This window comes from Pristiophorus japonicus, unplaced genomic scaffold (genome assembly GCF_044704955.1).
Source record: "Pristiophorus japonicus isolate sPriJap1 unplaced genomic scaffold, sPriJap1.hap1 HAP1_SCAFFOLD_52, whole genome shotgun sequence".
NCBI lineage: Eukaryota > Metazoa > Chordata > Chondrichthyes > Pristiophoridae > Pristiophorus > Pristiophorus japonicus.
The window spans coordinates 2,321,689-2,393,777 of NW_027254426.1; the positions used below are offsets into that span (position 1 = coordinate 2,321,689).

The following is a 72,089-nucleotide window of genomic DNA, read 5'->3' on the forward strand; positions in this document are numbered from 1 at the left end:
CCTGATGAAGGCCCTTCGAGCACTAGAGAAGCTGGGGACAAGACGTTCGAAGAGCTCAGTAGGTTGATCGGGGAACACATTAAACCTGCAAGCAGCATGCACATAGCGAGACACCAGTTTTACATGCACTGGCGGTGAGAAGGGAAAAGCGTTCCTGACTTCATGGCAGATCTCGGGTGACTGGCGAGTGTATGTAAGTTCACAGATACAGGCAGAGCGGAGATGATGCGAGACTTTTTTATTGAGGGCATCGGGCATGCTGGAGTTTTCAGGAAACTGATTGAGACCAAAGACTTGACCTTGGAAGCGGAGGCTCTGATAGCCCAGCCATTTATCTCAGGGGAGGAAGAGACCAGAATGATGTATGACAAAAATCTTGGCTCAAATGCGGCAAACGACCAGGGAGTCAACATTGTTAACGCGGCACACAGTTCTCCAGGCAGACATTGGCAATCGGACATGCCCCAGCGTGCAGTCGAACCCAAAAAGGGAATTCACCAGAGACAATGGCTAGCTGAACGGTGATTCATACGATTGCAATGGACAATGCGGCCAGTAATGGGGCCATCAACACCTGTTAATGGTACACTTAAGGAGAGTTACAGAGACAGTCAGAGACGATCGACTGGTAATGGACCTTTTGTTTCAAAAAACGGGTCCTCCAGCTCATGCTGGAGGTGTGGAGCCAAACACCCAGCCAGAGCCCGCAGGTATCAGCAATATACCTGCAGAAACTGCAACGTCAGCGGTCATTTGGTGCGTATGTGCAGGAAGCCTGAAGCCAGGTTAATGTACGAGGAGGACGGGCCCGATGTAAGCTCCACGAGGCCAAATAAATACTGGGGAAAATCACTGGAAGCTGAAGTTCAGCGAGTTCATGTGGAGCACATATACAGTTAATTTACCAAGACGCCACCGATAATGATGAAAGTGCTCCTCAATTGCATCCCAGTATTAATGGAGCTAGACACGGCGGCCAGCCAGTCCTTGATGAGTATCAACCAGTTTGAAAGATTGTGGGTGTCCAAGGCCAGGAGGCCAAAATTATTGCCGATTGATGCACAGCTTCGGAGATCATTAGGAGAACAGGTTGCCACTCTGGATTGTCCTGAGGGACGGTCCCACACTACTGGGGAGGAGTTGGCTTGCTGTCATGAACTGGAAATAGGACGATGTCAATGCATTTCTTCTATGGAGCGAGTATCATGCTCACAGGTCCTGGACAAATTCGACTCATTATTTCAACCCGGCATCGGCACTTTCATAGGGGCTAAGGGAGTGACTCACATAAACCCGGACGCCAGGCCAGTACCCCACAAGGCCAGAGCGGTGCCGTACATGATGTGGGAAAAAATAGAATGCAAATTAGACCGCCTGCTGAGGGAAGGCATCATCTTGCCAGTTGAATTCAATGACTGGGCGAGCCCGATTGTGCCGGTGCTCAAGGCGGATGAGTCGATCAGGATATTTGGCGCTTACAAGGCCACCATCAATCGGGTGTCACTCCAAGACCAGTACCCGCTACAAAGAGCAGAGGACCGCTTTGCGACACTATCCGCTGGAAAAACATTTTCAAAATTGGACCTGACCTCATCTCACATGACCCGGGAGGTGGCGAGTGAGTCGAAAAGGCTGACCACCATCACGACACACAAGGGGTTGTTTGAGTATAACAGATGTCCGTTCGGGATTCGTTCAGCCACCGTGATCTTTCAGCAAAATATGGAAAGCCTCCTCAAATCGATTCCAAGGACGATGGTTTTTCAGGACGACATCCTCATCACGGGTCGCGATGCTGAAGAACACCTCCAGGACCTGGATGAGGTGCTACTCAGACTGGACCGGGTAGGGCTGTGACTGAAAAAGGCAAAGTGCGTATTCTTAGCTCCAGAGGTAGAATGCCTGGGGAGGAGGGTAGCAGCAAATGGGATCAGACCTACTGTGTCCAAAACGGAAGCGATCCGGAGAGTACCCATACACCGTAACACGACGGATCTGCATTCATTTCTGGGGCTCCTGAAATATTTTGGGAATTTTCTTTCCAAATTGAGCATGCTGATAGAGCCGCTACACGTGCTCCCACGCAAAGGTCGCGATTGGGTCTGGGGCAACAGCCAGGAAAGTCGCTTTTGATAGAGCACACTACTTGTTATGCTCCAACAAACTGTTAACATTACATGGCCCATGCTCGACCTGCTTCTCTCTGGAAAGAGAGAAGATTGCCTGGAAGTATCCCAGACTGAGGAAATTCAGAATCACGGTCACCTTCACAGCTAGTAGCAGCGCTGTCCTTGTCATGGAGTGAGGCTGCAGGTTTGGTTACAAGAGTTGGCAGAGTTCTGTGAACACCTCCGTTGTAAAGAGCAGACACCTCCCACACTGCTTCTGGCTCAGGCTGACGTAAAAGAATTGCTCTTGGAAGGCCCTAGTTTGGCAGGAAATTTGAGCTGGAGACAGATCATAAATCCCTAACATCCCTTTTGGCCTCAACAAGGCCATAAATGCGAATGTGTCGGCCCGCATACAGAGGTGGGCACTTACGTTAGCTGCCTATGACTACACAATTCAGCATAGACAGTGCACTGAACACTGTGCCGACGCACTCAGCAGGCTCCCAGTTGCCACCACTGAGGGGACAACTGAGCATGATGCTGAGATGGTCATAGCTGTTGAAGCTTTCGAAAGCGAAGTTTCACCTGTGACAGCCCGTCAGATTAAAGTCTGGCCAAATAAAGACCCGCTACTGTCTTTTTAGTTAAGAAATTTGTCCTGAATGGGGACTGGGCAGCCACGTACAGGACATGCCCTGAGAAATTTAAACCGTTTCATAGGCACAAGGATGAACTCTGGATTCAGGCCGCTTGCCTACTATGGGGAAACCGAGTAGTCATGTCCCAGAGGGGCAGAGAGGTGTTTATCAGAGAACTACACAATGAACACCCGGGCATTATCATGATGAAGGCAATTGTCAGGTCACACATTTGGTGGACAGGAATAGATGCAGACGTGGAACTTTGTGTTCGCAGTTGCAACACGTGTGCTCAGCTGGTCAACGCACCTAGGGAAGCCGCCCTTAGCCCCTGGTCCTGGCCCGCCGAGCCATGGTCACGCATCCATGTGGACTACGCAGGTCCTTTCATGGGAAAACTGCTTTTTAGTTGTAGTAGACGCCTACTGCAAATGGATTGAGTGTGCCATTTTAAATTCAAGCACATCCTCTGCCACGGTAGAAATTCTACGGGCAATGTTCGCCGCCCATGGTCTACCGGATGTCATGGTCAGCTACAATGGCCCGGGCTTCACAAGCATTGATTTCCAAGACTTCATGGCAGGCAATGGAATCAACCATGTCAGAATGGCACCGTTCAAGCCGGCCTCAAATGGCCAGGCGGAACGAGCAGTGAGGATAATCAAACAGGTAATGCTCAGAATCCAAGGGGGTTCCCTTCAAAGGTGCTTTATCACGCCTGCTGTAGGCCAATAGATCCCGACCACACTCGCTCACAGGGGTTCCACCCGCAGAGCTGCGAATGAAAAGGACTCTCAAAACCACGTTATCCCTATACACCCTGCTATGAAAGAAATTGTTGAGAGCAGGCGTCAGTCACAATGTAACTACCATGACAGGAATGCGAGGGCGCAATTATTGATGTCAATACACTCTTTTTGTCCTTAATTACGCTGCAGGGCCCAAATGGCTTGCAGGCACTGTGATTGCCAAAGAGGGAAATTGGGGTTTTGGTAATTAAACTTACCAATGGACAAATCTGCCGCAAACACGTGGATCAAACTAGAAGGAGGTTCAGCAACTCCATAGAAGAAGCAGAGGAAGAACACGATGGAGAGTTTACTCCACCACAGGTGACTGAACACCGGAATCAAGTGGAGGAGAGCCCAGTCACTGTGGGCAGTCCAGACAGGCCTGAGGCACCGCAAACAGCAGGCACTCAGGCCAGCGCCCAGCAACCGGAACCCCAACTCAGGCGCTCTACAAGGGAGCGTAAACCACCAGAGAGACTTAACCTGTGATCCCAATAAGACTTTGCGGGGGAGGTGATGTCATGTATTCAACTATCATTGTTACACATGTATAAACTGACCGAAGTTGTACACCTTGAGAACATTGACCAACATGGGGAGAACTTGTGTGAGACACTCCTAACCTGGACTTTCAAGTATAAAAGGGGAAGCTCCACCCACCTTCATCACTTGAGATATTGGTAATAAAGGTAACTCGTCACAGAGTGACCTTCTCTCAAGTATGGGCCTCGTGTGCATTTATACGGTATAGTAAGGACATATCAGATTTGGTGTCACAATGTAAGTGGTCCCTGGATTTGGTGTCACAATGTAAGTGGTCCCTGGTTTTGCTGTCACAATATAAGGGAATCCTGGATTTGTTGTCAACAGCACCTCATCATTGGGACTGTGGACAACCCCGCAGACCAGCAACGCATTCAGCACAGAATGATCCCACTAAAATCTATTCCCAATTAACACTACCCACATTAATTCACCAGAAACAGCCCAGTGCCTGCAAGGAACTGCAGCCCCATGTCTAACTTCAGTGGAACACACAATACAAAACAATTTAAAGGAAAAATAAACACATCATAGTTCAACAAAGGCAATTAATGGGTAGTAAATACCCCTCACTCATACCCCTCCTTCACCTCTACTCTCCAACTTCCCCTCCCCAACTACTCTTTCGCCCCTACTCTCCAAACCCCTCACCCCAACTCCTCTATCACCACATTTCTGTCAAACCCTCAGCCGAACTCCTCTTTCACCCTTCTCTCCAAACCCCTCCCCCAACTCCTCTTTTCCCCCGACAATTTCATTTTCCACATCACTTACACAAGTAATCCACACTGGAAGTAAATCTAGGAGCTTCTATGTAATGGTAAGGTGATCACTGGACAATAAAGTGCAGAGACTGGTGGGTGGCTGCTCATTACCCTCGGTGAGATTTAATCCCCTTACCACTGAATACTGCGGACAGACGGTCACCTTGGTAACGGAATCGTCATTGTGACATCACTTTCTAAACAAGGGCACACAGGACAATGGGTCATCAATAAATGGTAAAGGGATTAAACACTCTGCAATTACATCATTAATAATAGGAAATAAATGCTGAAAAATAACTGGCGAAGATAATAGCTTATCTCTGTGGAATTCCCGAGCAAACAATAAGAGTGATGTGTTTAGTTTACACACACACACACTTACACATATATATGTAGCAAAGACTTTGTGTGCACACTTTTCATTTGTTGTGCTTAAGCTGATCCAATATGTTTTATTAGGTCTTGCTGCGTCAGAATATAAAGATACCGCACGCTATTGCTCCTCCTGCTGCCTGGAGGAATGGACCAGATATTTAAAGGGACAGGGACTCCATTTTATCTACCTAATTATACTTAAAAGAACAGTCCAGTTTATCTCGCAATGTCGGAGAACTTGACAAGCCGAGTTCCCATTAACAGTCGCTCCCTTCTGTAATGTGCCGTGATTGTAAAGCTATTTATTTTCAGTGACTTGAGCCTTTCTATAATGTTTCAGTTGTTTTTGATGATCCATTTTTTTGCTTTTATATTTGAAAGGATTTCAGAATTGTGCATTGCGACGAAGGTTTTGTTTAAAGGTGGATTTAAGTTTGTTTGAAAATATTCTTTCTAACCCTCCCCCAACCCCACAAATTTTAGAAGACTCTGCAATAATGACTGGGAAGGTCCCAAGTTGGATCCTTGGTCTGGGCTGTAAGTTGTTCTCTGAGTCAAAGCAGCAGTTCAGGGGTTCTAATTGTCCTCACTACCACTGGGCTAAATATATGTAAAAATTATCCAGTGCCCTTGCTTCTGATACCGATCCAGTGACATCAACAGGGACGTGTGTGGATGTAACTTGAGGGAAGGATTGAACTCGGCTCTGATGCCGATCACAGTGTAAATTTCTATCCTGTACTTAAAGTATCAACTTTTGTAACCTCCATTCGCAAGGTATGAGAAGGGGAGGATCTGCAGCTTGGAATCTCAAATCAACCATCACGTCAAGATTTGAGGGAATCATCGGATTCATCAGGATCACCTTATCATCAGCCTTTGGAAAAACACCAATCACAGCGGGGAGAAACAGGCCATATGTTCTGTGTGTGGATGCACCATCAACCAATCGTCTAGCCTGTGATACTCGTGTGCCCAGCTGACTCAACACTGTAAATGTGGGGACAGTGGGAATAGATGGAGATGCGCGTCGGGTGAAAACACATCAGGGAGAGGCCGTTTACCAGCTGAGAGTGGAAAGAGATGCAGTCGCTTATATCAACAACTGCTGTAGGCACATGCTAAGTACTGTCACTGAAAGTGATTAACAGACTGAATTTTGTGTTCAGTGATCCCGGGCGTGTTAGCTATCCCTAACCTGGACACCAAGGCAAAGAGAGGCACTCTGGAAGGTGTGTGGAACTGGGAATTGTCCCTGAGAGTAACCAAAGGCATGAGAATGGAAACAATCGAGAGTTAGAAAGGAGAAAAGGCCTCAAATGAAGCAGTCGGTAACACAATATCAATAGTCGCCTCTTATCACAGAGATATCAAATATTGACACATTGTGTAATTTTACATATCATTATATTAAACTCCAGCCCAGTTTTCAGAATGATTACCATCAGCAGAAACAAATCCCAACTGAGAGAACAAACATGATTCAGTCATACTATGATTAACAGCAGTAATAACAGTAGAACCAAACTCCTGCAGTTATTTGTGAACTCGCAATTCAGATAACTGAATGAATCTTTTCCCACACTTCCCCAGTGTGAAATCGCTGGTGTTTCAGCAGATGATGGAGTGAAACCCTACCCACACACGGAGCAGGTGAACGGCCTCTTCCCGGTGTGACTGTGACAATGAATTTATAGATCACACTGGGAGGTGAATCCCTCCCCACAGTCTCCACATTCCCACGGTTTCTCCATGGTGTGGGTGTCCTTGTGTCTCTCCAGTTTGGACGATCAGTTGAAGATTTCTCCACACAACACCACGACACGTGTAGCTTCTCTCCGCTGTGAATGGTGCGAAGTTTTCTCAGGCTGTGTAACTGGTTGAAGCTCTTTCTTGTGCACTGGAGCAATCTCACGCAGATGTTTGTGTGTCGTGGTGCTTTCCCAGATGTTTGAAATATTGTCCCACAGAGAGAACAGACAAACATTCCTGCTTCAACATTCAAAGGCCGAGGATGTTGATCATTTCCACCTTACATGGTTGGGTTCAGACCTGCACCAGCTGTGTGCAAAGTGAGAATAAAATCAATGAGATGCTGATTTTCTCTGCTGGCCACTGGGTCTTTTCTGCTGGCCCAATAGGGTGAGACTGTGTTGCCCGATAGGCTGAGCCTGGGCTGGCCCAATAGGATGAGCCTGTGCAGCCCGATAGTGTGAACCTGTGCTGGCCCGATAGCGTAAAACTGTGCTGGGCCGATCGGGTGAGACTGTGCTGCCCGATAGTGTAAAACTGTGCTGGGCCGATCGAGTGAGACTGTGCCGGCCCGATAGGGTGAGCCTGGGCTGGGCCAATAGGATGAGACTGTGCTGGCCCGATAGAGTGAGACTGTGCTGGCCCGATAGTGTGAGACTGTGCTGGCCCGGTAGGGTGTTACTGTGCTGGCCCAATAGAGTTAGACTGTGCCGGCCCAAAAGTGTGAGCCTGTGCTGGCCCGATAGTGCGAGCCTGGATTGGCTCGATAGGGTGAGGCCGGGTTAGCCCAATAGGGTGAGCCTGTGCTGGCCGATAGTGTGAACCTGTGCTGGCCCGATAGGGTGAGACTGTGATAGCCCAATGGGATGAGCCTGTGCTGGCCCAATATTGTGAGATTGTGCAGGCCCGATAGTGTGAATCTGTGCTGGCCCGATAGTGCGAGCCTGGATTGGCTCGATAGGGTGAGGCCGGGTTAGCCCAATAGGGTGAGCCTGTGCTGGCTCAATGGGGTGAGCCTGGGCTGGCCTGAGAGGCTGAGGCCGGGGTGTCCCAATAGGGTGTATCAGTGCTGGCCCAATAGGGTGCGATGTCTTCTGTATAGCGTCCACATCTCTGAGCCATACAGAGGGGGTGTATTACACAGTCCTGTAGACCATGTGCTTGCTGAAAGCTTTCAACTCAAATTGCTGGCGAAATACCATGAACGATGTCTTCACAAGATCCTGCAAATCCCCTGGGAGGACAGATGCACCAACCTTAGCGTCCTTGACCAGGCCAATATCCCCAGTATTGAAGCATCGACCACACTCGACCAGTTCCGCTGGGCAGGCCGCATTGTTCACAAGCCTGACAGAAGAATCCCAAAGCAAATGCACTAGTCGGAACTCGTACATGGCATGCGTTCCTAAGGTGGGCAGAGGAAGCGTTTCAAGGACACCCTCAAAGCCGTCTGATAAAGTGCAACATCCCCATCGGCACCTGGGAGTTCCTGGCCGAAGACTACCCGATGTGGAGGAAGTGCATCCGGGAGGGCATTGAGCACCTCGAGTCTCATCGCTGAGAGCATGCAGAAATATAGCACAGGCAGGGGGAGGAGCGTGCAGCAAACCAGTCCCACACACCCTTTCCTTCAACCACCGTCCATCCCTACTGGGACAGAGACTGTAATTCCCGTATTGGACTGTTCAGTCACCTGAGAACTCACTTTTAGAGTTGGATCAAGACCTCCTCGATTTCGAGCGACTGCCTATGCTGATGATGAATAGGGTGAGCTTTGGATGGCCCAATAGGGTGAGCATGGGATGGCCCAATAGGGTGAGCCAGGGTTGGACCAATAGAATGAGCCCAGGCCCAGGGTCACCAGACAACAATCAGCACAGCAAGGCTCTCTTTCTGGGGTCACTGACCTGGGCACAAACATGTGACAAATCAAACTGACATACACCCTGAAGCCCCGCCCACACGTTGTCCCTGCACAAAGGAATACACAAGCGCCGTGAGACCCGCCCTTACCAAGATGGCGGCCGCTGAGCCCGCTCCCCGCCCGGGAAACAGTTACCACCAAGAAAGTAATCAAGAAAACATCACCGAAGGGCTGCAAGGAGCGCAGAAGGGGGAGGAAGGAGAGTTACTCCATCTACATCTACAAAGTTCACCCCGACACTGGCATCTCCTCCAACGCCATTGACATCATGAACTCGGTTGTGAACGATATTTTGGAGCGCATCGCGGGTGAGGCTTCCCGCCTCGCCCATTACAACAAGCGCCGCACCATCAGCTCCCGGGAGATCCAGACCGCCGTGCGCCTGCTGCTGCCCGGGGAGCTGGCCAAGCACGCCGTGTCGGAAGGGACAAAGGCGGTGACCAAGTCCACCAGCTCGAAGTAAAACTGCGCGCTGTCCTGAGAGATCAAACCCAAACACATCTGCTCTTTTAAGAGCCACCCACAATTTATCTGAAAGAGCTGCACGAACGCATCTCCCTTTAAACTTAAATCACTAATTATTTCATGAACAATTGTGTGAGAGCCTTTGGAGTTCCAGCTGTAGATTTAGTTTTGAATTCTCAGATAAGCAGCTTCACTCTCAGACCTGTTCATATGCACCGCCTGCCGAATTAAAAGCATGTTTCGGGGCTGAGACTCAGATTTCAGTCACACATTCTCTCTCGCAAGTACTTATCAAATTTATTTTTCAATTCCTGTTGCGTCAGTTCGTTTATTAACCCGACACTCCCCGCAGTGTAACAATCCAGAATGGGAGTTCTGATATAGACCATAACCAGGGCAGTTTGAACACTCTGTCTAATATGTTCTTACTATACAGTATAAATGCACAGGAGGCCCATACTTGAGAGAAGGTCACTCTCTGGCCAGTAACAATTATTAGCCAGCACTGAAGTGATGATAATGGGTGGAGCTTCCCCTTTTATATCTGAAAGTCCAGGTTAGAGTGTCTCCCACAAATGCACCCGCTTATGGTCAATGTTCTCACGGTGTCCAACTTAGGTCAGTTTATACATGGATTACAATGACAGTTGAATACATGGCATCACCTCTCCCCAAAGTCTTATTGGGATCATTGATTAAGTCTCTCTGGTGGTTTACGCTTCCTTGTAGAGCGTTTGAGTTGGGGATCCAGTTGTTGGGCGTTGGCCTGAGTTTCTGCTGTTTGCCGTGCCTCAGGCCCGTCCGGATTGCCCACAGTCACTGGGCTCTCCTCGGCTTGGTTCCGATGTTCGCTCACCTGTGGAGGAGTGGACTCTATATCGTGTTCTTCCTCTGCTTCTTCTATGGGGTTGCTGAACCCCCTTTTTGTTTAATCCACGTGTTTGCGACAGATTTGTCCATTGGTAAGTTTAACTATCAGAATCCTATTTCCCTCTTTGGGCAATCACAGAGCCTGCAAGTTATTTAAGCCCTGCAGCGTAGTTGAAGACAAAGACAGAGTCAATACATCGCGCCCTCGCATTCCCGTCATGGTAGTCACATTGTGACTGGCGCCTGCTCTCAACAATTTCTTTCATGGTGGGGTGTATAATGGATAACCTCGTTTAGAGTGTCCTTTTCATTAGCAGCTCTGCGGGTGGAACCCCTGTGAGCGAGTGTGGTCGGGATCTATTGGCCAACAGGAGGCATGATTAGCGGCTTTGTAGGGAACCCCCTTGGATTCTGAGCAGCCCCTGTGTGATTATTTGCACTGCTCGTTCCACCTGACCATTTGAGGCCGTTCTGACATGGTTGATACCATTTCCTGCCATGAAGTCCTGGATTTCAATGCTTGTAAAGCACGGGCCATTGTCGCTGACCAAGGCGTCCGGTCGACCATGGGCAGCGAAAATTGCACGTTGACTTTCTACCTTGGCGGAGGATGTGCTTGAAATGAGAATGTCACACTCGTTCCATTTGAAGTAGGCGTCTACTGCAAACAAAAACATTTTTTCTCATGAAAGGACTTGTGTAGTCCACATGGATACATGACCATGGTTTGGCGGGCCAGGACCAGGGGCTAAGGGGGGACTTCCCTGGGCGCATTGCCCAGTTGGGAACACGTGATGCATCTGTGAACTCAAAATTCCAGGTCTGCATCTATCCATGGACAACAAACGTGTGACCTGGCAATTGCCTTCATCATGACAATGCCCGGGTGTTCATTGTGGAGTTCTCTGTTGAACATCTCTCTGCCCATCTGGGGCATGACTACACGGTTTCCCCACAGTAGGCAATCGGCCTGAATCCAGAGTTCATCCTTGCGTCTGTGAAATGATTTGAATTCCTCAGGGAATGCCCCGTACGTGGCTGCCCAGTCCTCATTTAAGATACATTACTTGACTAAAGGCAGTAGTGTGTCTCTATTTGTCCAGATTTTGATCTGACAGGCTGTCACAGGTGAGCCTTGGCTTTCGAAAATTTCAACAGCCATGACCATCTCAGCAGCATGCTCAGTTCGCCCCTGGGTTGTGGCATGTGGGAGCCTGCTAAGTGCATTGGTGCAGTTTTCAGTGCCCGGTCTGTGCTGAATTGTGTAGTCATCGGCGGCTAACGAGAGTGGCCCGTCTGTATGGGGGCCAATGCATTTGCATTTATGGCCTTGTTGTCAGCCAAAAGGGACGTTCGGGGTTTGTGACCTGTCTCTAGCTCAAACGTCCTGCCAAACAGGTACTGGGTCATTTTTTTTTCACCATATATCCATTCAAGCGCTTACTTTTCTACCATCCCGTAGCCGCGTTCTGCCTGGGACAGACTTCTGGACGCATAAGCTACCGGCTGTAACTGACCATTGGCATTCACATGCTGCAACACATAACTGACCCCATAGAACGACGCATCGCATGTTAAATCAAGTTTCTTACATCGGTCATATAGCGTTAACATATTGTTGGAGCATAACAAATTTTGTGCTTAATTAGAAGCCCTTTCCTGGCCGTCCCCCCCGCCCAGACCCATTCACGACCTTTGTGCAGGAGCACGTGTAGCGGCTCTAACAGCCTGCTCAATTTGGGAAGAAAGTGACCAAAATAATTCAGGAACCCCAGGAATGAATGCAACTCCGTCGTTTTACGGCGTCAGGATGCTCTCTGGATCGCTTCCGTTTTGGACACAGTAGGTCTGATCCCGACTGCTGCTACCCTCATCCTCAGCAATTCTACTTCTGGAGCTAGGAAGATGCACTTCACGTTTTTCAGTCGCAGACCTACCGGCCATCGCAATCGGGGTAAGTTTGCCGCCTCGCAGGCAAGAAATGATTTATGGTACCTTACAGCAGGATTTTATAACAGCAAACCTGTTGCACTGTCTGTCGGCGGTGACCAGTTTATAACCAACAATGTCTGAGGGTCATTTCTGATCAGGAAACTAACCGCTTAATTGCAGAGATTCAATGTTAATTTAGATCTGGGGTAATTGTGATCCATAGAGCAGTAACCTGCCCTTACATTGATACTGTGGGTGGCTCTGAAAGGAGCCTTTGGTTTATTAGATTAAATCCTGTCCGCTTTACTTGCTCTTGGACACACTGGTGGTTTTCTTGGGCAGCAGCACAGCCTGTATATCAGGCAGCATCCCGCCCTGAGCGATGGTCACCTTTCCCAGCAGCTTGTTGAGCTCCTGGTCGTTGCGGATGGCCAGCTGCAGGTGTCTGGGGATGGTTCGGTTCTTCTTGTTGTCGCGGATCGGGTTGTCGGCCAGCTCCAGGATTTCAGCGGTCAGATACTCGAGCACAGCAGTCATGTAGACCGGCACCGGCACCCACACGCTCAGCGTAGTTCCCCTTCCGCAGGAGCCTGTGAACACGGCCCACAGGGAACTGCAGTCCTAACCGGGAGGACCGAGACTTTGCCCAGGCCCGAGCTTTACCGCCGGTTTTTCATCTTCGAGATATTTCCACAATCTACACGTTCATGGAAAGAATGAGAAACTCCTCACACATCTGCCTTATACCTTCTGGAGGAATGCAGCGAGCGAACTTGTGGTTGGTCGCTCTGTGGTGAATTCCATTGGTCCTTTCGGATGACCAATCGCATCCTGTTTGGTCCACCAAAGAAACCTGTGCGGAAATGACTGTTCTGAACAGTCAGTCTTCGAAGGATTTAGAAATTCAAAAATCCCGCCAATAATTGTTAAAAATTGCGGATTATGTTAGTAACTTCCCCATTAGCCAAATATTTCCTAACACTTTTTGTTTCCCTTTGTCTTAATCCACATTTCACTTGCAAATTCCAGTCTGTTACAATCAGGATGAAATTCGGGTTCAGTTTCAACCTATATGTAATGTGAGGGAATCACTTCCCACTTATTCTGTAACGGGACACAATCCAGCTCAATCTTTGTAAAAGTGAGCTTTCATAGATTATCGATCGATCCCCCGCACAGGCAGCAGTGAGACCAGAACTGAGAGGTCTTCTGTGAAAAGTGAAGAGGGACAGAGTGTTCAAACTGCCCCGCTTCTGGTCTCTGCAAGAACTCCCACTCTGGGTTGTTACACTCGGACTCGAAGGTTAATAAACGGTTTGACTCCTAAGTCGAATTTTCTTTTAAATTGAAAAGGGCGTGAGAGAGAACGAGGTGGCTAAAGTCTGAGTCTCATCCTAAAACAAGTTTCTAATTCTTCGGCAGGCGCTGTAAATAAACAGGTCTGAGAACAAAGGGAAAGGGCGACCAGGGACCGTGTATGTAGTTTAGGGCGGGAAAAGGAAGAACCGGACAGTAAAATCAGTTATCTGAGAATTTAAAACTAAATCTACAGCTGGAACTGCAAAGGTCCCCACACACTTGTTCAGGAAATAATTACAGTAAATTGAGTCTACAGGGAGATGGGTTTGTGCAGCTCTTTCAGAGAGGTTGTGCGTGTGTGCAGGGACAACGGGTGGGCGGTGCTTCAGGATGTCTGTCAGTTTGATTGGTCACATGCTTATGTCCAGCTCAGTGGCCCCTGATAGGGAGCCTTGTTGTTCTGATAGTTGTCTGGTGACCCTGGGCCAGCACGCCTCACCCTATTGGGTGAGACTAGCCCACGCTAACCCTATTGGGCCAGCCCAGGCTCACCCAAATGGGCCAACACAGTCTCATCTCCTTGGGTCAGCCCGGGCTCACACTATTGGGCCAGACCGGGCTCACACTATTGGGTCACCCAGGCACATCCTATTGGGCCAGCCCGGGTTCAACCTATTGGTCCAGCACAAAAGGCCCAGTGATCAGCAGAGAAAATCAGCAGCTCATTTATTTTATTCTCACTTTGCGTACTTACCCAACCATGTAAACTGGAAATGATGAATACCATCTTCCTTTGAATGTGGAAGGAGAAAAAATTGTCAGTTCTGTCTGTGGGAAAATATTTCAAACATCAGTGTGACTGTAAAAGCACCGAGACACACATATCCTTTCCGCGTGAGAATGTCCCAGTGCACTGACTGTGGAAAGAGCTTCAACCAGTTACACAGCCTGAAAAACATCGCACCATTCACAGCGGAGAGAAGCTACACGTGTTCTGTGTGTGGACGAAACTTCAACTGATCGTCCAACCTGGAGAGACACAAGGACACCTGCTTCATGGAGAAATCATGGAAATGTGGAGACTGTGGAAAGGGATTCAGTTCCCCGTCTGATCAAGAAAACCATCATCACAGTCACACTGGGGTGAGACCATTCACCTGCTCAGTGTATGGCCAAGGTTTCACTCAGTCATCTGATTTGCTGAAACTCCAGCGAGTTCACACTGGGGAATGTGGGAAGGGATTTACTCAGTCATTTGAATTGCGAGTTCGCAAGTGACTGCAGGGTTTGGGTTCTACTGTTATTACTGCTGTTAATCACATCCTGACTGAATCGTGTTCATTCTGTGAGTTGGGATGTGTTTCTGCTGATGTTAACCACCCATAAAACTGGGCTGGAGTTTACTATTTTGATATTTCAAATAACAGTGTGTCGATACTTGATGTCTCCATGATAAGAGGAGACAAATTGATGTCTTGTTATCGACTGCTTCATTTTGCGCCTTTACTCCTTTCTAACTCTAGATTGTTTCAGTTCTCAGACCTTTGGTAACTCTCAGGACAAGTCACAGTCCCCATACCGTCCAGAGTGCCTTGATGTCCAGGGCAGGGGTAGCTTACACGCCCAGGATCACTAAACACAAAATCCAGTCTGTTAATTACTTACAGATACTGGAATTTTCGTGTGTCCACAGCATCTCTCTCACCATCAATGTGTGAATAGAGTATCACCCCTGGAAAGCTGGTTTCAATTTAAATTTGAATCCACTCAGTAAATGTATTTTTTAAAATATCTACAAGTAAACCGATCACATCAACTAATTGTCAAAGGTTTACAGTCAACTAGATGGACAAGTAAAAACATCATGGCCCAATAACACAGCTCGATATTCACAGGAGAAAGTCTGTTGTCTAAGTCCTCGAATGTAAGTTGGTGAGATGAGAGACTGAATCTCTTTCCACACTCAGCTGGTAAATGGCCTCTCCCTGATGTGTTTCCACCGAAAGCATATCTGCATCCATTTCCACATTCCCCACATTTACAGTGTTTAGTCAGCTGGGCACACGAGTCTTAGAGGTTGACGAATGATTGAAGTTCTATCCACGCACAGAACATATCTACTGTTTCTCACCGCTGTGATTGGTGTTTTACCAAAGGCTGATGATAACGTGATCCTAATGAATCTGGTGAATCTCTCAAATCTTGACGTGATGTTTGGTTTGAGTTACCAAGCTGCAGATTCTCCCATTCTAATACCCTGCAAATGTAGGTTACAAAAGTTGTCCCTTTAAGTACAGGATATAATTCAGAATAGACAAATCTAGATTCTATAGGACATTCTGTCCCCTCCTGTCCCTCCAAAGATGTAAAAGCTATATTCTAGACGCTCTCCCTCCATCCTTACTGTCTAAAATCAACTACGAGTTACTTTCTCCAGGAAATGCTGAATCTGGCTGGGTGCAATTCCACATAAATTTGTTAACCTCTGGTGCTTCACCATCAGTCGACTCAGTGAGTGGCAGCAGGATTTCCACTGTGGTCGGCATCAAAGCCGAATCCAATCATACCTCCAAATGACATCCACAAACCTCCCAATTGATGTCACTGGACCAGTATCAAGATCAAGGGCAGTGGCTAATTTTTACTCATTTTACCCCAGTGGTACTGAGGACAATTATAACCCCTGAACTGCTGCCTTGGCTGAGATCAACTAACAGCCCAGACCAAGGACCGAACTTGTGAACTTCCCAGTCAGTATTGCAGAGTGTTCTAAAATGTGGGGGGTTGACGGAGGGTTGGAAATAATATTTTGAAACACATTTTACTCCACCTTTAAACAAAACCTTCATCACACTGCACAATTATGAAATTTTTCCAAATTAAACAAGCAAGTCAAATGGATTATAAAAACAATATGCCATTTTAGAAAGGCTCAAGTCAATCGAATAGACAGCTTTACAATCACAGGACAATACAGAAGTGAGCGAATGTTAATGGGAGCTCGGTTAGTGAAGTCCGCTGACACACTGAGATAAACTGGACTGTTCCTTTAAGTATAAATCGGCAGAGAAAAGAGAGTCCCTGTCCCTTTAAATAGCTGCCCCATTCCCCCGGGCAGTGGGAGGAGCAACGGCGCGCAACCTCTTGAGATACTGACACAGCAAACATCGCTGGATTGGCTCCCGCAAGTTCCTAAAGTCCTAAGAAATAAATTGCATCAGGTTAAGTAGAACAACTGAAAAGACTGCACACAGAGTCGGTGCTATGTGCGTGTGTGTGTGTACACAAAACACATCATTCTTAATCTTTGCGAGAGATAAGCTACTTCCTGCACCATTATTATCCAGCATTTTATTTCCTATTGATTACAATGCAATTGCAGAGTGTTTAATTCATTTACCATTTATTGATGACCCATTGTCTTGTATGCTATTGTTTAGAAAGTGATGACAGAATGACCATTCCGTTACCAAGGTGACCAAATCTCTCCGCAGTATTCAGTGGGAAGGGAATTAAATCTTTGCTCTTAGATTTGGACGCTGTGGGAACATCGGCGCAAAATCACACGTTTAAATACGAAATGTGTCTGTTTTCTCACATGTCGACCGGCTGTGAGAAATGGAACTTTGAGTAAAAAATGGCTGTGCTCGTCCGCGAACCTCTCACATATTAAATGTGATCATCTCTAAGCAAGAATCATGCCCCTGGACCAAAGAGCCGCCGACAGTAAAAAGTGTAGCTCTCAGATTCTGACGGTAGTGAGAAAAGATATTAGGCACATCGTGCTTGTGCTGTCCCTCAGAGAACTATCGAATTAGTCCCCCTCTCTGCAGTCCTACATATGTTATCCTTTTGACGAATATATTATTAATTTGAGACATGATATGAGCAAAGTACAGCATCCTTGCAAGTGAAAGGGGAATTTGGTGATGAACTTAAATGTAAATGACAAACCGACCAGCAAGGTCAAAGCTGTAAGACAACGACGAAGAGAATTCGAACCCATGCGTGCAGAGCACAATGGATTAGCTGTCCATCGCCTTAATCTCTCGGCCACGTCGTCTCTGCTTTAACACATCGTCAGCCATTCAATCTCCTGCTTTTTGTATCCAAACAGAAATAACGTGCAAGAAAGTCCACTTCACAGCTTGCTCTGCCCGTGCATGCAGATCGACAATGATGAAAACTTGCCATGAGATTCTTTAAGCAAACAGCCTTCCTTTCCTTCAGGTGAGTGAGTGGAAGAGATGGTTAGTTTATCGGCAGAATCAAACATAGAATATAAAATTTCACGTAGCGAGCTAAGTTGACCGCGGCGTAAAATCACAAGTTTTAACGTGAAATATGTCTGTTTTCTCACATGTCGAGCGGTGTTAGAAGCGGAAATTTGAGTAAAGCATGACGGGGCTCGTCCGGGATTTGGCCCGTGACCTCTTGCATTTCAAATGTGATCATTCCGAAGCGAGAATCATAACCGTGGAACAACGAGCCACCGATAGTGAAAAGCGCAGCTCTCAGATTCTGACGGTGGTGAGAAATGATATTCGGCCCATCGTGCATGTGCTGTCTCTCAGATACCTATCTAATTAGTGCCCCTCGCCATTGTACTGCAACTGTTCTCCTTTTGACGAATATATTATTAATTTGAGACATGACACGAGGAAAGTACAGCATCCCTGGAAGTAAAAGGGGAATTTGGCGATGAGGTTAAATGTGAATGTCAAAATGTGGTCAAGCTGTAAGCCAACGACGACGAGAATGGGATTCGAACCCATGCGTGCAGAGCACAATGGATTAGCAGTCCATCGCCTTAACCTCTCGGCCACCTCGTCTCTGTTTTAGCACATCGTCAGCCATTCAATCTCCTGCTTTTTGTATCCAATCAGAAATAATGTGCAAGAAAGTCCACTTCACAGCTTGCTATGCCCGTGCATGCAGATCGACAATGATGAAAACTTGCCATGAGATTCTTGAAGCAAACAGCGTTCCATTACTTCAGGTGAGTGACTGGAAGAGATGGTTGGTTTCTCGGCAGAATCACAACAAAGAAGATAAAATTTCACGTAGCGAGCTAAGTTGACCGCGGCAGGACTCGAACCTGCAATTTTCTGATAAATTTACGGTTGCAATCGAAGTCAGAGGCCTTATCCATTAGGCCACACGGCCTCTGCCAACACCAGCTCTTGTGTTGTTGTGTATATTGCGGGCAAATTCAGGGCAACTGCAATATCAAGGAGTCGATTTTGGAAAAGAGGAGCATATTTCGAGTGAATGAACAGATGCACTGCGATCTGGGTGCGCACCGGCGCAGGCAAGCCCAATGTAAATTGGAACACACAGTTTAACAAATCGGTCATTGCAGCTGAAATCATACTCATTCTCAAACAATACAGGATGACCCGGGTTTATGAGAAAATCCGTTTTAAAGGGAAAGATTATGAACCGGAACTGACAACCAGCCCATTTAAACAGACACAGAATGATCCGGGACTGCAAGGACATCCCTTTTACCCAGACGCAGAATAACCCTTGACTGACAGCAGTTCCCTTTTAAAAGAATAAAGTGAGATTTCGATCATCCCTGAAGGCAATTGTGCAGTGGGGCTCAGGACGACTCGGGGCAGAGACTGTTATTGAAGCCACAGGTGATAAACAGGCAGGAAGGAGGGAGGGACGTAAAACCAGCCCAGTCTGAAATATATAAATATTTATATTTTAAGAAAATAAATGCATTGAAATTGTATTTAAAAAAAATTGAATTTGAGTTGTTTTAAATAAATAAATAATTGATTCATAATCTATGTATTTTTAGATTAAACGAAGGCTGTGTGAGTAGAATAATTCCATTGGAAATGAGGGGTGCAGTCTATAAATACCCAAACACAGTATGCCCATGGTGGAAGACAAGTTATGAGGGAAGATGTGAGCTACAAGGGCGATCTTTTAAAGTCGCGTGTGTCTTTCTGCTGGATCTGACAGCAGCTGCTTGTGCTGTGAAAGAGGTCAAATGTAATAGAGCCAATCGCAGGCAGAACAGAAACAGCATATTTATTTTGGAAGTTACAAATTTCGGATTATATATAAATACACACATATATATATACATGTATAAACAAAGTCAGTCATGTCTTGCCTTGGTTTAATTTGATTTGAATTTGAAAATAAGGATGGAGGATGTCATCATGTCACACAGCCCATACGCAAGCCCTGCCTAAAATCGCTATATTTCTAACTTGTTTATTTTCCCTTCTTTCAGATGTGGAATAGCAAAATCCCACAGCAGACTCTTCTACCGTCAGAGAGTCCACGAAGGAGTGTTCAATCAAATCAGTACGGTTTCAAGTTGCATGTAATGCATTTTTCTCACATGACAGTAAGATCGCACAGCACGTTTGCACACACTCTAGCTTACACAAACAGAAAAACAAAATTCCTTAACCTCCAAAGGCAGGTTTTTAAATTTGAAATTGGAAATCCGGGACAGACAGCACATCCCTTTTCAACAGGCACAGACTGATGAGGGTCTGATAGCACACCATTTTAAACAGACAGAGAATGATCCAGGACAGACAGCACATCCCCTTAAAAGGGACACGGAAATAAAATGAATAAAAACAGATAAATATGTAAAACTCGGCAGGTCGTGCAGATATTGTGGAGGAAGAATCCGTTTTCACGTAAAGTCGGATAATCATTCCGATATTTTAGGAAAAAGTTAAAGATTACAGATGTTTTCAACAAAAATAGCGCCTGGAAAAAATACGCAGCGAGAACGGTCAAATGGGAATGTCTGTGATACAGTGGAACGCGGGAGTGATTAAATAATAAATGGCACAATGTAGAAAGGCAAAGTGGGTGATAATCGGACAATAACGTAACAAAGGCTAGTCCAGAGGAGGTGTTAGTGTGAACAGCAGAACCATTACCAGACAATGGGAGCGGTGCTTATCATCCGATAAGTTGAACATAATGTTGAGGTCAGAACACGAGAACATGCCTACAATATAGGGTGTCACCGCCTTTTAATCAGACCAGGCTGCTTTGCCAGCCCGAATTGATTTCCTGTCCGCTTTGAATTCGGCAGCCAAGGGACGAATTCAAAAGGCAGCGTCTCTCATCTTTTCAGCTCGAGAGAAACAGGACGCATCATATTCAGGGCAGAGGTGGAGATTGACGCTGAATGTATGCTTATCCCAATTGAGGTGAACTTATGCGTTCAGACAGGAAGATGTACTGATCAAGTGTTGGCCGGAACCTAACAAGGGTTTAGGTTACCCAACGAGTCACAGAGCCGAGTACCTCTGAGATATTTTAACTTTACTCAGTTTGGCCGGTTTCACTTTGCTCTGGGATTTGGATGCTAAGGGAACATCGGCGTAAAATCACACGTTTTAACGTGAAATATGTCTGTTTTCTCACATGTCGAGCGGCTGTTAGAAGCGGAAATTTGAGTAAAACATGACGGGGCTCGTCCGGGATTTGGCCCGTGAACTCTCGCATTTCAAATGTGATCATTCCGAAGCGAGAATCATAACCGTGGAACAACGAGCCGCCGACAGTGAAAAGCGCAGCTCTCAGATTCTGACGGTGGTGAGAAATGATATTATGGCCCATCGTGCATGTGCTGTCTCTCAGATACCTATCTAATTAGTGCCCCTCGCCATTGTACTGCAACTGTTCTCCTTTTGACGAATATATTATTAATTTGAGACATGACATGAGGAAAGTACAGCATTCCTGTAAGTAAAAGGGGAATTTGGCGATGAGGTTAAATGTGAATGTCAAATCGTGGTCAAGCTGTAAGCCAACGACGACGAGAATGGGATTCGAATCCTAGTGTGCAAAGCACAATGGATCAGCAGTCCATCGCCTTAACCTCTCGGCCACCTCGTCTCTGTTTTAGCTCATCGTCAGCCATTCAATCTCCTGCTTTTTGTATCCAATCAGAAATAATGTGCAAGAAAGTCCACTTCACAGCTTGCTATGCCCGTGCATGCAGATCGACAATGATGAAAACTTGCCATGAGATTCTTTAAGCAAACAGCCTTCCTTTCCTTCAGGTGAGTGAGTGGAAGAGATTATAGGTTTCTCGGCAGAATCACAACAAAGAATATAAAATTTCACGTAGCGAGCTAAGTTGACCGCGGCGTAAAATCACAAGTTTTAACGTGAAATATGTCTGTTTTCTCACATGTCGAGCGCTGTTAGAAGCGGAAATATGAGTAAAACATGACGGGGCTCGTCCGGGATTTGGCCCGTGACCTCTCGCATTTGAAATGTGATCATTCCGAAGCGAGAATCATAACCGTGGACCAACGAGCCGCCGATAGTGAAAAGCGAAGCTCTCAGATTCTGACGGTGGTGAGGAAAGATATTCGGCCCATCGTGCTTTTGCTGTCCATCAGGGACCATTCTAATTAGTCACCCTCGCCATAGTTCTGCAACTGTTCTATTTTGACGAATATATTATTAATTTGAGACATGACATGAGGAAAGTACAGCATTCCTGTAAGTAAAAGGGGAATTTGGCGATGAGGTTAAATGTGAATGTCAAAACGTGGTCAAGCTGTAAGCCAACGACGACGAGAATGGGATTCGAATCCTAGTGTGCAAAGCACAATGGATTAGCAGTCCATCGCCTTAACCTCACGGCCACCTCGTCTCTGTTTTAACACATCGTCAGCCATTCAATCTCCTGCTTTTTGTATCCAATCAGAAATAATGTGCAAGAAAGTCCACTTCACAGCTTGCTATGCCCGTGCATGCAGATCGACAATGATGAAAACTTGCCATGAGATTCTTGAAGCAAACAGCCTTCCATTACTTCAGGTGAGTGACTGGAAGGGATGGTTGGTTTTTCGGCAGAATCACAACAAAGAATATAAAATTTCACGTAGCTAGCTAAGTTGATCGGGGCAGGACTCGAACCTTCAAACTTCTGATAAATTTGCGGTTGAAATCGAAGTCAGACGCCTTATCCATTAGGCCACACAGCCTCTACCAGCACCGGCTCTTGTGTTGTTCTGTATATTGCGAGCAAATTCGGTGCAACTGCAATATCAAGGAGTGGATTTAGGAAAAGATGAGCATATTTCGAGTGAATGAACAGATGCACTGCGATCTGGGTGCGCACCGGCGCAGGCAAGCCCAATGTAAATTGGGACACACAGTTTAACTATTCGGTCATTGCAGCTGAAATCATACTCCTTCTCAAACAATACCGGATGACCCGGGATTATGAGAAAATCCGTTTTAAAGGGAAATATTATGAACCGGAACTGACAACCAGCCCATTTAAACAGACACAGAATGATCCGGGACTGCAAGGACATTCCTTTTAACCAGATGCAGAATAACCCTTGACTGACAGCAGTTCCCTTTTAAAAGAATAAAGTGAGATTTCGATCATCCCTGAAGGCAATTGTGCAGTGGGGCTCAGGACCACGCGGGGCAGAGAATGTTATTGAAGCCACAGGTGATAGACAGGCAGGAAGGAGGGAGGGACGTAAAACCAGCCCAGTCTGAAATATATAAATATTTAATATTTTAAGAAAATAAATGCTTTTAAATTATATTTAAAAAAAATTGAATTTGAGTTGTTTTAAATAAATAAATAATTGATTCATAATCTATGTATTTTTTGATTGAACGAAGGCTGTGTGACGAGAATAATTCCATTGGAAATGAGGGGTGCAGTCAATAAATACCCAAACACAGTAAGCCCATGGTGGAAGACAAGCCATGAGGGAAGATGTGGGCTACAAGGGCGATCTTTTAAAGTCGCGTGTGTCTTTCTGCTGGATCCGACAGCAGCTGCTTGTGCTGTGAAAGAGGTCAAATGTAATAGAGCCCAGCGCAGGCAGAACAGAAACAGCATATTTATTTTGGAAGTTACAAATTTGGAATTATATATAAATACACACATATATATATACATGTATAAACAAAGTCAGTCATGTCTTGTCTTGGTTTAATTTGATTTGAATTTGAAAATAAGGATGGAGGACGTCATCGTGTCACACAGCCCATACGCAAGCCCTGCCTAAAATCGTTATATTTCTAATTGTGTATTTTCCCTTCTTTCAGATGTGGAATAGCAAAATACCACAGCAGATTCTTCTACCGTCAGAGAGTCCACGAAGGAGTGTTCAATCAAATCAGTACGGTTTCAAGTTGCATGTAATGCATTTTTCTCACATGAAAGTAAGATCGCACAGCACGTTTGCACACACTCTAGCTTACACAAACAGACAAACAAACTAAAATCCTTAACCTCCAAAGGCAAGTTTTTAAATTTGAAATTGGAAATCCGAGAAAGACAGCACATCCCTTTTAAACAGACACAGACTGATGAGGGTCTGATTGCACACCATTTTAAACAGACAGAGAATGATCCAGGACAGACAGCACATCCCCTTAAAAGGGACACGGAAATAGAATGAATAAAAACAGATAAATATGTAAAACTCGGCAGGTCGTGCAGATATTGTGGAGGAAAAATCCGTTTTCACGTAAAGTCGGATAATCATTCCGATATTTTAGGAAAAAGTTAAAGATTACAGATGTTTTCAACAAAAATAGCGCTTGGAAAAAATACGCAGCGAGAACGGTCAAATGGGAACGTCTGTGATACAGTGGAACGCGGGAGTGATTAAATAATAAATGGCACAATGGAGAAAGGCAAAGTGGGTGGTAATCGGGCAATAACGTAACAAAGGATGGTCCGAGGAGGTGTCAGTGGGAACAGCAGAACCATTAACAGACAATGGGAGCGGTGCTTATCATCCGATACGTTGAACATAATGTTGAGGTCAGAAGACGAGAATATGCCTACAATATAGGGTGTCACCGCCTTTTAATCAGACCAGGCAGCTTTGCCAGCCCGGATTGATTTCCTGTCCGCTTTGAATTCGGCAGCCAAGGAACGAATTCAAAAGGCAGCGTCTCTCATCTTTTCAGCTCGAGAGAAACATGACGCACTCATATTCAGGGCAGAGGTGGAGATTGACGCTGAATATATGCTTATCCCAATTGAGGTGAACTTATGCGTTCAGACAGGAAGATGTACTGATCAAGTGTTGGCCGGAACCTAACAAGGGTTTAGGTTAGCCAACGAGTCACAGAACCGAGTACCTCTGAGATATTTTAACTTTACTCAGTTTGGCCGGTTTCACATTGCTCTGGGATTTGGAAGCTCATGCAACATCGGCGTAAAATCACACGTTTTAACGTGAAATATGTGTGTTTTCTTACATGTCGAGCGGCTGTTAGAAGCGGAAATTTGAGTAAAACATGACGGGGCTCGTCCGGGATTTGGCCCGTGAACTCTCGCATTTCAAATGTGATCATTCCGAAGCGAGAATCATAACCGTGGAACAACGAGCCGCCGACAGTGAAAAGCGCAGCTCTCAGTTTTTGACGGTGGTGAGAAAAGATATTATGGCCCATCGTGCATGTGCTGTCTCTCAGATATCTATCTAATTAGTGCCCCTCGCCATTGTTCTGCAGCTGTTCTCCTTTTGACGAATATATTATTAATTTGAGACATGACATGAGGAAAGTACAGCATCCCTGTAATAAAAAGGGGAATTTGGCGATGCGGTGAAAGTCAAAACGTGGTCAAGCTGTAAGCCAACGACGACGAGGATGGGATTCGAACCCATGCGTGCAGAACACAATGGATTAGCAGTTCAGCACCTTAACCAATCGGCCATCTCGTCTCTGCTTTAACGCATCGTCAGCCATTCAATCTCCTGCTTTTTGTATCCAAACAGAAATAATGTGCAAGAAAGTCCACTTCACAGCTTGCTCTGCCCGTGCATGCAGATCGACAATGATGAAAACTTGCCATGAGATTCTTGAAGCAAACAGCCTTCCATTACTTCAGGTGAGTGACTGGAAGAGATGGTTGGTTCTCGGCAGAATCACAACAAAGAAGATAAAATTTCACGTAGCGAGCTAAGTTGACCGCGGCAGGACTCGAACCTGCAATTTTCTGATAAATTTGCGGTTGTAATCGAAGTTATACCCTTTATCCATTAGGCCACACGGCCTCTGCCAGCACCAGCTCTTGTGTTGTTGTGTATATTGCGAGAAAATTCAGGGCAACTGCAATATCAAGGAGTGGATTAAGGGAAAGAGGAGCATATTTGCAGTGAATGAACAGATGCACTGCGATCTTGGTGCGCACCGGCGCAGGCAAGCGCAATGTAAATTGGAACACACAGTTTAACAATTCGGTCATTGCAGCTGAAATCATACTCATTCTCAAACAATACAGGATGACCCGAGTTTATGAGAAAATCCGTTTTAAATGGAAAGATTATGAACCGGAACTGACAATCAGCCCATTTCAACAGACACAGAATGATCCGGGACTGCAAGGACTTCACTTTTACCCAGATGCAGAATAACCCTTGACTGACAGCAGTTCTCTTTTAAAAGAATAGAGTGAGATTTCGATCATCCCTGAAGGCAATTGTGCAGTGGGGCTCAGGACCACGCGGGGCAGAGACTGTTATTGAAGCCACAGGTGATAAACAGGCAGGAAGGAGGGAGGGACGTAAAACCAGCCCAGTCTGAAATATATAAATATTTACATTTTAAGAAAATAAATGCATTTAAATTGTATTTTAAAAAAAATTGAATTTGAGTTGTTTTAATAACTAAATAATTGATTCATAATCTATGTATTTTTTGATTGAACGAAGGCTGTGTGACTAGAATAATTCCATTGGAAATGAGGGGTGCAGTCAATAAATACCCAAACACAGTAAGCCCATGGTGGAAGACAAGCCATGAGGGAAGATGTGGGCTACAAGGGCGATCTTTTAAAGTCGCGTGTGTCTTTCTGTTGGATCTGACATCAGTTGCTTGTGCTGTGAAAGAGGTCAAATGCACTAGACCCAGCGCAGGCAGAACAGAAAAAGCATATTTATTTTGGAAGCTAAAAATCTAGGATTATATATCAATATACACATGTATATATATACATGTGTAAACAAAGTCAGTCAATCAGTCATGTCTTGCCTTGGTTTGATTTGATTTGAATTTGAAAATAAAGATGGAGGAAGTCATCATATCACACAGCCCACACGCAAGCCATGCCTAAAATCGCTATATTTCAAACTTGTATATTTTCCCTTCTTTCAGATATGGAATAGCAAAATCCCACAGCAGATTCTTCTACCGTCAGAGAGTCCACGAAAAAGTGTTCAATCAAATCAGTACGGTTTCAAGTTGCATGTAATGCATTTTTCTCACATGAATGTAAGAACACACAGCACGTTTGCACACACACTGGCTTACACAAACACACAAACAAACCAAAATTCCTGCACCCTCCAAAGGCAGTTTTTGAAATTTGGAATGTGAACTCCGGGTCAGACAGCACATCACTTTTAAACAGACACAGAATGAAGCGTGTCTGATAGCACACCATTTTAAAGAGACAGAGAATGATCTCGGACAGACATCACATCCCCTTAAAAGGGACACGGAAATAGAATGAATAAAAACAGATAAAAATGTAAAATTCGGCAGGTCGTGCAGATTCTGTGGAGGAAGATTCCGGTTTCACGTTCTCGCGGATGATCATTCCGATATTTTAGGAAAAAGTTAAAGATTACAGATTTTTTCAACAAAAATAGCGCCTGGAAAAAATACGCAGCGAGAAAGGTCAAATGGGAAGGTCTGTGATAGAGTGGAACGCAGGAGTGATGAAATAATAAATGGCACAATGCAGAAAGGCAAAGTGGGTAGTAATCGGACAATAATGTAACAAAGGATGGTCCAGGAAGGTATTAGTGGGAATAGCAGAATCATTACCAGACAATGGGAGCGGTACTTATCATCCGATACGTTGAACCTAATGTTGAGTCCAGAAGTCGAGTACATGCCTATAATATAGGGTGTCACCGCCTTTTAATCAGACCAGGCAGCTTTGCCAGCCCGGATTGATTTCCTGTCCGCTGTGAATTCGGCAGCCAAGGGTCGAATTCAAAAGGCAGCTTCTCTCATCTTTTCAGCTCTTGAGAAACAGGACGCACTCATATTCAGGGCAGGGGTGGAGATTGACACTGAATGTATGCTTATCCCAATTGAGGTGAGCTTATGCATACAGACAGCAAGATATACTGATCAAGTATCGGATGGAACCAAACAAGTGTTTAGCTGATGCAACGAGTCACAGAGCCGAGTACCTCTGAGATATTTTAACTTTACTCAGTTTGGCGGGTTTCACTTTGCTCTGGGATTTGGATGCTAAGGGAACATCGGCGCAAAATCACACGTTTTAATGTGAAATATGTCTGTTTTCTCACATGTCGAGTGGCTGTGAGAAGCGGAAATTTGAGTAAAACATGGCGGGGCTCGTCAGGGATTTGGCCCGAGATCTCTCGCATTTCAAATGTGATCATTTCTAAGCGAGAATCATAGCCGTGGACCAACGAGCCGCCGACAGTGAAAAGCGCAGCTCTCAGATTCTCACGGTCGTGAGAAAAGATATTAGGCCCATCGTGCATGTGCTGTCTCTCAGGGACCTATCTAATTAGTGCCCTTCGCCATTGTACTGCAACTGTTCTCCTTTTGACGAATATATTATTAATTTGAGACATGACATGAGAAAAGTACAGCATCCCTGTAAGTAAAAGGGGAATTTGGGGATGACGTTAAATATGAATGTCAAAACTTGGTCAAGTTGTCAGCCAACGTCGACGAGAATGGGTTTCGAATCCTAGTGTGCAAAGCACAATGGATCAGCAGTCCATCGCCTTAACCTCACGGCCACCTCGTCTCTGTTTTAACTCATCGTCAGCCATTCAATCTCCTGCTTTTTGTATCCAATCAGAAATAATGTGCAAGAAAGTCCACTTCACAGCTTGCTATGCCCGTGCATGCAGATCGACAATGATGAAAACTTGCCATGAGATTCTTTAAGCAAACAGCCTTCCTTTCCTTCAGGTGAGTGAGTGGAAGAGATGATAGGTTTCTCGGCAGAATCACAACAAAGAATATAAAATTTCACGTAGCGAGCTAAGTTGACCGCGGCGTAAAATCACAAGTTTTAACGTGAAATATGTCTGTTTTCTCACATGTCGAGCGCTGTTAGAAGCGGAAATATGAGTAAAACATGACGGGGCTCGTCCGGGATTTGGCCCGTGACCTCTCGCATTTGAAATGTGATCATTCCGAAGCGAGAATCATAACCGTGGACCAACGAGCCGCCGATAGTGAAAAGCGAAGCTCTCAGATTCTGACGGTGGTGAGGAAAGATATTCGGCCCATCGTGCTTTTGCTGTCCATCAGGGACCATTCTAATTAGTCACCCTCGCCATAGTTCTGCAACTGTTCTATTTTGACGAATATATTATTAATTTGAGACATGACATGAGGAAAGTACAGCATTCCTGTAAGTAAAAGGGGAATTTGGCGATGAGGTTAAATGTGAATGTCAAAACGTGGTCAAGCTGTAAGCCAACGACGACGAGAATGGGATTCGAATCCTAGTGTGCAAAGCACAATGGATTAGCAGTCCATCGCCTTAACCTCACGGCCACCTCGTCTCTGTTTTAACACATCGTCAGCCATTCAATCTCCTGCTTTTTGTATCCAATCAGAAATAATGTGCAAGAAAGTCCACTTCACAGCTTGCTATGCCCGTGCATGCAGATCGACAATGATGAAAACTTGCCATGAGATTCTTGAAGCAAACAGCCTTCCATTACTTCAGGTGAGTGACTGGAAGGGATGGTTGGTTTTTCGGCAGAATCACAACAAAGAATATAAAATTTCACGTAGCTAGCTAAGTTGATCGGGGCAGGACTCGAACCTTCAAACTTCTGATAAATTTGCGGTTGAAATCGAAGTCAGACGCCTTATCCATTAGGCCACACAGCCTCTACCAGCACCGGCTCTTGTGTTGTTCTGTATATTGCGAGCAAATTCGGTGCAACTGCAATATCAAGAAGTGGATTTAGGAAAAGATGAGCATATTTCGAGTGAATGAACAGATGCACTGCGATCTGGGTGCGCACCGGCGCAGGCAAGCCCAATGTAAATTGGGACACACAGTTTAACTATTCGGTCATTGCAGCTGAAATCATACTCCTTCTCAAACAATACCGGATGACCCGGGATTATGAGAAAATCCGTTTTAAAGGGAAATATTATGAACCGGAACTGACAACCAGCCCATTTAAACAGACACAGAATGATCCGGGACTGCAAGGACATTCCTTTTACCCAGATGCAGAATAACCCTTGACTGACAGCAGTTCCCTTTTAAAAGAATAAAGTGAGATTTCGATCATCCCTGAAGGCAATTGTGCAGTGGGGCTCAGGACCACGCGGGGCAGAGAATGTTATTGAAGCCACAGGTGATAGACAGGCAGGAAGGAGGGAGGGACGTAAAACCAGCCCAGTCTGAAATATATAAATATTTAATATTTTAAGAAAATAAATGCATTTAAATTATATTTAAAAAAAATTGAATTTGAGTTGTTTTAAATAAATAAATAATTGATTCATAATCTATGTATTTTTTGATTGAACGAAGGCTGTGTGACGAGAATAATTCCATTGGAAATGAGGGGTGCAGTCAATAAATACCCAAACACAGTAAGCCCATGGTGGAAGACAAGCCATGAGGGAAGATGTGGGCTACAAGGGCGATCTTTTAAAGTCGCGTGTGTCTTTCTGCTGGATCCGACAGCAGCTGCTTGTGCTGTGAAAGAGGTCAAATGTAATAGAGCCCAGCGCAGGCAGAACAGAAACAGCATATTTATTTTGGAAGTTACAAATTTGGAATTATATATAAATACACACATATATATATACATGTATAAACAAAGTCAGTCATGTCTTGTCTTGGTTTAATTTGATTTGAATTTGAAAATAAGGATGGAGGATGTCATCGTGTCACACAGCCCATACGCAAGCCCTGCCTAAAATCGTTATATTTCTAATTGTGTATTTTCCCTTCTTTCAGATGTGGAATAGCAAAATACCACAGCAGATTCTTCTACCGTCAGAGAGTCCACGAAGGAGTGTTCAATCAAATCAGTACGGTTTCAAGTTGCATGTAATGCATTTTTCTCACATGAAAGTAAGATCGCACAGCACGTTTGCACACACTCTAGCTTACACAAACAGACAAACAAACTAAAATCCTTAACCTCCAAAGGCAAGTTCTTAAATTTGAAATTGGAAATCCGAGAAAGACAGCACATCCCTTTTAAACAGACACAGACTGATGAGGGTCTGATTGCACACCATTTTAAACAGACAGAGAATGATCCAGGACAGACAGCACATCCCCTTAAAAGGGACACGGAAATAGAATGAATAAAAACAGATAAATATGTAAAACTCGGCAGGTCGTGCAGATATTGTGGAGGAAAAATCCGTTTTCACGTAAAGTCGGATAATCATTCCGATATTTTAGGAAAAAGTTAAAGATTACAGATGTTTTCAACAAAAATAGCGCTTGGAAAAAATACGCAGCGAGAACGGTCAAATGGGAACGTCTGTGATACAGTGGAACGCGGGAGTGATTAAATAATAAATGGCACAATGGAGAAAGGCAAAGTGGGTGGTAATCGGGCAATAACGTAACAAAGAATGGTCCAGAGGAGGTGTCAGTGGGAACAGCAGAACCATTACCAGACAATGGGAGCGGTGCTTATCATCCGATACGTTGAACATAATGTTGAGGTCAGAAGACGAGAATATGCCTACAATATAGGGTGTCACCGCCTTTTAATCAGACCAGGCAGCTTTGCCAGCCCGGATTGATTTCCTGTCCGCTTTGAATTCGGCAGCCAAGGAACGAATTCAAAAGGCAGCGTCTCTCATCTTTTCAGCTCGAGAGAAACATGACGCACTCATATTCAGGGCAGAGGTGGAGATTGACGCTGAATATATGCTTATCCCAATTGAGGTGAACTTATGCGTTCAGACAGGAAGATGTACTGATCAATTGTTGGCCGGAACCTAACAAGGGTTTAGGTTAGCCAACGAGTCACAGAACCGAGTACCTCTGAGATATTTTAACTTTACTCAGTTTGGCCGGTTTCACATTGCTCTGGGATTTGGAAGCTCATGCAACATCGGCGTAAAATCACACGTTTTAACGTGAAATATGTGTGTTTTCTTACATGTCGAGCGGCTGTTAGAAGCGGAAATTTGAGTAAAACATGACGGGACTCGTCCGGGATTTGGCCCGTGAACTCTCGCATTTCAAATGTGATCATTCCGAAGCGAGAATCATAACCGTGGAACAACGAGCCGCCGACAGTGAAAAGCGCAGCTCTCAGTTTTTGACGGTGGTGAGAAAAGATATTATGGCCCATCGTGCATGTGCTGTCTCTCAGATATCTATCTAATTAGTGCCCCTCGCCATTGTTCTGCAGCTGTTCTCCTTTTGACGAATATATTATTAATTTGAGACATGACATGAGGAAAGTACAGCATCCCTGTAATAAAAAGGGGAATTTGGCGATGCGGTGAAAGTCAAAACGTGGTCAAGCTGTAAGCCAACGACGACGAGGATGGGATTCGAACCCATGCGTGCAGAACACAATGGATTAGCAGTTCAGCACCTTAACCAATCGGCCATCTCGTCTCTGCTTTAACGCATCGTCAGCCATTCAATCTCCTGCTTTTTGTATCCAAACAGAAATAATGTGCAAGAAAGTCCACTTCACAGCTTGCTCTGCCCGTGCATGCAGATCGACAATGATGAAAACTTGCCATGAGATTCTTGAAGCAAACAGCCTTCCATTACTTCAGGTGAGTGACTGGAAGAGATGGTTGGTTCTCGGCAGAATCACAACAAAGAAGATAAAATTTCACGTAGCGAGCTAAGTTGACCGCGGCAGGACTCGAACCTGCAATTTTCTGATAAATTTGCGGTTGTAATCGAAGTTATACCTTTTATCCATTAGGCCACACGGCCTCTGCCAGCACCAGCTCTTGTGTTGTTGTGTATATTGCGAGAAAATTCAGGGCAACTGCAATATCAAGGAGTGGATTAAGGGAAAGAGGAGCATATTTGCAGTGAATTAACAGATGCACTGCGATCTGGGTGCGCACCGGCGCAGGCAAGCGCAATGTAAATTGGAACACACAGTTTAACAATTCGGTCATTGCAGCTGAAATCATACTCATTCTCAAACAATACAGGATGACCCGAGTTTATGAGAAAATCCGTTTTAAATGGAAAGATTATGAACCGGAACTGACAATCAGCCCATTTCAACAGACACAGAATGATCCGGGACTGCAAGGACTTCACTTTTACCCAGATGCAGAATAACCCTTGACTGACAGCAGTTCTCTTTTAAAAGAATAGAGTGAGATCTCGATCATCCCTGAAGGCAATTGTGCAGTGGGGCTCAGGACCACGCGGGGCAGAGACTGTTATTGAAGCCACAGGTGATAAACAGGCAGGAAGGAGGGAGGGACGTAAAACCAGCCCAGTCTGAAATATATAAATATTTACATTTTAAGAAAATAAATGCATTTAAATTGTATTTTTAAAAAAATTGAATTTGAGTTGTTTTAATAACTAAATAATTGATTCATAATCTATGTATTTTTTGATTGAACGAAGGCTGTGTGACTAGAATAATTCCATTGGAAATGAGGGGTGCAGTCAATAAATACCCAAACACAGTAAGCCCATGGTGGAAGACAAGCCATGAGGGAAGATGTGGGCTACAAGGGCGATCTTTTAAAGTCGCGTGTGTCTTTCTGTTGGATCTGACATCAGTTGCTTGTGCTGTGAAAGAGGTCAAATGCACTAGACCCAGCGCAGGCAGAACAGAAAAAGCATATTTATTTTGGAAGCTAAAAATCTAGGATTATATATCAATATACACATGTATATATATACATGTGTAAACAAAGTCAGTCAATCAGTCATGTCTTGCCTTGGTTTGATTTGATTTGAATTTGAAAATAAAGATGGAGGAAGTCATCATATCACACAGCCCACACGCAAGCCATGCCTAAAATCGCTATATTTCAAACTTGTATATTTTCCCTTCTTTCAGATATGGAATAGCAAAATCCCACAGCAGATTCTTCTACCGTCAGAGAGTCCACGAAAAAGTGTTCAATCAAATCAGTACGGTTTCAAGTTGCATGTAATGCATTTTTCTCACATGAATGTAAGAACACACAGCACGTTTGCACACACACTGGCTTACACAAACACACAAACAAACCAAAATTCCTGCACCCTCCAAAGGCAGTTTTTGAAATTTGGAATGTGAACTCCGGGTCAGACAGCACATCACTTTTAAACAGACACAGAATGAAGCGTGTCTGATAGCACACCATTTTAAAGAGACAGAGAATGATCTCGGACAGACATCACATCCCCTTAAAAGGGACACGGAAATAGAATGAATAAAAACAGATAAAAATGTAAAATTCGGCAGGTCGTGCAGATTCTGTGGAGGAAGATTCCGGTTTCACGTTCTCGCGGATGATCATTCCGATATTTTAGGAAAAAGTTAAAGATTACAGATTTTTTCAACAAAAATAGCGCCTGGAAAAAATACGCAGCGAGAAAGGTCAAATGGGAAGGTCTGTGATAGAGTGGAACGCAGGAGTGATGAAATAATAAATGGCACAATGCAGAAAGGCAAAGTGGGTAGTAATCGGACAATAATGTAACAAAGGATGGTCCAGGAAGGTATTAGTGGGAATAGCAGAATCATTACCAGACAATGGGAGCGGTACTTATCATCCGATACGTTGAACCTAATGTTGAGTCCAGAAGTCGAGTACATGCCTATAATATAGGGTGTCACCGCCTTTTAATCAGACCAGGCAGCTTTGCCAGCCCGGATTGATTTCCTGTCCGCTGTGAATTCGGCAGCCAAGGGTCGAATTCAAAAGGCAGCTTCTCTCATCTTTTCAGCTCTTGAGAAACAGGACGCACTCATATTCAGGGCAGGGGTGGAGATTGACACTGAATGTATGCTTATCCCAATTGAGGTGAGCTTATGCATACAGACAGCAAGATATACTGATCAAGTATCGGATGGAACCAAACAAGTGTTTAGCTGATGCAACGAGTCACAGAGCCGAGTACCTCTGAGATATTTTAACTTTACTCAGTTTGGCGGGTTTCACTTTGCTCTGGGATTTGGATGCTAAGGGAACATCGGCGCAAAATCACACGTTTTAATGTGAAATATGTCTGTTTTCTCACATGTCGAGTGGCTGTGAGAAGCGGAAATTTGAGTAAAACATGGCGGGGCTCGTCAGGGATTTGGCCCGAGATCTCTCGCATTTCAAATGTGATCATTTCTAAGCGAGAATCATAGCCGTGGACCAACGAGCCGCCGACAGTGAAAAGCGCAGCTCTCAGATTCTCACGGTCGTGAGAAAAGATATTAGGCCCATCGTGCATGTGCTGTCTCTCAGGGACCTATCTAATTAGTGCCCTTCGCCATTGTACTGCAACTGTTCTCCTTTTGACGAATATATTATTAATTTGAGACATGACATGAGAAAAGTACAGCATCCCTGTAAGTAAAAGGGGAATTTGGGGATGACGTTAAATATGAATGTCAAAACTTGGTCAAGTTGTCAGCCAACGTCGACGAGAATGGGTTTCGAATCCTAGTGTGCAAAGCACAATGGATCAGCAGTCCATCGCCTTAACCTCACGGCCACCTCGTCTCTGTTTTAACTCATCGTCAGCCATTCAATCTCCTGCTTTTTGTATCCAATCAGAAATAATGTGCAAGAAAGTCCACTTCACAGCTTGCTATGCCCGTGCATGCAGATCGACAATGATGAAAACTTGCCATGAGATTCTTTAAGCAAACAGCCTTCCTTTCCTTCAGGTGAGTGAGTGGAAGAGATGATAGGTTTCTCGGCAGAATCACAACAAAGAATATAAAATTTCACGTAGCGAGCTAAGTTGACCGCGGCGTAAAATCACAAGTTTTAACGTGAAATATGTCTGTTTTCTCACATGTCGAGCGCTGTTAGAAGCGGAAATATGAGTAAAACATGACGGGGCTCGTCCGGGATTTGGCCCGTGACCTCTCGCATTTGAAATGTGATCATTCCGAAGCGAGAATCATAACCGTGGACCAACGAGCCGCCGATAGTGAAAAGCGAAGCTCTCAGATTCTGACGGTGGTGAGGAAAGATATTCGGCCCATCGTGCTTTTGCTGTCCATCAGGGACCATTCTAATTAGTCACCCTCGCCATAGTTCTGCAACTGTTCTATTTTGACGAATATATTATTAATTTGAGACATGACATGAGGAAAGTACAGCATTCCTGTAAGTAAAAGGGGAATTTGGCGATGAGGTTAAATGTGAATGTCAAAACGTGGTCAAGCTGTAAGCCAACGACGACGAGAATGGGATTCGAATCCTAGTGTGCAAAGCACAATGGATTAGCAGTCCATCGCCTTAACCTCACGGCCACCTCGTCTCTGTTTTAACACATCGTCAGCCATTCAATCTCCTGCTTTTTGTATCCAATCAGAAATAATGTGCAAGAAAGTCCACTTCACAGCTTGCTATGCCCGTGCATGCAGATCGACAATGATGAAAACTTGCCATGAGATTCTTGAAGCAAACAGCCTTCCATTACTTCAGGTGAGTGACTGGAAGGGATGGTTGGTTTTTCGGCAGAATCACAACAAAGAATATAAAATTTCACGTAGCTAGCTAAGTTGATCGGGGCAGGACTCGAACCTTCAAACTTCTGATAAATTTGCGGTTGAAATCGAAGTCAGACGCCTTATCCATTAGGCCACACAGCCTCTACCAGCACCGGCTCTTGTGTTGTTCTGTATATTGCGAGCAAATTCGGTGCAACTGCAATATCAAGGAGTGGATTTAGGAAAAGATGAGCATATTTCGAGTGAATGAACAGATGCACTGCGATCTGGGTGCGCACCGGCGCAGGCAAGCCCAATGTAAATTGGGACACACAGTTTAACTATTCGGTCATTGCAGCTGAAATCATACTCCTTCTCAAACAATACCGGATGACCCGGGATTATGAGAAAATCCGTTTTAAAGGGAAATATTATGAACCGGAACTGACAACCAGCCCATTTAAACAGACACAGAATGATCCGGGACTGCAAGGACATTCCTTTTACCCAGATGCAGAATAACCCTTGACTGACAGCAGTTCCCTTTTAAAAGAATAAAGTGAGATTTCGATCATCCCTGAAGGCAATTGTGCAGTGGGGCTCAGGACCACGCGGGGCAGAGAATGTTATTGAAGCCACAGGTGATAGACAGGCAGGAAGGAGGGAGGGACGTAAAACCAGCCCAGTCTGAAATATATAAATATTTAATATTTTAAGAAAATAAATGCATTTAAATTATATTTAAAAAAAATTGAATTTGAGTTGTTTTAAATAAATAAATAATTGATTCATAATCTATGTATTTTTTGATTGAACGAAGGCTGTGTGACGAGAATAATTCCATTGGAAATGAGGGGTGCAGTCAATAAATACCCAAACACAGTAAGCCCATGGTGGAAGACAAGCCATGAGGGAAGATGTGGGCTACAAGGGCGATCTTTTAAAGTCGCGTGTGTCTTTCTGCTGGATCCGACAGCAGCTGCTTGTGCTGTGAAAGAGGTCAAATGTAATAGAGCCCAGCGCAGGCAGAACAGAAACAGCATATTTATTTTGGAAGTTACAAATTTGGAATTATATATAAATACACACATATATATATACATGTATAAACAAAGTCAGTCATGTCTTGTCTTGGTTTAATTTGATTTGAATTTGAAAATAAGGATGGAGGATGTCATCGTGTCACACAGCCCATACGCAAGCCCTGCCTAAAATCGTTATATTTCTAATTGTGTATTTTCCCTTCTTTCAGATGTGGAATAGCAAAATACCACAGCAGATTCTTCTACCGTCAGAGAGTCCACGAAGGAGTGTTCAATCAAATCAGTACGGTTTCAAGTTGCATGTAATGCATTTTTCTCACATGAAAGTAAGATCGCACAGCACGTTTGCACACACTCTAGCTTACACAAACAGACAAACAAACTAAAATCCTTAACCTCCAAAGGCAAGTTCTTAAATTTGAAATTGGAAATCCGAGAAAGACAGCACATCCCTTTTAAACAGACACAGACTGATGAGGGTCTGATTGCACACCATTTTAAACAGACAGAGAATGATCCAGGACAGACAGCACATCCCCTTAAAAGGGACACGGAAATAGAATGAATAAAAACAGATAAATATGTAAAACTCGGCAGGTCGTGCAGATATTGTGGAGGAAAAATCCGTTTTCACGTAAAGTCGGATAATCATTCCGATATTTTAGGAAAAAGTTAAAGATTACAGATGTTTTCAACAAAAATAGCGCTTGGAAAAAATACGCAGCGAGAACGGTCAAATGGGAACGTCTGTGATACAGTGGAACGCGGGAGTGATTAAATAATAAATGGCACAATGGAGAAAGGCAAAGTGGGTGGTAATCGGGCAATAACGTAACAAAGAATGGTCCAGAGGAGGTGTCAGTGGGAACAGCAGAACCATTACCAGACAATGGGAGCGGTGCTTATCATCCGATACGTTGAACATAATGTTGAGGTCAGAAGACGAGAATATGCCTACAATATAGGGTGTCACCGCCTTTTAATCAGACCAGGCAGCTTTGCCAGCCCGGATTGATTTCCTGTCCGCTTTGAATTCGGCAGCCAAGGAACGAATTCAAAAGGCAGCGTCTCTCATCTTTTCAGCTCGAGAGAAACATGACGCACTCATATTCAGGGCAGAGGTGGAGATTGACGCTGAATATATGCTTATCCCAATTGAGGTGAACTTATGCGTTCAGACAGGAAGATGTACTGATCAAGTGTTGGCCGGAACCTAACAAGGGTTTAGGTTAGCCAACGAGTCACAGAACCGAGTACCTCTGAGATATTTTAACTTTACTCAGTTTGGCCGGTTTCACATTGCTCTGGGATTTGGAAGCTCATGCAACATCGGCGTAAAATCACACGTTTTAACGTGAAATATGTGTGTTTTCTTACATGTCGAGCGGCTGTTAGAAGCGGAAATTTGAGTAAAACATGACGGGACTCGTCCGGGATTTGGCCCGTGAACTCTCGCATTTCAAATGTGATCATTCCGAAGCGAGAATCATAACCGTGGAACAACGAGCCGCCGACAGTGAAAAGCGCAGCTCTCAGTTTTTGACGGTGGTGAGAAAAGATATTATGGCCCATCGTGCATGTGCTGTCTCTCAGATATCTATCTAATTAGTGCCCCTCGCCATTGTTCTGCAGCTGTTCTCCTTTTGACGAATATATTATTAATTTGAGACATGACATGAGGAAAGTACAGCATCCCTGTAATAAAAAGGGGAATTTGGCGATGCGGTGAAAGTCAAAACGTGGTCAAGCTGTAAGCCAACGACGACGAGGATGGGATTCGAACCCATGCGTGCAGAACACAATGGATTAGCAGTTCAGCACCTTAACCAATCGGCCATCTCGTCTCTGCTTTAACGCATCGTCAGCCATTCAATCTCCTGCTTTTTGTATCCAAACAGAAATAATGTGCAAGAATGTCCACTTCACAGCTTGCTCTGCCCGTGCATGCAGATCGACAATGATGAAAACTTGCCATGAGATTCTTGAAGCAAACAGCCTTCCATTACTTCAGGTGAGTGACTGGAAGAGATGGTTGGTTCTCGGCAGAATCACAACAAAGAAGATAAAATTTCACGTAGCGAGCTAAGTTGACCGCGGCAGGACTCGAACCTGCAATTTTCTGATAAATTTGCGGTTGTAATCGAAGTTATACCCTTTATCCATTAGGCCACACGGCCTCTGCCAGCACCAGCTCTTGTGTTGTTGTGTATATTGCGAGAAAATTCAGGGCAACTGCAATATCAAGGAGTGGATTAAGGGAAAGAGGAGCATATTTGCAGTGAATGAACAGATGCACTGCGATCTGGGTGCGCACCGGCGCAGGCAAGCGCAATGTAAATTGGAACACACAGTTTAACAATTCGGTCATTGCAGCTGAAATCATACTCATTCTCAAACAATACAGGATGACCCGAGTTTATGAGAAAATCCGTTTTAAATGGAAAGATTATGAACCGGAACTGACAATCAGCCCATTTCAACAGACACAGAATGATCCGGGACTGCAAGGACTTCACTTTTACCCAGATGCAGAATAACCCTTGACTGACAGCAGTTCTCTTTTAAAAGAATAGAGTGAGATCTCGATCATCCCTGAAGGCAATTGTGCAGTGGGGCTCAGGACCACGCGGGGCAGAGACTGTTATTGAAGCCACAGGTGATAAACAGGCAGGAAGGAGGGAGGGACGTAAAACCAGCCCAGTCTGAAATATATAAATATTTACATTTTAAGAAAATAAATGCATTTAAATTGTATTTTTAAAAAAATTGAATTTGAGTTGTTTTAATAACTAAATAATTGATTCATAATCTATGTATTTTTTGATTGAACGAAGGCTGTGTGACTAGAATAATTCCATTGGAAATGAGGGGTGCAGTCAATAAATACCCAAACACAGTAAGCCCATGGTGGAAGACAAGCCATGAGGGAAGATGTGGGCTACAAGGGCGATCTTTTAAAGTCGCGTGTGTCTTTCTGTTGGATCTGACATCAGTTGCTTGTGCTGTGAAAGAGGTCAAATGCACTAGACCCAGCGCAGGCAGAACAGAAAAAGCATATTTATTTTGGAAGCTAAAAATCTAGGATTATATATCAATATACACATGTATATATATACATGTGTAAACAAAGTCAGTCAATCAGTCATGTCTTGCCTTGGTTTGATTTGATTTGAATTTGAAAATAAAGATGGAGGAAGTCATCATATCACACAGCCCACACGCAAGCCATGCCTAAAATCGCTATATTTCAAACTTGTATATTTTCCCTTCTTTCAGATATGGAATAGCAAAATCCCACAGCAGATTCTTCTACCGTCAGAGAGTCCACGAAAAAGTGTTCAATCAAATCAGTACGGTTTCAAGTTGCATGTAATGCATTTTTCTCACATGAATGTAAGAACACACAGCACGTTTGCACACACACTGGCTTACACAAACACACAAACAAACCAAATTTCCTGCACCCTCCAAAGGCAGTTTTTGAAATTTGGAATGTGAACTCCGGGTCAGACAGCACATCACTTTTAAACAGACACAGAATGAAGCGTGTCTGATAGCACACCATTTTAAAGAGACAGAGAATGATCTCGGACAGACATCACATCCCCTTAAAAGGGACACGGAAATAGAATGAATAAAAACAGAAAAAAATGTAAAATTCGGCAGGTCGTGCAGATTCTGTGGAGGAAGATTCCGGTTTCACGTTCTCGCGGATGATCATTCCGATATTTTAGGAAAAAGTTAAAGATTACAGATTTTTTCAACAAAAATAGCGCCTGGAAAAAATACGCAGCGAGAAAGGTCAAATGGGAAGGTCTGTGATAGAGTGGAACGCAGGAGTGATGAAATAATAAATGGCACAATGCAGAAAGGCAAAGTGGGTAGTAATCGGACAATAATGTAACAAAGGATGGTCCAGGAAGGTATTAGTGGGAATAGCAGAATCATTACCAGACAATGGGAGCGGTACTTATCATCCGATACGTTGAACCTAATGTTGAGGCCAGAAGTCGAGTACATGCCTATAATATAGGGTGTCACCGCCTTTTAATCAGACCAGGCAGCTTTGCCAAACCGGATTGATTTCCTGTCCGCTGTGAATTCGGCAGCCAAGGGTCGAATTCAAAAGGCAGCTTCTCCCATCTTTTCAGCTCATGAGAAACAGGACGCACTCATATTCAGGGCAGGGGTGGAGATTGACACTGAATGTATGCTTATCCCAATTGAGGTGAGCTTATGCATACAGACAGCAAGATATACTGATCAAGTATCGGATGGAACCAAACAAGTGTTTAGCTGATGCAACGAGTCACAGAGCCGAGTACCTCTGAGATATTTTAACTTTACTCAGTTTGGCGGGTTTCACTTTGCTCTGGGATTTGGATGCTAAGGGAACATCGGCGCAAAATCACACGTTTTAATGTGAAATATGTCTGTTTTCTCACATGTCGAGTGGCTGTGAGAAGCGGAAATTTGAGTAAAACATGGCGGGGCTCGTCAGGGATTTGGCCCGAGATCTCTCGCATTTCAAATGTGATCATTTCTAAGCGAGAATCATAGCCGTGGACCAACGAGCCGCCGACAGTGAAAAGCGCAGCTCTCAGATTCTCACGGTCGTGAGAAAAGATATTAGGCCCATCGTGCATGTGCTGTCTCTCAGGGACCTATCTAATTAGTGCCCTTCGCCATTGTACTGCAACTGTTCTCCTTTTGACGAATATATTATTAATTTGAGACATGACATGAGAAAAGTACAGCATCCCTGTAAGTAAAAGGGGAATTTGGGGATGACGTTAAATATGAATGTCAAAACTTGGTCAAGTTGTCAGCCAACGACGACGAGAATGGGTTTCGAATCCTAGTGTGCAAAGCACAATGGATCAGCAGTCCATCGCCTTAACCTCTCGGCCACCTCGTCTCTGTTTTAACTCATCGTCAGCCATTCAATCTCCTGCTTTTTGTATCCAATCAGAAATAATGTGCAAGAAAGTCCACTTCACAGCTTGCTATGCCCGTGCATGCAGATCGACAATGATGAAAACTTGCCATGAGATTCTTTAAGCAAACAGCCTTCCTTTCCTTCAGGTGAGTGAGTGGAAGAGATGATAGGTTTCTCGGCAGAATCACAACAAAGAATATAAAATTTCACGTAGCGAGCTAAGTTGACAGCGGCGTAAAATCACAAGTTTTAACGTGAAATATGTCTGTTTTCTCACATGTCGAGCGCTGTTAGAAGCGGAAATATGAGGAAAACATGACGGGGCTCGTCCGGGATTTGGCCCGTGACCTCTCGCATTTGAAATGTGATCATTCCGAAGCGAGAATCATAACCGTGGACCAATGAGCCGCCGATAGTGAAAAGCGAAGCTCTCAGATTCTGACGGTGGTGAGGAAAGATATTCGGCCCATCGTGCTTTTGCTGTCCATCAGGGACCATTCTAATTAGTCACCCTCGCCATAGTTCTGCAACTGTTCTATTTTGACGAATATATTATTAATTTGAGACATGACATGAGGAAAGTACAGCATTCCTGTAAGTAAAAGGGGAATTTGGCGATGAGGTTAAATGTGAATGTCAAAACGTGGTCAAGCTGTAAGCCAACGACGACGAGAATGGGATTCGAATCCTAGTGTGCAAAGCACAATGGATTAGCAGTCCATCGCCTTAACCTCACGGCCACCTCGTCTCTGTTTTAACACATCGTCAGCCATTCAATCTCCTGCTTTTTGTATCCAATCAGAAATAATGTGCAAGAAAGTCCACTTCACAGCTTGCTATGCCCGTGCATGCAGATCGACAATGATGAAAACTTGCCATGAGATTCTTGAAGCAAACAGCCTTCCATTACTTCAGGTGAGTGACTGGAAGGGATGGTTGGTTTTTCGGCAGAATCACAACAAAGAATATAAAATTTCACGTAGCTAGCTAAGTTGATCGGGGCAGGACTCGAACCTTCAAACTTCTGATAAATTTGCGGTTGAAATCGAAGTCAGACGCCTTATCCATTAGGCCACACAGCCTCTACCAGCACCGGCTCTTGTGTTGTTCTGTATATTGCGAGCAAATTCGGTGCAACTGCAATATCAAGGAGTGGATTTAGGAAAAGATGAGCATATTTCGAGTGAATGAACAGATGCACTGCGATCTGGGTGCGCACCGGCGCAGGCAAGCCCAATGTAAATTGGGACACACAGTTTAACTATTCGGTCATTGCAGCTGAAATCATACTCCTTCTCAAACAATACCGGATGACCCGGGATTATGAGAAAATCCGTTTTAAAGGGAAATATTATGAACCGGAACTGACAACCAGCCCATTTAAACAGACACAGAATGATCCGGGACTGCAAGGACATTCCTTTTACCCAGATGCAGAATAACCCTTGACTGACAGCAGTTCCCTTTTAAAAGAATAAAGTGAGATTTCGATCATCCCTGAAGGCAATTGTGCAGTGGGGCTCAGGACCACGCGGGGCAGAGAATGTTATTGAAGCCACAGGTGATAGACAGGCAGGAAGGAGGGAGGGACGTAAAACCAGCCCAGTCTGAAATATATAAATATTTAATATTTTAAGAAAATAAATGCATTTAAATTATATTTAAAAAAAATTGAATTTGAGTTGTTTTAAATAAATAAATAATTGATTCATAATCTATGTATTTTTTGATTGAACGAAGGCTGTGTGACGAGAATAATTCCATTGGAAATGAGGGGTGCAGTCAATAAATACCCAAACACAGTAAGCCCATGGTGGAAGACAAGCCATGAGGGAAGATGTGGGCTACAAGGGCGATCTTTTAAAGTCGCGTGTGTCTTTCTGCTGGATCCGACAGCAGCTGCTTGTGCTGTGAAAGAGGTCAAATGTAATAGAGCCCAGCGCAGGCAGAACAGAAACAGCATATTTATTTTGGAAGTTACAAATTTGGAATTATATATAAATACACACATATATATATACATGTATAAACAAAGTCAGTCATGTCTTGTCTTGGTTTAATTTGATTTGAATTTGAAAATAAGGATGGAGGATGTCATCGTGTCACACAGCCCATACGCAAGCCCTGCCTAAAATCGTTATATTTCTAATTGTGTATTTTCCCTTCTTTCAGATGTGGAATAGCAAAATACCACAGCAGATTCTTCTACCGTCAGAGAGTCCACGAAGGAGTGTTCAATCAAATCAGTACGGTTTCAAGTTGCATGTAATGCATTTTTCTCACATGAAAGTAAGATCGCACAGCACGTTTGCACACACTCTAGCTTACACAAACAGACAAACAAACTAAAATCCTTAACCTCCAAAGGCAAGTTCTTAAATTTGAAATTGGAAATCCGAGAAAGACAGCACATCCCTTTTAAACAGACACAGACTGATGAGGGTCTGATTGCACACCATTTTAAACAGACAGAGAATGATCCAGGACAGACAGCACATCCCCTTAAAAGGGACACGGAAATAGAATGAATAAAAACAGATAAATATGTAAAACTCGGCAGGTCGTGCAGATATTGTGGAGGAAAAATCCGTTTTCACGTAAAGTCGGATAATCATTCCGATATTTTAGGAAAAAGTTAAAGATTACAGATGTTTTCAACAAAAATAGCGCTTGGAAAAAATACGCAGCGAGAACGGTCAAATGGGAACGTCTGTGATACAGTGGAACGCGGGAGTGATTAAATAATAAATGGCACAATGGAGAAAGGCAAAGTGGGTGGTAATCGGGCAATAACGTAACAAAGAATGGTCCAGAGGAGGTGTCAGTGGGAACAGCAGAACCATTACCAGACAATGGGAGCGGTGCTTATCATCCGATACGTTGAACATAATGTTGAGGTCAGAAGACGAGAATATGCCTACAATATAGGGTGTCACCGCCTTTTAATCAGACCAGGCAGCTTTGCCAGCCCGGATTGATTTCCTGTCCGCTTTGAATTCGGCAGCCAAGGAACGAATTCAAAAGGCAGCGTCTCTCATCTTTTCAGCTCGAGAGAAACATGACGCACTCATATTCAGGGCAGAGGTGGAGATTGACGCTGAATATATGCTTATCCCAATTGAGGTGAACTTATGCGTTCAGACAGGAAGATGTACTGATCAAGTGTTGGCCGGAACCTAACAAGGGTTTAGGTTAGCCAACGAGTCACAGAACCGAGTACCTCTGAGATATTTTAACTTTACTCAGTTTGGCCGGTTTCACATTGCTCTGGGATTTGGAAGCTCATGCAACATCGGCGTAAAATCACACGTTTTAACGTGAAATATGTGTGTTTTCTTACATGTCGAGCGGCTGTTAGAAGCGGAAATTTGAGTAAAACATGACGGGACTCGTCCGGGATTTGGCCCGTGAACTCTCGCATTTCAAATGTGATCATTCCGAAGCGAGAATCATAACCGTGGAACAACGAGCCGCCGACAGTGAAAAGCGCAGCTCTCAGTTTTTGACGGTGGTGAGAAAAGATATTATGGCCCATCGTGCATGTGCTGTCTCTCAGATATCTATCTAATTAGTGCCCCTCGCCATTGTTCTGCAGCTGTTCTCCTTTTGACGAATATATTATTAATTTGAGACATGACATGAGGAAAGTACAGCATCCCTGTAATAAAAAGGGGAATTTGGCGATGCGGTGAAAGTCAAAACGTGGTCAAGCTGTAAGCCAACGACGACGAGGATGGGATTCGAACCCATGCGTGCAGAACACAATGGATTAGCAGTTCAGCACCTTAACCAATCGGCCATCTCGTCTCTGCTTTAACGCATCGTCAGCCATTCAATCTCCTGCTTTTTGTATCCAAACAGAAATAATGTGCAAGAATGTCCACTTCACAGCTTGCTCTGCCCGTGCATGCAGATCGACAATGATGAAAACTTGCCATGAGATTCTTGAAGCAAACAGCCTTCCATTACTTCAGGTGAGTGACTGGAAGAGATGGTTGGTTCTCGGCAGAATCACAACAAAGAAGATAAAATTTCACGTAGCGAGCTAAGTTGACCGCGGCAGGACTCGAACCTGCAATTTTCTGATAAATTTGCGGTTGTAATCGAAGTTATACCCTTTATCCATTAGGCCACACGGCCTCTGCCAGCACCAGCTCTTGTGTTGTTGTGTATATTGCGAGAAAATTCAGGGCAACTGCAATATCAAGGAGTGGATTAAGGGAAAGAGGAGCATATTTGCAGTGAATGAACAGATGCACTGCGATCTGGGTGCGCACCGGCGCAGGCAAGCGCAATGTAAATTGGAACACACAGTTTAACAATTCGGTCATTGCAGCTGAAATCATACTCATTCTCAAACAATACAGGATGACCCGAGTTTATGAGAAAATCCGTTTTAAATGGAAAGATTATGAACCGGAACTGACAATCAGCCCATTTCAACAGACACAGAATGATCCGGGACTGCAAGGACTTCACTTTTACCCAGATGCAGAATAACCCTTGACTGACAGCAGTTCTCTTTTAAAAGAATAGAGTGAGATCTCGATCATCCCTGAAGGCAATTGTGCAGTGGGGCTCAGGACCACGCGGGGCAGAGACTGTTATTGAAGCCACAGGTGATAAACAGGCAGGAAGGAGGGAGGGACGTAAAACCAGCCCAGTCTGAAATATATAAATATTTACATTTTAAGAAAATAAATGCATTTAAATTGTATTTTTAAAAAAATTGAATTTGAGTTGTTTTAATAACTAAATAATTGATTCATAATCTATGTATTTTTTGATTGAACGAAGGCTGTGTGACTAGAATAATTCCATTGGAAATGAGGGGTGCAGTCAATAAATACCCAAACACAGTAAGCCCATGGTGGAAGACAAGCCATGAGGGAAGATGTGGGCTACAAGGGCGATCTTTTAAAGTCGCGTGTGTCTTTCTGTTGGATCTGACATCAGTTGCTTGTGCTGTGAAAGAGGTCAAATGCACTAGACCCAGCGCAGGCAGAACAGAAAAAGCATATTTATTTTGGAAGCTAAAAATCTAGGATTATATATCAATATACACATGTATATATATACATGTGTAAACAAAGTCAGTCAATCAGTCATGTCTTGCCTTGGTTTGATTTGATTTGAATTTGAAAATAAAGATGGAGGAAGTCATCATATCACACAGCCCACACGCAAGCCATGCCTAAAATCGCTATATTTCAAACTTGTATATTTTCCCTTCTTTCAGATATGGAATAGCAAAATCCCACAGCAGATTCTTCTACCGTCAGAGAGTCCACGAAAAAGTGTTCAATCAAATCAGTACGGTTTCAAGTTGCATGTAATGCATTTTTCTCACATGAATGTAAGAACACACAGCACGTTTGCACACACACTGGCTTACACAAACACACAAACAAACCAAATTTCCTGCACCCTCCAAAGGCAGTTTTTGAAATTTGGAATGTGAACTCCGGGTCAGACAGCACATCACTTTTAAACAGACACAGAATGAAGCGTGTCTGATAGCACACCATTTTAAAGAGACAGAGAATGATCTCGGACAGACATCACATCCCCTTAAAAGGGACACGGAAATAGAATGAATAAAAACAGAAAAAAATGTAAAATTCGGCAGGTCGTGCAGATTCTGTGGAGGAAGATTCCGGTTTCACGTTCTCGCGGATGATCATTCCGATATTTTAGGAAAAAGTTAAAGATTACAGATTTTTTCAACAAAAATAGCGCCTGGAAAAAATACGCAGCGAGAAAGGTCAAATGGGAAGGTCTGTGATAGAGTGGAACGCAGGAGTGATGAAATAATAAATGGCACAATGCAGAAAGGCAAAGTGGGTAGTAATCGGACAATAATGTAACAAAGGATGGTCCAGGAAGGTATTAGTGGGAATAGCAGAATCATTACCAGACAATGGGAGCGGTACTTATCATCCGATACGTTGAACCTAATGTTGAGGCCAGAAGTCGAGTACATGCCTATAATATAGGGTGTCACCGCCTTTTAATCAGACCAGGCAGCTTTGCCAAACCGGATTGATTTCCTGTCCGCTGTGAATTCGGCAGCCAAGGGTCGAATTCAAAAGGCAGCTTCTCCCATCTTTTCAGCTCATGAGAAACAGGACGCACTCATATTCAGGGCAGGGGTGGAGATTGACACTGAATGTATGCTTATCCCAATTGAGGTGAGCTTATGCATACAGACAGCAAGATATACTGATCAAGTATCGGATGGAACCAAACAAGTGTTTAGCTGATGCAACGAGTCACAGAGCCGAGTACCTCTGAGATATTTTAACTTTACTCAGTTTGGCGGGTTTCACTTTGCTCTGGGATTTGGATGCTAAGGGAACATCGGCGCAAAATCACACGTTTTAATGTGAAATATGTCTGTTTTCTCACATGTCGAGTGGCTGTGAGAAGCGGAAATTTGAGTAAAACATGGCGGGGCTCGTCAGGGATTTGGCCCGAGATCTCTCGCATTTCAAATGTGATCATTTCTAAGCGAGAATCATAGCCGTGGACCAACGAGCCGCCGACAGTGAAAAGCGCAGCTCTCAGATTCTCACGGTCGTGAGAAAAGATATTAGGCCCATCGTGCATGTGCTGTCTCTCAGGGACCTATCTAATTAGTGCCCTTCGCCATTGTACTGCAACTGTTCTCCTTTTGACGAATATATTATTAATTTGAGACATGACATGAGAAAAGTACAGCATCCCTGTAAGTAAAAGGGGAATTTGGGGATGACGTTAAATATGAATGTCAAAACTTGGTCAAGTTGTCAGCCAACGACGACGAGAATGGGTTTCGAATCCTAGTGTGCAAAGCACAATGGATCAGCAGTCCATCGCCTTAACCTCTCGGCCACCTCGTCTCTGTTTTAACTCATCGTCAGCCATTCAATCTCCTGCTTTTTGTATCCAATCAGAAATAATGTGCAAGAAAGTCCACTTCACAGCTTGCTATGCCCGTGCATGCAGATCGACAATGATGAAAACTTGCCATGAGATTCTTTAAGCAAACAGCCTTCCTTTCCTTCAGGTGAGTGAGTGGAAGAGATGATAGGTTTCTCGGCAGAATCACAACAAAGAATATAAAATTTCACGTAGCGAGCTAAGTTGACAGCGGCGTAAAATCACAAGTTTTAACGTGAAATATGTCTGTTTTCTCACATGTCGAGCGCTGTTAGAAGCGGAAATATGAGGAAAACATGACGGGGCTCGTCCGGGATTTGGCCCGTGACCTCTCGCATTTGAAATGTGATCATTCCGAAGCGAGAATCATAACCGTGGACCAATGAGCCGCCGATAGTGAAAAGCGAAGCTCTCAGATTCTGACGGTGGTGAGGAAAGATATTCGGCCCATCGTGCTTTTGCTGTCCATCAGGGACCATTCTAATTAGTCACCCTCGCCATAGTTCTGCAACTGTTCTATTTTGACGAATATATTATTAATTTGAGACATGACATGAGGAAAGTACAGCATTCCTGTAAGTAAAAGGGGAATTTGGCGATGAGGTTAAATGTGAATATCAAAACGTGGTCAAGCTGTAAGCCAACGACGACGAGAATGGGATTCGAATCCTAGTGTGCAAAGCACAATGGATTAGCAGTCCATCGCCTTAACCTCACGGCCACCTCGTCTCTGTTTTAACACATCGTCAGCCATTCAATCTCCTGCTTTTTGTATCCAATCAGAAATAATGTGCAAGAAAGTCCACTTCACAGCTTGCTATGCCCGTGCATGCAGATCGACAATGATGAAAACTTGCCATGAGATTCTTGAAGCAAACAGCCTTCCATTACTTCAGGTGAGTGACTGGAAGGGATGGTTGGTTTTTCGGCAGAATCACAACAAAGAATATAAAATTTCACGTAGCTAGCTAAGTTGATCGGGGCAGGACTCGAACCTTCAAACTTCTGATAAATTTGCGGTTGAAATCGAAGTCAGACGCCTTATCCATTAGGCCACACAGCCTCTACCAGCACCGGCTCTTGTGTTGTTCTGTATATTGCGAGCAAATTCGGTGCAACTGCAATATCAAGGAGTGGATTTAGGAAAAGATGAGCATATTTCGAGTGAATGAACAGATGCACTGCGATCTGGGTGCGCACCGGCGCAGGCAAGCCCAATGTAAATTGGGACACACAGTTTAACTATTCGGTCATTGCAGCTGAAATCATACTCCTTCTCAAACAATACCGGATGACCCGGGATTATGAGAAAATCCGTTTTAAAGGGAAATATTATGAACCGGAACTGACAACCAGCCCATTTAAACAGACACAGAATGATCCGGGACTGCAAGGACATTCCTTTTACCCAGATGCAGAATAACCCTTGACTGACAGCAGTTCCCTTTTAAAAGAATAAAGTGAGATTTCGATCATCGCTGAAGGCAATTGTGCAGTGGGGCTCAGGACCACGCGGGGCAGAGAATGTTATTGAAGCCACAGGTGATAGACAGGCAGGAAGGAGGGAGGGACGTAAAACCAGCCCAGTCTGAAATATATAAATATTTAATATTTTAAGAAAATAAATGCATTTAAATTATATTTAAAAAAAATTGAATTTGAGTTGTTTTAAATAAATAAATAATTGATTCATAATCTATGTATTTTTTGATTGAACGAAGGCTGTGTGACGAGAATAATTCCATTGGAAATGAGGGGTGCAGTCAATAAATACCCAAACACAGTAAGCCCATGGTGGAAGACAAGCCATGAGGGAAGATGTGGGCTACAAGGGCGATCTTTTAAAGTCGCGTGCGTCTTTCTGCTGGATCCGACAGCAGCTGCTTGTGCTGTGAAAGAGGTCAAATGTAATAGAGCCCAGCGCAGGCAGAACAGAAACAGCATATTTATTTTGGAAGTTACAAATTTGGAATTATATATAAATACACACATATATATATACATGTATAAACAAAGTCAGTCATGTCTTGTCTTGGTTTAATTTGATTTGAATTTGAAAATAAGGATGGAGGATGTCATCGTGTCACACAGCCCATACGCAAGCCCTGCCTAAAATCGTTATATTTCTAATTGTGTATTTTCCCTTCTTTCAGATGTGGAATAGCAAAATACCACAGCAGATTCTTCTACCGTCAGAGACTCCACGAAGGAGTGTTCAATCAAATCAGTACGGTTTCAAGTTGCATGTAATGCATTTTTCTCACATGAAAGTAAGATCGCACAGCACGTTTGCACACACTCTAGCTTACACAAACAGACAAACAAACTAAAATCCTTAACCTCCAAAGGCAAGTTTTTAAATTTGAAATTGGAAATCCGAGAAAGACAGCACATCCCTTTTAAACAGACACAGACTGATGAGGGTCTGATTGCACACCATTTTAAACAGACAGAGAATGATCCAGGACAGACAGCACATCCCCTTAAAAGGGACACGGAAATAGAATGAATAAAAACAGATAAATATGTAAAACTCGGCAGGTCGTGCAGATATTGTGGAGGAAAAATCCGTTTTCACGTAAAGTCGGATAATCATTCCGATATTTTAGGAAAAAGTTAAAGATTACAGATGTTTTCAACAAAAATAGCGCTTGGAAAAAATACGCAGCGAGAACGGTCAAATGGGAACGTCTGTGATACAGTGGAACGCGGGAGTGATTAAATAATAAATGGCACAATGGAGAAAGGCAAAGTGGGTGGTAATCGGGCAATAACGTAACAAAGGATGGTCCAGAGGAGGTGTCAGTGGGAACAGCAGAACCATTACCAGACAATGGGAGCGGTGCTTATCATCCGATAAGTTGAACATAATGTTGAGGTCAGAAGACGAGAATATGCCTACAATATAGGGTGTCACCGCCTTTTAATCAGACCAGGCAGCTTTGCCAGCCCGGATTGATTTCCTGTCCGCTTTGAATTCGGCAGCCAAGGAACGAATTCAAAAGGCAGCGTCTCTCATCTTTTCAGCTCGAGAGAAACATGACGCACTCATATTCAGGGCAGAGGTGGAGATTGACGCTGAATATATGCTTATCCCAATTGAGGTGAACTTATGCGTTCAGACAGGAAGATGTACTGATCAAGTGTTGGCCGGAACCTAACAAGGGTTTAGGTTAGCCAACGAGTCACAGAACCGAGTACCTCTGAGATATTTTAACTTTACTCAGTTTGGCCGGTTTCACATTGCTCTGGGATTTGGAAGCTCATGCAACATCGGCGTAAAATCACACGTTTTAACGTGAAATATGTGTGTTTTCTTACATGTCGAGCGGCTGTTAGAAGCGGAAATTTGAGTAAAACATGACGGGGCTCGTCCGGGATTTGGCCCGTGAACTCTCGCATTTCAAATGTGATCATTCCGAAGCGAGAATCATAACCGTGGAACAACGAGCCGCCGACAGTGAAAAGCGCAGCTCTCAGTTTTTGACGGTGGTGAGAAAAGATATTATTGCCCATCGTGCATGTGCTGTCTCTCAGATATCTATCTAATTAGTGCCCCTCGCCATTGTTCTGCAGCTGTTCTCCTTTTGACGAATATATTATTAATTTGAGACATGACATGAGGAAAGTACAGCATCCCTGTAATAAAAAGGGGAATTTGGCGATGCGGTGAAAGTCAAAACGTGGTCAAGCTGTAAGCCAACGACGACGAGGATGGGATTCGAACCCATGCGTGCAGAACACAATGGATTAGCAATTCAGCACCTTAACCAATCGGCCATCTCGTCTCTGCTTTAACGCATCGTCAGCCATTCAATCTCCTGCTTTTTGTATCCAAACAGAAATAATGTGCAAGAATGTCCACTTCACAGCTTGCTCTGCCCGTGCATGCAGATCGACAATGATGAAAACTTGCCATGAGATTCTTGAAGCAAACAGCCTTCCATTACTTCAGGTGAGTGACTGGAAGAGATGGTTGGTTCTCGGCAGAATCACAACAAAGAAGATAAAATTTCACGTAGCGAGCTAAGTTGACCGCGGCAGGACTCGAACCTGCAATTTTCTGATAAATTTGCGGTTGTAATCGAAGTTATACCCTTTATCCATTAGGCCACACGGCCTCTGCCAGCACCAGCTCTTGTGTTGTTGTGTATATTGCGAGAAAATTCAGGGCAACTGCAATATCAAGGAGTGGATTAAGGGAAAGAGGAGCATATTTGCAGTGAATGAACAGATGCACTGCGATCTGGGTGCGCACCGGCGCAGGCAAGCGCAATGTAAATTGGAACACACAGTTTAACAATTCGGTCATTGCAGCTGAAATCATACTCATTCTCAAACAATACAGGATGACCCGAGTTTATGAGAAAATCCGTTTTAAATGGAAAGATTATGAACCGGAACTGACAATCAGCCCATTTCAACAGACACAGAATGATCCGGGACTGCAAGGACTTCACTTTTACCCAGATGCAGAATAACCCTTGACTGACAGCAGTTCTCTTTTAAAAGAATAGAGTGAGATCTCGATCATCCCTGAAGGCAATTGTGCAGTGGGGCTCAGGACCACGCGGGGCAGAGACTGTTATTGAAGCCACAGGTGATAAACAGGCAGCAAGGAGGGAGGGACGTAAAACCAGCCCAGTCTGAAATATATAAATATTTACATTTTAAGAAAATAAATGCATTTAAATTGTATTTTAAAAAAAATTGAATTTGAGTTGTTTTAATAACTAAATAATTGATTCATAATCTATGTATTTTTTGATTGAACGAAGGCTGTGTGACTAGAATAATTCCATTGGAAATGAGGGGTGCAGTCAATAAATACCCAAACACAGTAAGCCCATGGTGGAAGACAAGCCATGAGGGAAGATGTGGGCTACAAGGGCGATCTTTTAAAGTCGCGTGTGTCTTTCTGTTGGATCTGACATCAGTTGCTTGTGCTGTGAAAGAGGTCAAATGCACTAGACCCAGCGCAGGCAGAACAGAAAAAGCATATTTATTTTGGAAGCTAAAAATCTAGGATTATATATCAATATACACATGTATATATATACATGTGTAAACAAAGTCAGTCAATCAGTCATGTCTTGTCTTGGTTTGATTTGATTTGAATTTGAAAATAAGGATGGAGGATGTCATCATATCACACCGCCCACACGCAAGCCATGCCTAAAATCGCTTTATTTCAAACTTGTATATTTTCCCTTCTTTCAGATGTAGAATAGCAAAATCCCACAGCAGATTCTTCTACCGTCAGAGAGTCCACGAAAAAGTGTTCAATCAAATCAGTACGGTTTCAAGTTGCATGTAATGCATTTTTCTCACATGACAGTAAGATCGCACAGCACGTTTGCACACACACTGGCTTACACAAACAAACAAACAAACCAAAATTCCTGACCCTCCAAAGGCAGTTTTTGAAATTTGGAATGTGAACTCCGGGTCAGACAGCACATCACTTTTAAACAGACACAGAATGAAGCGAGTCTGATAGCACGCTATTTTAAAGAGACAGAGAATGATCTCGGACAGACAGCACATCCCCTTAAAAGGGACACACAAATAGAATGAATAAAAACAGATAAATATGTAAAATTCGGCAGGTCGTGCAGATTCTGTGGAGGAAGATTCCGGTTTCACGTTCTCGCGGATGATCATTCCGATATTTTAGGAAAAAGTTAAAGATTACAGATTTTTTCAACAAAAATAGCGCCTGGAAAAAATACGCAGCGAGGAAGGTCAAATGGGAAGGTCCGTGATAGAGTGGAACGCAGGAGTAATGAAATAATAAATGGCACAATGGAGAAAGGCAAAGTGGGTAGTAATCGGACAATAATGTAACAAAGGATGGTCCAGAGGAGGTGTTCGTGGGAATAGCAGAATCATTACTAGACAATGGGAGCGGTACTTATCATTCGATACGTTGAACCTAATGTTGAGGCCAGAAGTCGAGTACATGCCTATAATATAGGGTGTCACCGCCTTTTAATCAGACCAGGCAGCTTTGCCAGCCCGGATTGATTTCCTGTCCGCTTTGAATTCGGCAGCCAAGGGTCGAATTCAAAAGGCAGCTTCTCTCATCTTTTCAGCTCTTGAGAAACAGGACGCACTCATATTCAGGGCAGGGGTGGAGATTGACACTGAATGTCTGCTTATCCCAATTGAGCTGAGCTCATGCATACAGACAGCAAGATATACTGATCAAGAATTGGACGGAACCAAACAAGGGTTTAGGTGATGCAACGAGTCACAGAGCCGAGTACCTCTGAGATATTTTAACTTTACTCAGTTTGGCGGGTTTCACTTTGCTCTGGGATTTGGATGCTAAGGGAACATCGGCGCAAAATCACACGTTTTAACGTGAAATATGTCTGTTTTCTCACATGTCGAGTGGCTGTTAGAAGCGGAACTTTGAGTAAAACATGGCGGGACTCGTCAGGGATTTGGCCCGAGACCTCTCGCATTTCAAATGTGATCATTCCGAAGCGAGAATCATAACCGTGGACCAACGAGCCGGTGACAGTGAAAAGCGCAGCTCTCAGATTCTCACGGTCGTGAGAAAAGATATTAGGCCCATCGTGCTTTGCTGTCCCTCAGGGACCTATCTAACTAGTCCCCCTCGTCATTGTCCTGCAACTGTTCTCCTTTTGACGAATATATTATTAATTTGAGACATGATTGAGAAAAGTACAGCATCCCTGTAAGTAAAAGGGAAATTTGGCGATGACGTTAAATATGAATGGCAAAACTTGGTCAAGTTGTAAGCCAACGACGACGAGAATGGGATTCGAACTCATGCGTGCAGAGCACAATAGATTAGCAATCCATCGCCTTAAACCCTCGGCTACCTCGTCACTGCTTTAACAATCGGCAGCCATTCAATCTCCTGCTTTTTGTATCCAAACAGAAATAATGTGCAAGAAAGTCCACTTCACAGCTTGCTCTGCCCGTGCATGTAGATCGACAATGACGAAAACTTGCCATGAGATTCTTTAAGCAAACAGCCTTCCTTTCCTTCAGGTGAGTGACAGGAAGAGATGGTTGGTTTCTCGGCAGAATCAGAACAAAGAATAAAAATTTTTCACGTAGCGAGGTAAGTTGACTGCGTAAGACTCGAACCCACAATCTTCTAATAACTTTGCTGTTATAATCGAAGTCAGACGCCTTATCCATTAGGCCAAGCGGACACTGCCAGCACCAGCTATTGTGTTGTTGTGTATATTGCGAGCAAATTCGGGGCAACTGCAATATCAAGGAGTGGTTTTTGGAAAAGATGAGCATATTTCGAGTCAATGAACAGATGCACTGCGATCTGGGTGTGCACCGGCGCAGGCAAGCCCAATGTAAATTGGAACACTATAGTTTAACAATTCGGTCATTGCAGCTGAAATCATACTCCTTCTCAAACTATACAGGATGTCCCGGGTTTGTGAGAAAAAGGGAAAAATTATGAACCGGAACTGACAACCAGCCCGTTGAAACAGACACAGAATGATCCGCGACAGCAAGGACATCCCTTTTACCCAGATGCAGAATGAGCCTTGACTGATGGCAGTTCCATTTTAAAAGAATAAAGTGAGATTTCTATCATCCCTGAAGGCAAATGTGCAGTGGGGCTCAGGACCCCGCGTGCCAGAGACGGTTATTGAAGCCACGGGAAATCGACTGGCAGGAAGGAGGGAGGGACGTAAAACCAGCCCACACTCAAACATATATATATTTGACATTTTAAGAAAATAAATACATTTAAATTTTATTTTAAACTCATTGAATTTGATTTGTTTGAAATAAATAAATAATTGTATCGTTAGCTGGATATCTTTTTTGATAGAACGAAAGCTGTGTGAGCAGAAGAATTTCATTTGAAATGAGGGGAGCATTCAATAAATACCCAAACACATTAAGCCCATGGTGGAAGACAAGCCACGATGAAAGATATGGGCTACAAAGGCGATCTTTTAAAGTCGCGTGTGTCTTTCAGCTGAACCTGACAGCAGCTTCTTGTGCTGTTGAAAGAAGTCAAATGTAATAGAGCCAATATAGACAGAACAGAAAAAGCACATTTATTGTGAAAGTTAAAAAGTTCAGTTTAAATTCATATATACATATATATATATACACATGTATAAACACAGTCTGTCAGTGAGTTATGTCTTGTCTTGTCTTGATTTGATTTGATTTGAATTTCAAAATACGGGTGGAGGATGTTATCATGTAACACAGCCCACACGCAAGTCCTGGCTAAAATCGCCATATTTCTAACTTGTGTATTTTCCCTTCTTTCAGATGTTGTTATAGCAAAATCCCACAGCAGATTTTTCTACCGTCAGAAAGTCCACGAAGGAGTGTTCAATCAAATCAGTATAGCTTCAAGTTGCAAGTAATGCATTTTTCTCACATGACATGAAATGCACAGTAAGATCGCACACACGTTTGAACACACTCTGGCTTACACAAACACAAAAACAAACTAAAATTCCTGCACCCTCCAAAGGCAGTTTTTGAAATTTGAAATTTCAAATCCGGGACAAACAGAACATCGCTTTTAAACAGACACAGAATGATGCGGGACTGATAGCACACCATTTTAAACAGATAGAGAATGATGTCGGACAGACAGCACATCCCCTTAAAAGGGACACGGAAACAGAATGAATAAAAACAGATCAATATGTAAAACTCAGCAGGTTGTGCAGATTCTGCGGATGAAGAACCCCGTTTCAGTTCTGTCGGATAATCATTCCTATATTTCAGGAAAAAGTTCAAGAATACAGATTTTTTCAACAAAAATAGCGCCTGGAAAAAAATACGCAGCGACAAAGGTCAAATGGAAACGTCTGTGACACAGTGGAAAGCAGGAGTGATTAAATAATAAATGGCACAATGGAGTAAGGCAAAGCGGGTGGTAATCGGGCAATAACGTAACAAAGGATGGTCCAGAGGAGGTGTTAGTGGGAATAGCAGAACCATTACCAGACAATGGGAGCGGTACTTATGATCCGATGCGTTGAACCAAATGTTGAGGTCACAAGACTGTAACATGCCTACAATAAAAGGTGTCACCAGCTTTTAATCAGACCATGCAGCTTGGACACCCCGGAATGATATCCTCTCCGCTTGGAATTCGGTAGCTAATGGACGAATTCAAAAGCCAGCTTCTCACATCGTGTCAGCTCTAGAGAAACAGGACGCACTCATATTCAGGGCAGTGGTGGAGATTGACGCTGAATGTATGCTTATCCCCTGTGAGGTGAGCTTATGCGTACAGACAGGAAGACATACTGGTCAAGTATTGGCCGGAACCAAACACGGGTTTAGTTTATCCAACCAGTCACAGAGCCGAGTACGTCTGAGATACTTCAACTTTACTCAGTTGGGTGAGTTTCACTTTGCTTTGGGTTTTGGACGCTGTGGGAACATCCGCGCAAAATCACACGTTTTAACATGAAATATGTCTGTTTTCTCACATGTCGAGTAAAACATGGCGGGGCTCGTTTGGGATTTGGCCTGAGACCTGTCGCATTTCAAATGTGATCATCTCTAAGCGAGAATCATGCGCCTCGACCAACGAGCCACCACAGTGAAGATGGTAGCTCTCAGATTCTGACTGTTATGAGAAAAGATATTAGGCCCCTCGTGCTTGTGCTGTCCCTCAGAGACCTATCTAATTAGTCCACCTCCCCATAGTCCTGCAAATGTTATCCTTTTGACGAATTTATTATTAATTTGAGACATGACATGAGCAAATACCGCATCCTTTTCAGTAAAAGTGGAATTTGGTGATGAGGATAAATGTGAATGACAATAGGAGCAGGGGTGGGTCAAAGCTGTAATACAACACCGACGAGGATGGGATTCGAAAAAATCCGTGTCAGAGTACAGTGGAGTAGCAGTACACCGCTTTAACATCTCGGCCATTTCATCGCTCACTCACCGCAGCCTCAGCCGTTCAATCTCCTGCTTTTTGTATCCAAACATAAATAATGTGCAAGAAAGTCCACTTCAAAGCTTGCTCTGCCCGTGCATGCAGATCGACAATGATGAAAACGTGACATTAGTTTGTTAAAGCAAGCAGCCTTCCTTTACTTCAGCTGAATGACTGGAAGTGATGGTTGGTGTTTTGGCAGAATCACAACAAAGAATATAACATTTCTGGCAGCCAGCTAATTGACCGATTCAGGATTCGAAGCCGAAATCTTCTGATAACTTCGTGCTTATAATCGAAGTCAGACACCTTAAGCATTAGGCCAAGCGGCCTCTGCCATCAGCGTCTATTGTGTTGTTGGGTATATTGGGTGCAAATTCGGGCAACTGCATTATCAAGGAGTGGATTTAGGAAAAGATGAGCATACTTCGAGTAAATGAACAGATGCCCTGCGATCTGGGTGTGCACCGGTGCAGGCAACCCCAATGTAATTGGGAACGGAACAGTTCAACAATTCGGTCATTGCAGCTGAAATCATACTCCTTCTCAAACTATACAGGATGACCCGGGTTTATGAGACAATCCGTTTTAAAGGGAAAGATTATGAACCGGAACTGACAACCAGCCCGTTTAAACGGACAAAGAATGATCCGGGACTGCAAGGACATCCCTTTTAACCAGATGCAGAATAAACCTTGACTGACAGCAGTTCCCTTTTAAAAGAATAAAGTGAGATTTCTATCATCCCTGAAAGCAATTGTGCAGTGGGGCTCAGGACGACGCGGGGCAGAGACTGTTATTGAAGTCACAGGTGATAAACAGGCAGGAAGGAGGGAGGGATTAAAACCAGCCCAGACTGAAAGCCAATTTTTAAATATAGATATATTTAATATTTTAAGAAAATAAATACATTTAATTTTTTTTTTGAATTGAATTTGATTTGTTTTAAATAAATAAATAATTGATTTATAATCCATGTATTTTTGATTGAACGAAGGCTGTGTGATTGGAAGAATTCCATTGGAAATGAGGAGGTGCAGTCAATAAATACCCAAACACAGGAAGCCCATGGTGGAAGACAAGACACGAGGGAATCTGTGGGCTACAAAGTCGATCTTTTAAATTCGTGTGTGTCTTTCTGCTGGATCTGACAGCAGCTGCTTGTGCTGTGAAAGACGTCAAATGTAATCGAGCCCCTTGCAGGCAGAACAGAAAAAGTACATTTATTTTGGAAGTTAAACAGTTGGGATTGGATATAAATATCCATATATATATATGCAAAGTCAGTCAGCCAGTCATGTCTTGTCTTGTCTTGTCTCGTCTTGTCTTGATTTTATTTGATTTGATTTGAATTTGAAAATAAGGGTGGAGGATGTCATCACATAACACAGCCCACACGCAAGCCCTCGATAAAATCGCTATTTTTCTAACTTGTGTATTTTCCCTTCTTTCACATGTGGAATAGCAAAATCCCACAGCAGATTTTTCTACGTCCGAGAGTCCAGGAAAGAGTGTTCAATCAAATCAGTACGGTTTCAAGCTGCATGTAATGCATTTTTCTCACATAACAGTAAGATCGCACAGCACGTTTGCACACACACTGGCTTACACAAACACACAAACAAACTAAAATTTCTGCACCCTCTCAATGCAGGTTTTGAAATTTGAAATTTGAACTCCGGGACAGACAGCACATCGCATTTAAACAGACACAGAATGATGCAGAGCTGATAGCACACCATTTTAAATAGACAGAGAATGATCCCAGACAGACAGCACATCCCCTTAAAAGAGATACGGAAACAGGATGAATAAAAACAGGTAAATATATAAAACACAGCATTGTCGTGCAGATTCTGTGGATGAAGAACCCGGTTTCACGTTCTGTCGGATAATCATTCCGATATTTTAGAAAAAAGTTCAAGATTACAGATTTTTCAACAATACGCAGCGAGAAAGGTCAAATGGGAACGTCTGTGATACAGTGGAACGCAGCAGTGATTAAATAATAAATGGCACAATGGAGAAAGGCAAAGTGGGTGGTAATCGGGCAAGAACGTAACAAAGGATGGTCCAGAGGAGGTGTTAGTAGGAACAGCAGAACCATTACAGACAATGGGAGCGGTGCTTATCACCCGATACGTTGAACCTAATGTTGTGGCCAGAAGACTATAACATTCCTACAATGTAAGGTGCCACCGCCTTTTAATCAGACCAGGAAGCTTGGCCAGCCCGGATTGATTTCCTGTCCGCTTTGAATTCGGCAGCCAAGGGACTAATTCAAAAGCTAGCTTCTCTCATCTTTTCAGCTCCAGAGAAACAAGACGCACTCATATTCAGGGCAGAGTTGGAGATTGACGCTGAATGTATGCTTATCCCAATTGAGTAGAGCTGATGCGCACAGACAGGAAGATATACTGATCAATTATTGGCCGGAACCAAACAAGGGTTTAGGTTATCCAACGAGTCACAGAGCCGAGTACCTCTGAGATACTTTAACTTTACTCAGTTGTGTGAGTTTCACTTTGCTCTGGGATTTGGATGCTGTGGGAACAATCGCCGCAAAATCAAATGTTTTAACGTGAAATATGTCTGTTTTCTCACATGTCAAGCGGCTGTGAGGAGCGGAACTTTGAAAAAAAAATGGCGGGGCTCGTTCAGGATTTGGCCCGAGACCTGTCGCATTTCAAATGTGAGCATTCCTAAGCGAGAATCATACCCCGAGACCAACGAGCCGCCGACAGTGAAGAGCGCAGCTCTCAGATTCTGACGGTAGGGAGAAAAGATGTTAGGTCCATCATGCTTGTGCTGTCACTCAGAGACCTATCGAATAAGTCCCGCTCTCCGCAGTCCTACAAATGTTATGCATTTGAGGAATATATTATTAATTTGAGACATGACATAATCAAAGTGCAGCATCCTTGTCAGTGAAAGGGAAATTCGGCGATGAGGTTAATGTGATTGACAAATTGACCAGGGGAGTCAAAGCTGAGCACAAACACGATGAGGATGAGATTCGAACCACTGCGTGCAGAACAAAATTGATTAGTCGTCCTTCGCCTTAATTTCTCGGCCACCTCGTCTCTTATTGAACCAAGCGTCAGCCTTTCAATCTCCTGCTTTTTGTAACCCAACAGAAATAATGTGCAAGAAAGTCCACTTCACAACTTGCTCTGCCCGTGCATGCAGATCGACAATGATGAACACGTGCCATTAGATTCTTAAAGCAAACAACCTTCCTTTACTTCAGATGAGTGACTCGAAGAGACGGTTATTTTTTCGGCAGAATCGCAACAAATATAAAATTTCACGCAGCGAGTTCATTGACCGCGGCAAGATACGAATCTGCAATGTTTTGATAAGTTCGCAGTTATAATCGAAGTCAGACGTCGTATCCATTAGACCACGCGGCCGCTGCCATCAGCATACAATGTGTTGTTGTGTAAATTGCGAGCAAAATCAAGGAGTGGATTTAGGAAAAGATGAGGATATTTCGAGTAAATGAACTGATGTACTGCGATCTGGGTGCGCACAGGCGCAGGCAACCCCAATGTAAATTGGAACACAACAGTTTAACAATTCGGTCATTGCAGCTGAAATCATACTCCTTCTCAAACAAAACAGGATGACCCGGGTTTATGAATAAATCCGTTTTAAAGAGAAAGATTATGAACCGGAACTGACAACCAGCCCTTTTAAACAGATACAGAATGATCGCGGACTGCAAGGACTTCCCTTTTACCCAGATGAAGAATGACCCTTGACTGACCGCAGTTCCGTTTCAAAAGAATAAAGTGAGATTTCTATCATCCCTGAAGGCAATTGCGCTGTGGAGCTCAGGACCACGCGGGACAGAGACGGTTAATGAAGTCACAGGTGATAGACAGGCAGGAAGGAGGGAGGGACGTAAAACCAGCCCAGACTGACAGCCAATTTACAAACATATATATATTAAACAACTTAAGAAAATAAATACATTTAATTTTTAATTAAAAAAAAATGAATTTGGTTTGTTTTAAATAAGTAAATAATTGATTCATAATCTCGATATTTTTTAATTGAACGAAGGCTGTGTGACTGGAAGAATTTCCTTTGGAAATGAGGGGGTGCCTCTTATCAACAAAGGCAGACATTGATGTGGAGATTCAGCATCGCCACCAGTGATCCAGTGCAGCCTTCGGCCGCCTGCTAAAAAGACTGTTTGAAGACCAGGCCCTCAAATCTACCACCAAACTCATGGTCTACAGGGCTGTAATAATACCCGCCCTCCTGTATGGGTCTGAGGCATTGACGATGTGCAGAAGGCACCTCAGGTCGCTGGAGATATATCACCAACGATGTCTCCGCAAGATCCTGCAAATCTCCTGGGAGGACAGGCGCATCAACATCAGTGTCATCGACCAGGATAACATCCCAGTATTGAAGCACTAACCACACTCGAGCAGCTTCGCTGGGCAGGCTACATAGTACGCACGCCAGATGTGAGACTCACTGAGCAATGCTTTATGCGGAGCTTCTTCATGGTAAACGAGCCAAAGGAGGACAGAGTAAACGTTATAAGGACACTCTCAAAGCCTCGCTGGTAAAGTGCGACATCACCACTGACACCTGGGAGACCGTGGTCGCAGATCGCCCGAGGTGGAGAAAATCCATCCGGGAGGGCGTTGAGCTCTTTGAGGCTCAATGCAAGGAGCATGAAGAGCACAGGCGCACGCAGCAGAAGGAGCCTGCGGCAAACCAGCCCTACCGACCCCTTCCCCTGACGAAAGTCTTTCCCACCTGTGAAAGGGTCTGTAGCTCTCGTATCGGACTGCTCAGCCATCAAAGAATTCAATTTGGGAGTGGAAGCAATCCTCCATAGGACCCCTGGAGCTGATGGCTTATATCCTCTGGATACAACCAATGCATCCATAGGATATAAGCCATCGGGTCCAGGGGACTTGTCTGCCTTTAGTCCCATTATTTTACCTCATACTACTTCATTAGTGATAATGATAGTATTAAGTTCCTCCCTCCATATAGCCCTTCGATTATCCACTATTTCGATGTTTTTACTGACTTCTACCGTGAGAACTGAAACAAAATATTTGTTCAAAGTCTCTGCCATTTCCCTGTTCTCGATTATTAATTCCTCAGTCTCATCCTCCAGGAGGCGAACATTTACTTTAGCCACACTTTTCCTTTTTACATACCTGTAGAAACTCTGACTATCTGTTTTTATATTTCGTTCAAGTTAACATTCATAATCTACCCTCTTTTAATCATATTTTTAGTCGTTCTTTGCTGGATTGTAAAAATGTCCCAATCCTCTGAACTCGCACGAGTGGATGATTGGCTGAGCGTGACGGAACAGGTGGCTTAAAATTTGCTGCAAAATAATTCAGAACACTTGCACCTCAAATGACCTCCAAAAAGAGTGGATTACGTGCCAATGCCTACAGCTACTGATCCATTGTGAACAGGGCTCGAACTTGCTCAGAAGCAATTCAATCAATTACTAATCCAATGATTTAACCACCCATCCAAGGCAGCTAGCAGGTCGCATTTTTTTAAACACGCACTGAATGAAGCAGCACTGAGAGCGCAACCCTTTTGAACAGATAAAGACTTATCCTAGACTGAAAGTGCAACAACTTGTTGCCGCTGTATTGCACAATAGAAAGCGGGAATGGATGAATCGCATTCGGCGGGAATTAAATGATGTACTCCCTGCTTGTCTCAGCTTATCAGCTCGTTGGTCAAGGGGTATGATTGTCAATTATATAGGGAAAATAATGGAACCCTTACTAATGGAGAAAATAGAAGAACATCAAGAAACCAAAAGTATAAAAATGAATAATCAGCATGGATTTGAACAGGGAAAGTCCTGTGACCAAACTCATAATTTTTGAAGAGGTTATAGAGAGGGTAGATATTGATCATGCAATAAGTGTAATGTATCTAGTTTTCAAAAGACCCTCGCTATGAAACCCAATAATAGGCTGCTAAGCAACGTCAGGGTATAAGCAGCAGAATGCATAGCGAGCTATCTTCAACACTGAAATCAAGATTGGAGATAAAAGGCAGATATTCATATTGGCAGAAGATGGGTAGTGGTGTTCCAAAAGGATCAATGCCGGAACCACTATTGTTCACAATTTATATTAACGATTTAGAATTTGGAACTAAAAACAGAATTTCCAAATTTGGCAATGATACCAAATTGGCGGAAATTTATACTGAGGAGGACTGCAACAAATTAAGGACAACATTAATAAACAAGCAGAATGGGCATATAATTTTCAATTAAGTTCCACACACATACATGTGAGGTATTACATTTTGGTGGGAAGAATATTGAGGTCACTTATTACTTGGCGCAAACGACTCTAGGTGTGGTAGAGGAACAATAGGATCTCTGAGTACAATTACACAAATCACAAAAATTGTGACAGAGTTTAGCAAGGAAAGATAAAGGTAACTAAGCAGTGGAGGTTATTTCTAGTGGTATAAAATTGCAAAATAGGAAGGTTATGCTAAACCTGTATTGAACCACGGTTAGACCACACTTAGAGTACTGCATGCAGTTCTGGTCATCCTATTATAAAGATGATATAGAGGCACTTGGTAGGGTGCAGAGAAGAATTACACGGACGCTACCACAAATGGGAGGTTATTCATAAGTGGAAATAATAAACAAGCTGGGTCTCTTTTCTCTTGAAGATTGATCTATAGGGGTGACCTAATAGATGTATATAACATTATGAAAGGTTTTGATAGAGTGTTTACAGAGAGAATGTTTTCACATGTGGGGAAGAGCATAACTGGACTCCTCCATTAAAAGATAGTCATCTAGAAATCCAGAAATCAAATAGAGAATTCAGAAGCAACTTCTTTCTGGAAAGAGTAATGAGAATGTTGAACTGAAAATGTAAGAGTGGTTCAAGCGACTAGTATAGATACATTTAAGGAGAGGCTATACAAGCATATGAGGTAGAAAGGAATAGATGCCTATGCTGATAGATTTAAATCAATAAAGACTCCAGAATATTCGAATGGAACATAAACGCTAGCATGGTCAGAATAGCCAGAATGGCAGTGTACGCTATGCTGTCCGCTGTAAGCCTATTTAATTCAGTTATCTGCAGGATTATGCATTGGATTCAATGATAAGCTCTCTGAGTATAGGTGGGAGTGTCTGGGTCACGGTAAGAGCTTTCTGTTTCTGTGTAATAGTTTCTGGGTCTCTTTAGGTGCTGCCTGGGTCTGTGTTGCAGCTGCCTGTGTCAGCTTATGAGCTGACTATGTCTGTTTAAGTGTTGTCCGGGTTTGTGTAGGAGCGTCGGGGTTTGTGTTGCAGCTCCATGTGTCAGGTTTGGAGCTGACTGGGTCTGTGCAAGAGTTGTTTCTGTTTGTGCCAGAGAGTCTGCGTCTATGTTGGAGTGTGTCTGTCTGTGGTTGATCTCCCTCGGTCAGGGTGGTTCTGCATTGAGCTTTTTGATTCAGTACCGGTGCTGTCTTGATCTTTAAATGAGGTGTCTGCATCTCCGAAGCGAGCTGTGTGGCTCGGTGAACGAGCAGTCTGGTCCTTTCTCGGAACAGTCTGCGCCAGTGTAAGAACTGCTTATATCTGTGTAGGAGCTCTTGGATCTGTGTTGGTGATGCCTTGGCCAGGGTAGAGCTGTCTATGTCTATGTAGGAGTGAATTAATCTGTCTCGGAGGTCCCTCTGTCTCTGAAAGTAGCTGTATGGGTCTGTGTATTAAAGTTTGTGCCTGCGCTGTTAATCCCTGCTTCAGTGTAGCACTTGCCTGGTTCTGCATAGGAGCTGCCTACTTTCGTGAAGGAAATGTCAGTGTCTCTGTCGAAGCTCTCTGGAAATGTGTTGGTGTTGTCTGCGGCTGATGAGGACATGTTTGCTCCTGTGTACGTGATGCGGGGTCTCTGAAAGGAACTGTCTGAGTCTGCACACAAGCATTTTGATGCTGTGTATGCGATTTGCCTGTCTGCACAGGAGTGTATGGATCTGTGCAGTAATGTCTGACTCGGTGTAGGATCAGTACTCCTCTGTACGGGAGCTGCCTGGGTCTGTTTAGCCGCTGTCTGGGTCGGTGCAGGAAAAGTCTGGATCTGTGAAGGTAGATTGTGGGACTGTGTCGGAAGATTGTGAATCTGTGAAGGTAGAGTCTGGGACTGTGAAAGAGCCGTCTGAATATGTGTTACAGCTGTCTGGCTCTGTGAAGGAATAGTCTGGGGCTGTGAAAGTACATAGAAATCTAGAAATCCACAGCGCTGAAGGTGGCCACTTCGGTCCATAGTATACATGCCAGCCGACGAAGAGCCAAAATGCCCTTTAATCAACAACCCTGAAGGCTATATATGAACCTGTGAAGTATGACAATGGCGGAAAGATAAAGAACGCTCATCCCAATAAGCCCGCCCCATACAACTTCTACACCCCTTGCACCGAAAAATTATACACACCACCACAACCCGAGCCATGCGAACGCATGGGAGAAGCAAAAAAGCAGAAAAAAACCAGGCTAATTTTGGGAAAAAAATGTGTTAAAATTCCTCTCCATCTACGCGATCAAAATTAGTCCAAGAGATCAACTTGGTTGTATTGGAATCCCTGCAGTACTTACCATCGTATCTGCGTTTGCCAACAAAAGGTTATCAAACCTAATCCCACTTACCAGCTCTCGGTCCGTAACTCTGCTGGTGACAGCAGGGACATTGGTTGGTTATGCCGCTGCTGGAGTATTGTATGCAGTACTGGTCACCTCATTTAAAAAAAAAAGATGTGTTTGCGCTGGAAAGGGTACTGAGGAAATTTGCAAAAAAAGTTGCCTGGACTGGAGAATTTTGTTGATGAGGAAAGATAGGAAATGCTGAGTCTGTTTTCTTTGGACCAGAGGAAGCTGAGGGGAGACTATATTGAGGTGCATAACTTTATGAGGGCCCTAGATAGAGTTGGTAGGAAGGTCCTGTTTCCCTTTGCAGAGTGGTCAACAACGAGGGGATCGATTTAAACTAATTTCGGGGTGGAACAATTCCCCTATCTCGGGCGCCTCCTATCATCAAGAGCAGGCATTGATGACGAGATCCAACACCGCCTCCAGTGTGCCAGTGCAGCCTTCGGCCGCCTGAGGAAAAGAGTGTGTGAAGATGAGTCCCTCAAAACTTTCACCAAGCTCGTGGTCACCAAGGCTGTAGTAATACCCGCCTTCCTGTGTGGCTCAGGGATGTGAACTATGCAAAGAAAACACCTCATGTCGCTGGAGAAATGCCACCAGCGATGTCTCCTCAAGATCCTGCAAATCCCCTGGCAGGACAGATGCGCAAACATTCGCGTCCTGGTCCAGGACATCATCCGCAGCATTGCACCACTTACCACACTTGGTCAGCTCCGCTGGGCAGGCGATATGCCACACACGAGACTGCCAGAGCAAGCGCTCTTCTCGGAACTCGTCCACGGCAAGTGAGCCAAAGGCGGACAGAGGAAACGTAACAAAGAGACCCTCAAAGCCTCCCTGATAAAGTGTGACATCCCCACTGTGACCTGGGAGTCCTTGGCCATCGATCGCCCGAAATGAAGGAAGTGCATGGGGTTGTGTGCTGAGCTCATCGAGTATCGTCGCCGAGAGCATGGAGAAATCAGGTGCAGGGAGCGGAAGGAGCTGCGGCAAACCAGGCTCCTTGCCAATCCTTTCCCTCAACGACAGTCTGTCTGACCTGTGACAGAGACTGTGGTTCCCGTATTGAACTGTACAGCCATTAAGAACACATGCGAAGAGTGGAAGCAAGTCTTCCTCGATTCCGAGGGACTGTCTATGATGATGATTTAGGGGGAGGGTTAGACGAGCTGTGAGGATAAATGTCTTTACCCAGGGCGTCATGGTAGTCGCGAACTCAAAGCCTCAATGCGGCAGAAATCCTCACACATTTTAAAAATACTTGGATGCCACTTAAATTGCTTTCACCCATAGGACGCACTTAGAGCTGGGAAGTGGGAATTAGGCTGGAAAGCTCTTGATCGGCCTCCTCGGGCACTATTGGCTGAAATGGCCTCCTTCCAGGCTGTACATTTTTGCTTTTCCTAAACTACAAAGTGATCACATTTTAAAAGTAATTAATTTGCTCTGAACTGCTTTGGGAAGTGCTGAGGTGAAAGTCGCAATAGGAATGCTATCATTTTAATGTAAAAGTTCCATAAGAAAGTACATAGCGTGAAGACCAGTTGCCTCACTCGGTTAGCGCTTGGTGTTACTAACGCCAAATTGGCGAGTTCAAATCCATTACGGGCCATTTATTTTATTTTTGGTGGTGCGGTTGGGCTGCAAGTAGTTTAGAGCACCTTAAACATCAGGGACGAAACTCACACCAAACCTGTAATACTTTGAAGCAATGCTGCAAAACATTAGTTCTGCCGAGAGCTGGTGGCCCTGCCGAGTGTTTCCAGCATTAAATGAACAATTCCATATCCTCCGGGGATTTGTGACTTCTCGTATTTCAATCAGTGAAAGGCTCACTGCCGCTGATTGGTTTGTAGTGCAAAGTATGGAACTGATCTAAATACAATTCCACTGCGTAATCCCTCATTATAAGAACATAAGAATTAGGAACAGGAGTAGGCCATCTAGCCCCTCGAGCCTGATCCGCCACTCAACAGGATCATGGCTGATCTGGCAGTGGACTCAGCTCTTCTGACCCGCCCGCTCCCCGTAACCCTTAATTCCCTTATTGGTTAAAAATGTATCTATCTGTGATTTGAATATATTCAATGAGCTAGCCATACTGCTTCCTTGGGCAGAGAATTCCACAGATTCACAACTCTCTGGGAGAGGAAATTCCTTAAAACTCGATTTAAAATTGGCTCCCCCGTATTTTGAGGCTGTGCCCCCTAGTTCTAGTCTCCCCAACCAGTGGAAACAACCTCTCTGCCTCTATCTTGTCTATCCCTTTCATTATTTTAAGCGTTGCTTTCAGATCACCCCTCATCCTTCTGAACTCCAACGAGCAAACATAGAAACATAGAAAATAGGTGCAGGAGTAGGCCATTCGGCCCTTCTAGCCTGCACCGCCATTCAATGAGTTCATGGCTGAACATTCAACTTCAGTACCCCATTCCTGCTTTCTCGCCATACCCCTTGATCCCCCTAGTAGTAAGGACCTCATCTAACTTCTTTTTGAATATATTTAGTGAATTGGCCTCAACAACTTTCTGTGGTAGAGAATTCCACAGGTTCACCATCTCTGGGTGAAGAAGTTCCTCCGCATCTCGGTCCTAAATGGCTTACCCCTTATCCTTAGACTGTGACCTCTGGTTCTGCACTTCCCCAACATTGGGAACATTCTTCCTGCATCTAACCTGTCTAACCCCGTCAGAATTTTAAATGTTTCTATGTTTCAACAATACCCTGCACAGTTGCAGCAGGACCTCCCTGTGTTATACTCCATCACTCTCGCAATCAATGCCAACATTCCATTCGCCTTCCTGAATACTTGCTGCACCTGCAAACTAACATTTTGGGATTCATGCACAAGGACCTCCAGGTCCCTCTGCATGTTGTAATTTCTCCCCATTCAAATAACCTTCATTTTTAAGTTTTTTTTCCCCAAGGTGGATGACCTCACATTTTCCGACATTGTATTCCATTTGCCAAACCTTAGCCCATTCGCTTAACCTATCTAAATCTCTTTGCAGCCTCTCTGTGTCCTCTACACAATCCGCTTTCCCACTAATCTTTGTGTCATCTGCAAACTTTGTTCCACAACACTCTGTCCCCTCTTCCAGTTCATCTATATATATTTTAAACAGTTGAGGTCCCAGCACCGATCCCTGTGGCACACCACTAACCACCGATTTCCAACTCGAAAAGGACCCATTTTTCCCGACTCTCTGCTTTCTGTTAGCCAGCCAAATCTCCAACCATGCTAATCCATTTCCTATGACTCCACGTATCTTTATCTTCTGCAGTAACCTTTTGTGTGGCACCTTATCGAAAGCCATTTGGAAATCTAAATACACCACCTCTATCGGTACACCTCTATCCACCATGCTCGTTATATACTCAAAGAATTCCAGTAAATTATTTAAACATGATTTCCCCTTCCTGAATCCATGTTGCGTCTGCTTGATTGTACTATTCCTATCTAGATGTCCCGCTATTTCTTCCTTAATGATAGCTTCAAGCATTCTCCCCACTACAGATGTTAAACTAACCGGCCTATATTTACCTGCCTTTAGTCTGCCCCCTTTTTTAAACAGAGGCGTTACATTTGCTGCTTTTTAATTCGCTGGTACCTCCCCAGAGTCCAGAGAATTTTGGTAGATTATAACGAATGCATTTGCTCGAACGTCTGCCATCTCTTTTAATACCCTGGGTTGCATTTCATCAGGACCAGGGGACTTGTCTATCTTGAGCCCTATTAGCCTGTCCAGCACTGCTCCCCTAGTGATAGTGATTATCTTAAGGTCCCTCCTTCCCATATTCCCATGACCAGCAATTTTTGGCATGGTTTTTGTGTGTTCCACTGTGAAGACCGAAGCAAAATAATTGTTTGAGGTCTCAGCCATTTCCACATTTCCCATTATTAAATCCCCCTTCTCATCATCTAAGGGACCAACATTTACTTTAGTCACTCTTTTCCGTTTTATATATCCGTAAAAGATTTTACTAACTATTTTTATGTTTTGTGCAAGTTTACCTTCGTAATCAATCTTTCCTTTCTTTATTGCTTTCTTCGGCATTCTTTGCTGTCGTTTAATATGTTCCCAATCTGCTAGTTTCCCACTAACGTTGGTCACCTTATACGCATTGGTTTTTATTTTGATACTCTCCTTTATTTCCTTGGTTATCCATGGCTGGTTATCCCTTCGGTTACCGCCCTTCTTTTTCACTGGAATATATTTTTGTTGAGCACTATGAAAGAGCTCCATAAAAGTCCTCCACTGTTCTTCATTTGTGTCACCGTTTAGTCTGTGTTTCCAGTCTACTTTAGCCAACTCTGCCATCATCCCACTATAGTCACCTTTGGTTAAGCATAGTACGCTCGTTTGAGACACTACTTCCTCACCCTCAATCTGTATTACAAATTCAACCATACTGTGATCACTCATTCTGAGAGGATCTTTTACTGAGAGATCGTTTATTATTCCTGTCTCATTAC

The 72,089-nt window shown here is 43.9% G+C and overlaps 3 non-coding genes across 3 annotated transcripts; all 3 read right to left on the reverse strand.

Annotated features, from left to right (window-relative positions):
- Positions 1-18,217: 18,217 nt before the first annotated feature.
- Positions 18,218-18,299, reverse strand: trnas-gcu (transfer RNA serine (anticodon GCU)). Its single transcript has one exon. It is a non-coding gene; the product is annotated as a tRNA-Ser (tRNA).
- A 245-nt stretch (positions 18,300-18,544) lies between these two features.
- On the reverse strand, positions 18,545-18,633 carry trnar-ucg (transfer RNA arginine (anticodon UCG)). The gene is given in 2 exon segments: positions 18,545-18,580; positions 18,597-18,633. It is a non-coding gene; the product is annotated as a tRNA-Arg (tRNA).
- A 37,152-nt stretch (positions 18,634-55,785) lies between these two features.
- On the reverse strand, positions 55,786-55,867 carry trnas-gcu (transfer RNA serine (anticodon GCU)). The gene has a single exon. It is a non-coding gene; the product is annotated as a tRNA-Ser (tRNA).
- Between the last annotated feature and the right edge of the window lie 16,222 nt (positions 55,868-72,089).